The sequence below is a fragment of the Hyperolius riggenbachi genome, chromosome 5, assembly GCF_040937935.1.
Source record: "Hyperolius riggenbachi isolate aHypRig1 chromosome 5, aHypRig1.pri, whole genome shotgun sequence".
Taxonomy (NCBI): domain Eukaryota; kingdom Metazoa; phylum Chordata; class Amphibia; order Anura; family Hyperoliidae; genus Hyperolius; species Hyperolius riggenbachi.
Window position 1 is genome coordinate 152796910 of NC_090650.1, and position 72089 is coordinate 152868998.

Genomic DNA, 72089 nt, shown 5'->3' on the forward strand with positions numbered 1-72089 from the left:
GCTGTCAGATGCCAGGCAAGGGACTGACTGGCAGACAATGGCTTTTTCCGCTTAAAGATTTCCCTCACGGACACCTGGCTGCTGCTGTGTGCAGAGAAGCAGGAACCGCTCAAGGTGAGAGGCGGCGTGGAGGAGGGTGGCTGTGATTTTGGAGGTGCAAGGGAGAAAGCGGCTGAAGATGATGCACCTGAAGGAGGAAGAGGAGAAGGAGGGTGGCTTTTCTTTTGTGTGCAGCTTTTCCTCTGGTGCTCTTCCCATTGCAGCTTGTGCCTTTTCTCCATGTGCCTTCGTAAGGCAGTTGTCTCTACGCGGCTGTTGGCCTTTCCATGGGTCAGTTTTTGGTAGCAGAAAGAAAAGAAGGCATTGCTCTGATCTAAGGCAGACACAGACAAAAAATTCCAAACTGCTGAGCCCCCCTGGGGTGATGGCACTATGGTGGCATCAGCAGCTGATGTTGAAGGGCATGTTGGCTGGCTGTCCATAGGTGGCGATACATGGCGCCCTGGACACTGCCACCAGCTGTTTCTGAAGATGAGCTCCCCCTGATTCTTTCAGCAACTTGTCTCCTACTACTCCTCTCTGACTCCCCCTCTGAACTGTCCCCTTCATCTTGTCTCTTAGGATCCCACGTGGCATCCGCATCATCATAAACATCCTCTCCAGTTTTGCTTGCCTCAAACACCTCATAAACTGCACCAACAGCAGCTACTTCATCCTCCTCCTCCTCACACGTTATGTCTATAGTGTCGCCTAACTCAGACATATGAGGTGGTGTAACTTGCTGAGCGCCTTCATCTTGTTGTAACAATAATGTCTGTGAATCAGTTAATTCCCCACCAAATAACTCCTGTGAAGTGTTAAATGCAGCGGGTGTGGTGCTTGTAGTGGCACTGGTGGCTGCGGAAGATGAGGTGTTCTGTGTTAAATAGTCAACCAAGTCCTGACAATCTTGGGAGTTGAGCACTATACTTTGGGCCAGGGCAGCACGAAATCATGTCAGCATGACCTCGAACAGACCTGCCGGGTGGCCTGCCTCTGGCTCTGCTTCTGCCTGTTGTTTTGTCCATATCGGGGGGTGAAGTGAAAGGTATGCACTGACTTGACTAATACAATGTGCAGTCACACAGGTGCAGTGTAAGGTATGCAGTGACTGGTATTACAATACAATGTGCAGCTGTCACACAGGTGTAGTTAACAGGTATGCACGGACTGGTATATTACACAGCGTGCGGTCACACAGGTACTATGAACAATTATGCAATGAGTTGTATTACAAATGTGCAGCTGTCACACACACAGGTACCTTGAACAGGTGCAGTGACTGACTGATATATAACACTGCGTGTGCTCACGTAGGTAGGTAGGTGCACTGAACAGGTGGGTATGCAGTGATTGGTATTACAAATGTGCAGCTGTCACACACAGGTACAGTCAACAGGTGCAGTGACACTGCGTGTGCTCATGTAGGTAGGTAGGTGCACTGAACAGGTGGGTATGCAGTGATTGGTATTACAAATGTGCAGCTGTCACACACACAGGTACCGTCAACAGGTGCAGTGACTGGTATATAACACTGCTTGCGGTCACGTAGGTAGGAAGGTGCACTGAACAGGTGGGTATGCAGTGATTGGTATTACAAATAGGGATGGTCGGAATGCCAATTTCCGATTCCGCTGTAAATCCGCATTCCGCCTTTGCCAATTACCGATTCCGCTTTCCGCTACCAATTTCCGCATTCCAATGCGGAATTTCCACCGGAAATCGTGGAGATTCCACCTAACTTTAATATCGGTTTTCTCAAAAACTATAAGGTCTTTTTGAAAACTTTTTTTTGCATCTTGTTCAGAAGACTGTTTCATAAACCCTGCAAATTTGGTGTTTCTTGGACTTACGGCGGAAATCCGCCTACCGCACTTGCATTACCGATTTCCGTATTCCGATGCGGAAATGCAGTTTCCGATCGGAATTTCGGAAATTGCATTTCCACGGAATCCGAATAAGCTTACCTAATTACAAATGTGCAGCTGTCACACACACAGGTACCGTGTACAGGTGCAGTGAAACTGCGTGCACTCACGTAGGTAGGTAGGTGCACTGAACAGGTGGGTATGCATTGATTGGTATTACAATTGTGCAGCTGTCACACACACAGGTAGTCAATGAATGTGCTGGGCCTGGCAGTGGCATGTAACGATCGGTGAAGCACAGAGAGGATCTGATTACCGGTGATCTGCAGTATCACTGGGAATACAGATGTATACCAGATTATAAGTGATCTGCAGTATCACCGATAATCCGATATACCAGCTAACCTCTGTTCACCTGAGTAGAGTGTAGTGTATTGGTGTAACAGTAACACTTTGAGGACAAAGCCTCAGCGCAGTCAGGAGTACTGCACGGATTCCTTCCGAAAACCTGGACTGTCAAAGACAGGAGGAGTCAGGCTGACAGTAGGAAGGATAATCTGAAAGTAACCCTCAGGAGGAAGGGTCACTAACAGAACGGGGAACCGCCTCTAACAGTAAGGTCGGTTCTCAAGGTCGGACAGGCCAGGTCGTACACACCCGGACAGATAAAGTACAAGATCAGGAAGCATAGGCAGAGTCTAAGTGCAGGCAGGGTTCGGCAACAGAGTATCAGATATATCGAGGTACAAGATCAGGAGTTCAGGAGGATAGTCAGGCAGGCAAAAAGTCAAAACAGATAATCACAATCAAACTAGTACTTTAGCTATCAACAGAAACTAGCTAAGAGTAGGATTACTGCTCCAGCTGGTCCCGGCACACTTGCGGATCTGACTACGGATCTGGGTGCTCCCACGTATGTGATCGCAACGCCAGACACCCGAGAAATGACCAGCCAGCAGTATATATACGCAAGAACTTCCCAGCACCTCCCTAAGTGCTGGACCAATGAGGAGTGGGGCCAGAGTCAGCTGACCAGCCTGGTCAGCTGACTCACTTCTACTTGTAATATAAATCCTGCCTGAGTGCGCGCGCGCGTCACTCTAAATCTAGAAGGACTACGAGTCCCAGCCACACCACTGTGCGGCAAGCCCTCTGGTGCCCCATGCGCGGGGTTGGCCGCACCGCTTGCCGTACGGGCGGCGGCCTCCCCGCGCTGGGATCCAGTAAAGATAGGGTCACGAGTACTAACCGCCGCGTCAGACGCATACCGCCATGCATTCAGTGGGAGCAGCTGCCTCACGCTGATCAGAGGCGGCTGCTCCTCCGCGCCTCCTCACATGGCACAGTTGGAATTACCAAGGGGCCAAGGTCCCACCAACAGCTGCAACTGACTGACAGGGCTGTATATGCAACACAAGTGTCTGTGGGACACACACAAAAAAATAGATTACAAGAACAACATTAGCTCTCAAAAGAGCTGTTGAGGATGAGGAGTGCTTTTTAGCAATAAGATCAACAAGAAGGAGCAACGTAACAAGCCTAACACAAGAGCCTAACTAAGCTTTCCCTATGTCAGCAGCCAGGTTGTCCCTTCTCTAATTACTGCAGCCACACAAGTGAGTGAAATGGCTGACGCTGCCTGTGTCTTATAAGGTGGGGGGCTCCAGGAGGGAGTGTAGCCTGATTGGCTACCCTGTGTCTGCTGACTGTGATGTAAAGGGTCAAAGTTGACCCTATTGATGTAGTACAGGGGCGGGTCAAACTCACATATAGTTCGCGGTTAGCGCGAATAAGTTCGCGTGCGAACCGTTCGGGCCTTCTCTACTTGCTCTGTCTTAAGGCAAGTACCCAATGGGCGATACTTGCAGCAATGTTACCTAACGCCAGGCAACATTGTTTAATGCTGGGCATAAGCGGCTCAATTTTGCAGTTCGATTCTTCCGCTCGATCGATTCCCCGCTCAATTCCGCAGGCAATTCTCTTATCTTCTGCTAGTTTTTCTTATCTTTTTACATTGTCCTCAATGCGGAGCCGAGCGGCAAATGATCGGGCGGGAGATTGGACGTGTCGGAAATTATCTATTGAGCCATCTAAATGGCTCAGAATTGAGTGGTGTATTCCCAGCATAACATTAGCATGTTAAACAATGATAATTATAATTATATTACAGTAGCCATAAGGCCCATCACATTAATGGGTTAATTTAATTTGCTGGAACAGCAAAGAACAACAAAGCCACAGCCTAATCACTGCCTCCCACAGTTCCTCCTTTTGAACCTGGCTGGTGTTCCCATTGGGAGGGTGCACATTTTTGTTTTTTTAACTTAACAATAATAAAACTGGCAGCACATGTCTTGTGGATTGGCTGACACCTTAAATTATTTTTAAGCATGCACTCCAGAGGAAAATTAGCTTGTGTGTTACATTGGATTACTTATTTTATATATGTGTGTCCATGTCTTCAATACATTATTGTTCACCTTTTTGCTTCCTACATGTTCAGAATTTACATATTAAGATGAGGAGGGAAAATATTCAGTGAATGCTGAAGATAATTAAAATCAGAAGCACATCATCTATGGATGCATTTAAGACAAGTCCATTAATAAGCTTCTATTTTTGATGCTCTGGTTGAATCATACTCAGACAATGATCCATGAACCCATTCTAAGGCTACACTTGAAGGTTGTTGGACTAGTATTCTAATATTACTTGAGATACTGGCACAAATATAACGATCATAAAACACAAACAGCATGCATCAATGCATTCCACTTTTATCTAGCTGTGTATGTCATTATACGAGAATCACTGAGAAAATGAATGTTGTGAAATATCAGTTCATGTCCCACAAATATGTTTAAAAATGCTTTATGCATTTTGAAACATTTAACTTCTCCTAAAGTAGTTAATATTACGCATTTTTGTTTTATTTACAAAAGCAATGCAATCCAAAGTACACATTTGATTTGCAGATCTAAAAAAGAATATCTTTATTGATTGCAGTTAATTTTATCACAGAGCATTCAAGCAGTAAATAGACTCATGTACATTCTAAAAGTTTGGCTAACTTTAAAAGAAAGCATTGCATGACCTTTCTTCTACACCAAGCCTGGGAAATCATTTTTGATCACTTATAATTTATCACAAGGGCACTGTTATTTTAAAAGAAAACAAGAGCATAACTGGTCAGTTAGATCTGGTTAATGCTAGTCGAACATGGGTGTGTTCTATTCAATGGATATGATGAAGCTAAACAACCCATAATGTTCCAGTTCATTCACAATGTGAACCACTTTTTTAGTCAATGGGTAAAAATTCTGGTTGACCCTTAGGAGGGCTGAGACAGTAGCAAATGGCATCAAAAGGTATTAGAAAGCCAACCACAAACCTCCCACGCCGCATTTGGTATACTAAAGTATAACATGCCCAGCAAAGCATCTTTAAAAGTGCTGCCAGGGCTACCCATTGGTCTTTTAACAGACCATTGGGAATCTTCCCTGAGGCGGATTACCTTTGGTTTGTTAAGTGACTGTCACAGGGCCGGGGCTTGCTATACTAAAGTATTGCAAGCCCTGTCAAAGCATCTTTGAAAGTGCTGCTGGGGCTCCCCATTGGTTCCTTAATAGAATAATAGGAATCCTCCTTGGGGAGGATTCCCATAGGTCTGTTTTAGGGCCAATGGGAATCTCCAGCAGCACTTTAAAAGATGTTTTGCCAGGGCTTGCTATACTTTACCCATTTCATCTGGGGGAGGGGGGGCATTTGGGAGTCCCCTTGTTAAAGAGGGCTCCCAAATAGAGATGCAGCAAACGGTTCGCCTGCGAACGGTTCCAGGCAAACTTTGGTGGTTTGCGTTCGCCTGGGACAGGCGAACTTTTGCGGAAGTTCGATTCGCCCCATAATGCACTATGAGGGTCAACTTTGACCCTCTGCATCACAGTCAGCAGGCACATTGTAGCCATTCAGGCTACACTAAGCCCTGGAGCCCCACCCTCCTTATATAAGGCAGCCTCCGGCGGCCATTAGAGTCACTCGTCTGCCTGCTATTAGACAGACTAGGGCGAGCTGCTGCAGATTGTTCTCCTAGGGACAGATTAGTTAGGTTCTTGGCTGCTTAACTTGCTCCTGGCTGATTATTATTGCTTTTATAGCACCCCTCAACAGCTCTTATCAGAGCTAATCCTGTTTTTTTTTTGTTTTTTTTGTGTGTGTGTGTGTCAAACTGACACTTTTGTTGCAGACACAGGCTTCGCTAATTCATACTGTGTGTGCCACTGCCAGCAGCCCAGCACATTCAGTGACTACCTGTGTGTGTGACAGTGAGCTGCACATTGTACTACCCAGTACTGCATATACCCAGTACCTGTTGTGTTTACTTAACCCACCTCATCACTGCATATACCTAGCTTTCTGTTGAGTGAACTCAGGTCACTGCATCTAACTACCTGTTGTGTTGAGTGAACCCAGCTCACTGCATCTAACTACCTGTTGTGTTGAGTAAACCCAGCTCACTGCATCTAACTACCTTTACTGTTCAGTGAACCAACCTCACTGCCTCTAACTACCTGTTGTGTTGAGTGAACCCAGGTCACTGCATCTAACTACCTGTTGTGTTGAGTGAACCCAGCTCACTGCATCTAACTACCTGTTGTGTTGAGTGAACCCAGCTCACTGCATCTAACTACCTTTACTGTTCAGTGAACCAACCTCACTGCCTCTAACTACCTGTTGTGTTGAGTGAACCCAGGTCACTGCATCTAACTACCTGTTGTGTTGAGTGAACCCAGCTCACTGCATCTAACTACCTGTTGTGTTGAGTGAACCCAGCTCACTGCATCTAACTACCTTTACTGTTCAGTGAACCAACCTCACTGCCTCTAACTACCTGTTGTGTTGAGTGAACCCAGGTCACTGCCTCTAACTACCTGTTGTGTTGAGTGAACCCAGCTCACTGCATCTAACTACCTGTTGTGTTGAGTGAACCCAGCTCACTGCATCTAACTACCTTTACTGTTCAGTGAACCAACCTCACTGCATCTAACTACCTGTTGTGTTGAGTGAACCCAGCTCACTGCATCTAACTACCTGTTGTGTTGAGTGAACCCAGCTCACTGCATATATAACTACCTTTACTGTTCAGTGAACCCACCTCACTGCATCTAACTACCTTTACTGTTCAGTGAACCCACCTCACTGCATCTAACTACCTGTTGTGTTAAGTGAACCCACCTCACTGCATCTAACTACCTTTACTGTTCAGTGAACCCAGCTCACTGCATCTAACTACCTTTACTGTTCAGTGAACCAACCTCACTGCATCTAACTACCTGTTGTGTTCAGTGAACCCAGCTCACTGCATTTAACTACCTGTTGTGTTGAGTGAACCCAGCTCACTGCATATATAACTACCTTTACTGTTCAGTGAACCGAGCTCACTGCATATAACTACCTGTTGTGTTGAGTGAACCCACCTCACTGCATATAACTACCTTTACTGTTCAGTGAACCCACCTCACTGCAAATAACTACCTGTTGTGTTGAGTGAACCTACCTCACTGCATATATCTAGCATCCCCCCGAGATGGACAAAATGGACAAACCAGGTCGAGGAAGAGGTAGAGGCAGACCCAGAGGAAGGCCACCTGGCACCGGCAGGTCTGTGTGAGTTGGTGTTGCTGTGATTTCGTGCGGACCTGGCCCAAAATACAGTGCTCAGAAGAAGGCACGTACCATCACTTCCCAAGATCAGGACGTGCTTGACTATTTAACACAGAACACCTCATCTCCCGCAGCCAGTGCCACCAGCGCTAGTACAAGCACCACATCCGCTGCATTTGACACTTCACAGGAGTTATTTGGTGGTGGTAAAATCACTGATTCACAGCCACTACTGCAACAACAAGAAGAATGCGCAGGTACACCACGTCATACGTCTGAGTTAGGTGGCGATAGTATGAACATAACGTGTGAGGAGGGGGATGATGAACCACCTGAAGTTGGTGCAGCTGTGAAGGTGTCTGAGGAAAGTGAAGCTGGGCAGGAGGATTATGATGACGATTATACGAATGCCACGTATGTTCCAAGTAGAGGAGATGACCAGGGGGACAGTTTAGAGGGGGAGTCAGAGAGGAGTAGGAGGAGACGACTCCATGATAGAAGCAGAGGGAGCTTGTCCTCAGAAACAGCTGGGGGCAGTGTCCGGCGCCATGTATCGCCAGCTATGGACACCCAGCCAACATGCCCTTCAAGGTCAGCTGCTGATGCCACCATAGCGCCATCACCCCAGGGGGGCTCAGTGGTTTGGAAATTTTTTAACATGTGTGTCTCAGATCGGAGCAAAGCCATATGTTCTCTCTGCCAGCAAAAATTGAGCCGTAGAAAGGCCAACTCTCACGTAGGGACAAGTGCCTTATGAATGCACCTGGAGAAAAGGCACAAACAGCTAAGGCAAGAACATCTGAGGAAAAGCAACACACAAAAGACAAGCAACCCTCCTTCTCCTCTTCCTCCTTCCGGTGCATCGTCTTCATCCACTTTCTCCATTGCACCTTCACAGCCACCCTCCTCCACACCGCCTCTGCCCTTGAGCGGTTCCTTCTCCTCTGCCCACAGCAGTACCCAGCTGTCCGTAAAGGAAGTATTTGAGCTTAAGAAGCAAATGTCTGCCAGTCACCCTCTTGCCCGGCGTCTGACAGCTGGCGTGGCGGAACTATTAGCTCGCCAGCTATTACCATACAAGCTGGTGGAGTCAGAGGCTTTCCGTAAGTTTGTGGCCATTGGTACACCGCAGTGGAAGATACCAGGCCACAATTATTTTTCACAAAAGGCCATACCCAAACTGTACCGTGCAGTTGAGAGGCAAGTGGTGTCATCTATTGCGAAGAGCCTTGGGTCAAGGGTTCACCTGACCATGGATGCCTGGTCTGCCAAGCACAGGCAGGGCCGCTACATTACCTACACAGCCCATTGGGTCAACCTGGTGACCGATGGCAGCAAGCAGAGAGTACGTGGCTGTGCAGCGGACCGACTTGTCACACCTCCACGGCTTGCAGGCAGGCCTCCTGCCACCTCCTCTCCGCCTGCTACATCCTCATCGCTGTCGTCATCATCCTCCTCCTCCTCCTTGGCTGGTGCCGCAATCTCCTCTCCAGCTACACAGCCCCCGCACCCCAGGGCCTATGCTGCATGCCAGGTACGACGGTGTCACGCAGTCTTAGACATGTCTTGCCTCAAAGCGAGAGTCACACTGGAGCAGCTCTCCTGGCTGCTCTTAACAAACAGGTGGAGCAATGGCTGACCCCGCACAAGCTGAAGATCGGCAACGTGGTGTGTGATAATGGCAGCAACCTCATTTCAACGTTGAATTTGGGAAAGCTGACACATGTACCCTGCATGGCACATGTGCTGAATCTGGTCGTGCAAAGATTTGTGTCCAAGTACCCAGGCTTAGAGGACGTCCTGAAGCAGGCCAGGAAGTTGTGTGGGCATTTCAGGTGATCTTACACGGCCATGGCACGCTTTGCAGACATTCAGCATAGAAACAACTTGCCGGTGAGACGCCTGATTTGCGATAGCCCGACTCGCTGGAATTCCACCCTGCTCATGTTCTCTCGCCTGCTAGACCAGGAGAAAGCCGTCACCCAGCACCTGTATAATTACAGTACAAGGACACAATCTGGGAAGATGGGGATGTTGTGGCCCAACAACTGGACACTGATGCGAAATGCGAGTAAGAGCACAATCAGTGACTTGATCCCCTACGCTTACTTCCTGGAGCGTGCCGTGTGTAGAGTGGTGGATACAGCTGTGGAGGAGCGTGAACGAGAACAGTTACGGCAGGAGGAGTCGTGGGAGCGATGTTCATCCGAACCAGAGGTTTCCTCAACACTTGCGGCAGCACAGAGGGGGGAGGAGGAGGAAGAAGAGGAGTCGTGTGGGGAAGGAGAGGAGTCAGACTCTGATGATGATGATGAGGAAGGTGTTTCTGTGGAGGAGGAAGAGGCGGCGGAAGAAGAAAAACTGCGGCAGCCATCACAGGGGGCTTCTGCTGCTCCACGTTCCCGTGGTATTGTTCGTGGCTGGGGGGAGGAAGAGGAGTTGCGTGCCATCACTGAGGAAGAGCAAGAGTAGATGGAGAGTACGTCTGCATCCAGCTTTGTGCAGATGGCCTCCTTCATGTTGTCCAGCCTGTTGAGGGACTCCCGTATAAAAAAACTCAAGGCGAATGACCTGTACTGGGTGGCCACGCTACTAGACCCTTGGTACAGGCACAAAGTGGCGGACCTGTTACCAACTCAACACAAGGCGGAAAGGATGCAGCACTTGCAGAACAAGCTGTCAATGATGCTTTACAATGCATTTAAGGGTGATGTGGCAGCACAACGCAATCAAGGTACCACTGGCAGTAACCCTCCTCCTCCCAAGTCCACGCAGGCAAGGACAGGACGCTCCAGTGATCTCAGGGTGATGTCGGACATGCGGACATTCTTTAGTCCAACTCCTCGCCATAGTCCTTCCGGATCCACCCTCCACCAACGCCTGGACCGGCAGGTAGCCGACTACCTGGCCTTGAGTGTGGATGTAGACACTGCGAACAGCGACGATGAACCCTTGGACTACTGGTTGCGCAGGCTTGACCTGTGGCCAGAGCTGTCCCAATTTGCCATACAACTTCTCTCTTGCCCTGCCGCAAGAGTCCTGTCAGAAAGGACTTTCAGTGCAGCTGGAGGCATTGTCACTGAGAAGAGAAGTCGCCGAAGTCACGACAGTGTTCAGTACCTGACCTTTATCAAAATGAATGAGGCATGGATTACGGAGGGCTACTTGCACGACCGAAGACTAAGTCAGTCCCCACACACAGAATCTCTGCCTGCAGGCCACTTGCCTTCTCCGCCACCACCAACAGGGTTCAGGACTCTAGGCGGATTCCTGAATTTTTAAGGCCGCTGCTAGCAGCGGCCACTTCACTAATTTTTCTGGTGCATGTACATGCCTGCCTAATTTTTCTGGCTACACTGTGGGCGGCTGCAACAAAAAAACAAAAGGCATGTACATGTGCCCATCCCCCTTGGGATCATTACCTTGCCACGGTGAAGGGGCTTGCGTATCACAATGAAGCAATGACCGCCGGCTATTTGAGTGTCTCGGGTAGGGGTGGGACACAAAAGATAATAAGGTCGTTGCTTCATTGTGGTCAGACCAAATTTAATCAGCTGGACAGTCACTGTTGTTCTATCATTGAGCTACCACAGCCCGGCGACCATATGGGCTTGAAAACCGCCACAGCCTACACTCTCGCCATGGTGCGCACCAGTCCAGCACGGCCGTCACTACGCAAACAGCTGTTTGCGGTGCGTTACACAGTGAGTTTGGTGTGTCAGTGTGAAGCAGAACTCTAATTACACTCCCTGATTGATGTATACACATGCAAGATGTTTTACAGCACTTTAGGCCTGCAATTTAGCATTCAATGTGATTTCTGCCCTTAACCTGCTGGGCGGTCTGGACGAGCTCAGCTCGTCCAGTACCGCCGGAGCCTGCCGCTCAGGCCCTGCTGGGCCGATTTGGCTCAAATAAAAAGCAGCACACGCAGCCGGCACTTTGCCAGCCGCGTGTGCTGCCTGATCGCCGCCGCTCTGCGGTGATCCGCCGCGAGCAGCGGCGAAAGAGGGTCCCCCCAGCCGCCTGAGCCCAGCGTAGCCGGAACAAAAAGTTCCGGCCAGCGCTAAGGGCTGGATCGGAGGCGGCTGACGTCAGGACGTCGGCTGACGTCGATGACGTCACTCCGCTCGTCGCTATGGCGACGATGTAAGCAAAACAAGGAAGGCTGCTCATTGCGGCCTTCCTTGTTTATTCTGGGCGCCGGAGGCGATCGGAAGAACGCCTCCGGAGCGCCCTCTAGTGGGCTTTCATGCAGCCAACTTTCAGTTGGCTGCATGAAATAGTTTTTTTTTTTATTAAAAAAAAACCCTCCCGCAGCCTCCCTGGCGATCTTAATAGAACGCCAGGCAGGTTAAAACGCTGCCTTGCGTCACATCCAGATTTTTCCCGGGACTTTGGGCATGTATCCCACTCCATCATGCCCCTCTCCAGGTGTTAGACCCCTTGAAACATCTTTTCCATCACTTTTGTGGCCAGCATAATTTTTTCTATTCTTCAAAGTTCGCATCCCCATTGACGTCTATTGCAGTTCGAAAATCGGAGGTTCGCGACATCACTACTACCAAACACCACCATGAACCCCCAGGGCCTACACGCACAGGTGTGGGTGTATTTACCCCCACCGTCCTTACGGGAGCTGGAGGCTAGGATAAGCTCCATGTCCATTAATTGCACAAGAGCTCTGAATGGGGGAGGGGGGAGGGGAGAGCTTTGTCAACCCTCTCTAACCAGAGTGCCCCATATCATGAACCATATGGACTGGTATAGTTTAGGATATGAAGCCCCTTGTGGTTCCAGCTCCAAATTCTGGCTATACCAGTCTGCATGGGTGACAAGAGGTGAAAGACGCTTGGAAAGGGTGGATCACTATGTCTTTTTTTTTTTAAATGTAGAAAATATGCATACAGAACTTGGAGCTCATTAAATATTTAAGTGCCCCACAGCAAAATGGCATTTTACCCAGTTTAAAAATGTTTTTTTCCTTGAACTTTTTACATCATCCATGGAATTTAATGACTTTGACTCTAATAGAAATGGTTGAATTCTTCTGAATTCTACAAAATGTCCTTTTACCGACTTTAGAAAACATTTTCTCTTTGAACTATCCAAAATCAATTTTCACAAAAACTACAAGGTCTTTTTGATAAAAAATGTTTTTCCTTGTTGCCACTATTTTCCCTAAGATACATGGCTTTGCAATTAACCCTGGAAGTCAGCGGTATTGACTTTAATATACAGTTAGAGCCATATTTTTGGACAGAGACAACTTTTTTTTGTAATTTTGGTTCTACAAATTAACACAATAAATTTAAAATTAAACATCTCAGATGCAGTTGATGTGCAATGTTTCAGATTTAATTCAGTGGGGTGAATAAAACAATTGTATACAGATGCGAGGCAACTAACACATTTTTCAACACAATCCCTTCATTTCAGGGGCTCAAAAGTAATTGGACAAATTAAATAACTGGAAATAAAATGCTAATTTCTAATACTTGGTTGAAAATCCTGTGCTGGCAATGAAAGTCTAAAGTCTTGAACTCATGGACATCATCAGATGCTTAGTTTCCTCCTTAGTTGTCAATGCTCTGCCAGGCCTTTACTGCAGCGGCTTTCAGTTGCTGTTTGTTTGTGGGCATTTCTGTCTAAATTTTAGTCTTCAGCAAGTGAAATGTTAGCGCAGTTGGGTTAAGATCAAGTCCTGGCCATTCAATAATTTTCCACTTCTTTGCTTTAACTCTTGGGTTGCTTTGGCTCTATGTTTTGGGTCAATGTCCATCTGTATAACGAAACCCAGAGCAATCAATTTGATTGCATTTTGCTGGATTTGAACAGACAGTATGAAGTTGATTCATAAAAAGTGATGCGCCCATCAGTGCGAGTTATGTAGTAGTATGTGTATGTGTAGTATGTTTAGTAGTTAATACAGTACTGGCCATGCTAATGATATATCGCAGCCATTCTATGTCACTATTGCACAGCATTTAAAAGGATCCATTACTAAAGGGTGCATGCTACACTGCCAGGACCACATGTAGCATGCGCTTGTTAAAATTAACTTGCGCTCCTTAAAATAACTGGTGCTAACAGGCGCAATACTTTTTATGACGGAAGGTAGGATAGAAGGGTGCTGGCACTGCAGCTAAGGGTGCAGGAAGGGTTGCAGGGGTGCAGACCAGGTATCTGGTGCAATGCAGATAGATCAGCATGCTCAGGCTCAGATAGACATCATACGTAGGTGGAGAAAAAGATGAGAAATACCGGCACTGCTGTAAATTGCTTGTTTATTCATAACACATGGTACAACAACGTGGATTCAAATTTCATGCCTATTGAGAGCTAACATACCGGTTTGCTGGTGAAGCTGTACGGTGGGTGCTGGGGGATGAGAGCCTTATGGCCAGCCTCCGTAGAAGCGCATTTGCGCAAAATGGGTGTAAGGCTCTCATCCCCCAGCACCCACCGCACAGCTTCACCAGCAAACCGGTATGTTAGCTCTCAATATGCATGAAATTTGAATCCACGTTGTTGCACCATGTGTTATTGTAATGATTGGTGTAGCACACAGACGTCTGATTATTGGGTGATCTGCAGAATCACCAATAATACAGACTCTATACCTGATTATGTGGTGATCTGCAGTATCACCAATGATGCAAGTATAGATGGCTGAGAAACAGAGGTGTAAAGTGTTTGGTGCAACAGTAGATAAATAATAGGTCTTTACCAGAGGAGCTGGTAAAGTACTAACAGCAAGAGTAAGAACAAAGTTTGGCTAATCCTTACCAGAGGAGCTGGTAAGGTACTAACAGCACAAGCGACTGAATAGTTTAATTAGACCTTACCAGAGGAGCTGGTAAGGTACTATCAGTCACAGGAGCTGTATAACTTAAACTAACCTCACCAGAGGAGCTGGTGGGTATTTAGTCAAAAGAGCACCTCACCAGTGGCAAGGGCCCACTGGTGAGTAGAGAGATCAGACAGGCAAGGTTCGGCAACTGAGAGGCAATAACAGTACAGAAACGTGAGGCAGAGAATAGTGAGTTATCAGGCAAAGGTTCAGCAACTAAGGTCAGATAGGCAGAAGTACAGAATCGATAAGCAATAGCAAGGTCAGAGTATAGCCAGAATCATACACGTAATCAGTAATACAATATAACAATATTCCTAGTCTTGTGTGAAATCCCTGGTTTCCTCCCAGATCAAGGCACACCGGATACTAGTCTAAGGTCTGAGCACTAACACGAGTGTATTCGCAACAGCAGACAAGTTGCCAATGACCAGTGAAGGCTAAAGAAGCCAAGGAGAGCCCACAGCCACGCCCCCTGCCAATCAGCCAATCCGAGCGGCACGAGTCACCTCTGACGTCAGCCGACCGGCAGGTCAGCTGACGCGCCTTCTTCCAGCATAAAGGTCCTGTCTCCGCACGCGGCCGCGCGATACACAGGGCCGGATTTAGGCCATGGCCTAGGGCACCACAAGAACAAGGGCACCAAAGCAGCAGGCTAAACTGGTGCAGCCTTTGCAAGCTTGCAAATGCTGCAATGCAGAGAGATCAGGTGAGCGCCTGACCGCGGTACTCTGCTGCTAGCCGCCTGTGCAGCAGCCACCTTGCTCTCTGTGCACGTTTGCATTGTGGCCGGCAGCTATGGACTTGGGCAGCATTGGAGATGGAGGGGAAGAGGAAGCTTCTGCACTGGATACGAGCGAAGAAATGAGTGACACTGATGGCTGCTGCAGTGTGAAGGTGAGCTGGCTACCAATACTAAAAGGGGGGGAGGAGTCATCTGGCTACCTATACTGGGGAAGGGAGGGGTCATCAGGCTACCTATACTAGAGGGAAGGGGGGGAGAGGTCATCTCGCTACTTATACTGAAGGGGGTGGCTGGTGACAGTGGCCTTGGGCGATAAAGAGTACAAATCCGGCCCTGGCGATACAGCGACCCTATGAGCAAGAGACAATGCCGTTCCCGGCGTGCTAGACGCCGACGGAATGGATGAGGCCTGTGAACAGGGAACAAAGGCGGCTGCGGGTATACCCTGTGTGTCCGCAGCCAACAAAGTTGCAGATTTTACAGTTATGAATAAACAAGTAGTTTACAGCAGTGTCGGCATTTCTCATCTTTTTCTCTGCCTGCATTACTTTTTATGAATCAACCTCAATGTCTCTGAACATCTCAGAATTAATTTGGCTGGTTCTGTCATGTGTCTCATCATCAATACACTTGTGTCCCAGTGCCACTGGCAGCCATGCATGCCCAAGCCATCACAATGCCTCCACTGTGTTTTCCAGATGATGTGGTATGCTTTAGATTATGTGCTATTCCACGCTTTGTCCATACTTTTTTATTGCCATAATTCTGGTAGAGTTTGATAATGGTTTCATCCATCCGAATGGTTTTCCAGAACTGTGCTAGCTTTTTTAGATGTTCTTTAGCAAAGTCCAATCTAGCTTTTCTATTCTTGACTTGAGGCTTATGAGTGGCTTGCACTTTGCAGAGCTCCTCTGTATTTACTTTCATGCAGTCTTTCCTTTATGGTAGACGTTATGGTCAGGGGCGTAGCAATAGGGGTTGCAGAGGTAGCGACCGCATCGGGGCCCTTGGGCCAGAGGGGCCCCGAAGGGCCCTCCCTCAACTACAGTATTAGCTCTCTATTGGTCCTGTGTTCATAATAAACACTTCTATAGATACTTTGAGTAGTGGTAATCATTAACAAACTGTTCCCATCCCCTTCTTGCACCTCTGACACTGTAGTTGCCATTGGCAGGTTTTGGTGCGCCGTATCAATTGTTATGTATAGAGTGCTTGGGGGGCCCTATTGTAAAACTTGCATCGGGGCCCACAGCTCCTTAGCTACGCCACTGGTTATGGTAGACGATATCGATATGCCTACCGCCGGAGAATGTTGTTCACTTGATTGTGGCTGTTGTGGAAGGGTTTCTCTTCACCATTAAATGATTCTGCGCTCATCCACCACTGTTGTCTTGCATGGACATCCAGGTCTTTTTGAGTTGGTGAGTTCAACAGTGCTTTGTTTCTTTCTCAGGATGTACCAAACTGTAGATTTTACCACTAACGCTATTGTAGCAATTTCTCAGTTGGATCTTATCTGTTTTTGCAGCTTAAGGATGGCTTATTTCACCTGCATGGAGAGCTCCTTTGACCACATGCTGTCTGTTCACAGCAAAATCTTCCACATACGAGCACCACACCTCAAATAAATTTCAGGCTTTTTCTCTGCTTAATTGGTAATGAGATAACAATGGACTTGCCCAAACCTGCAGATGGAACAGCCTTTGTGTCAAAGTTCCAATTACTGTTGAGCCCCTGAAATAATGGCATTATGTTAAAAAAATGCTTTAGTTGCCTCACATTTTTAAGCAATGTTTTTGTTCACCCCAATGAATTAAAGCTGAAAATCTGCACTTCAACTGCATCCGAGTTGTTTCATTTGAAATTAATTGTTGTAATATACAGAAATAAAATTAGAAAAAAAAGTTGTCTGTGTCCAAATATTTATGGACCTAACTGTAGCTATATATTTGCATGAAAATTAAATGAAAAAACGAATTACGTGGGGTCCCCCCCTTCCAAGTGTCCTTTAATTCCTTGTCAACCATGCTAGTACAGACAGAATTCAAAGCTGGGACTGTGTGGGGCTCTGAACCCTGAGCTATACCAACTCGCATGATATGAGGAGGCTCTGTAAGAGAGGGGAGGCAAAGCCTTCCCCCACCCCAAAGCCCTCCACATTCAGAGTGGAGGTTGGCTGCATTTCACCACGCGCGCACCGCCCCCGCCCCCTGGCTCTGTCCTCCTCCTTCTCTAAAGTCCGCCTGCGTGTCACGCATGCGTGGTATGCAAAAGCACGGACACAGGGACACGCATGATGAGGGTGCAGGGACACAGGGGTTTTATTAGGTAGGATAAACACATGATGTACCTGGAAATGAATATTGCATTCTTACCTCGCCATTGAGTTCCTCTCAGAAGCTCCCCATTTTCTTCTAAGAATGATTCCTTCCAGTTCCAACTAGATCTAGCCGAAACTGGAAGTCTTAGAGCCGTTTTTCACTCTATCAGTTGCTGTCAGTTATAACTGATGTGCAACATTACATCCATGTTTCACTATGGCTCAAGTGGGTGATTTTATGGGTTAATGGAGTGCTGACTAGCACTGGAGTAACAATAGGGCATGCAGCCCCTGCTCCCATGGGGGGCCGCTCAGGGCCATTTTGTGGGGGTTGGAGGGGACGCAGCATGAGGGGAAAGCCATGGCCGCACTCCGCGGGGAGGGGGACTTTCCCCCCCCCCCCCTCTCATCTCGGGGCTCTCCCCTCTGCGTTCCCCTCCACTTTAAATTAGAGTCCGGGCAGCGGCGGGCAGCAGACAGATACATACCTTTTGTGCGCTCCAACGTGCGTTTCTCCCTCTAGTCTCTGACGCAACTTCCTGTATAAACAGGAAGTCATGCATCTGTCTGCTGCCCGCCGCTGCCCGGACTCTAATTTAAGCTGGAGGGGAGCGCAGAGGGGAGAGCCCCGAAGTGAGGGGGGGACGTCCCCACCGATGTGCCACCAAGCTCTCCTCTCATGCTGCGACCCCTCCAGCCCCCCAAAACGGCCCCGAGTGGGCCCTGGGGGGGGACTGCTCAGAAATTCTGCAGGGGGGCCCGGTGGGACCTAGGTTTGCCCCTGCTGACTAGGAAGCTGTTACAGGGTCATCACCATTTTTAAAATAGAGCACAGAGAATTCCATCAATCACTGTGGACAAACAGAACATGGGAGAGAAGAAACAGAATGATGAGTAGACTACGCAGGAGATAAGTATGACGTGCATATGTTTATTTTGACTTTTATTGTTCAGGTTTATTTTAAACCGTGCAAAGCCTGGCTTTCTGGACAGCAGGCTGCAATTGTGCAGAATCTGGCTTAATTGTAAAATGGAACTGTGTGATTGGACCAATCTGAAGCAGTCAAACTGGGCTATAGGTGGGAGCTGTGCAAGGTGGCTGAGTCTGGCAAACCAGTAGGCAGTGATTTGACTGATTTTAGTATGATAAGGAAGCAGGCTGGGATTTGGCAGAGTTAGGCTGGATGTCAAACATGTCAAGTGTCAGTAGAGACAATGAATGCTGGAGACACGATTTTTGCAAGTGGTTCTGGTGGCTGAACTGTTAGAGGGCACAAGCAGAAATTGTGCCTCAGCAGGCAGTGCTGAAGTGTAGGCCACAGCAGGTGGTGCTAGAGACATGGCCACTCCACTCCAAGTGGAATGAGGGTAGAGGGTGATCGAAGAGCACCCTGAGGAGACAAAAACACAAGAGACAATGGGAGCCCCGATGGTGCAGAATGTCACACAAAACAGTGAAAAATTGATGTGAGTGATGGAATAGGATACTCACAAAGGTAGCAGAAGAGCAACTAACCACTGTAGGCAGGTGGAGATCAACAATTCGACACCACTCAGGTATCCAGCAGACTGGATGAAGGTTGCACTCTAGTAAATAGAGACTACTACTAGATGGTTCACTGGTTGGCTGACTAGAATACCCCTCCAAAGGAGGGTGTGAATGCACAAGAGAGGGAAGACGCGACCAGATTATGATAAAACTTTGTTAAAAACAATAAAATGTGAAAAACATGAGGTGGCTTACCACAATTGGAGACAAATTTATATAATCAATGGATATTATTATGCACTGGCAACACATTTCGTGTTTGTGCGATGTGATAATCCGATTGCACCGCATCCGATTGCACCGATGCGGTGTGGTCATCTGATCACACTGACTAGCTGTATCTATGGGGCTGCGGGGGATGCTGCATGTGGAATGGCCTTCCAGCACTAGCTGTTATACCATGATGCTGTGAGTGGATGTTTCTTCCACCCATGTGCAGAATTGGTCTGCGTCCATGCGGGGTGGTCTTTTCTGACACCCCCGCATTAATGAAACAGTTTCCCATTATGTTCGCCAACCAGTGGGCGGCTGCGTGATGATGTCATCTGGGGCTTTAACATGTGTTTTACCTGTCTTTAATAAAAGAGCAATAATTACTGAAGTGAATGGTGCCAATCTAATCTTTACTTATGTGAAACTGGGCTCATTGTGCTGCTGAACCCACTGATCAGGCACATCACTGCTACTTCACAGGTGTGCATTCTGCCTTTCTTGAAACAAGAAATATTAAACGATGGTATCAGTGTCTCACTGGAAAGAAATTGTCATTTGCATACCTAAATTCTTAAGCTTTAAAGTGAGAAAGGGGGAAAAAAGGAACACAGCCTAGTTCTATGCAGGAATGGCACTTTACATACACATTTATCTCATGTCCATTCGGGCACCCTTTCAGTAAGGCAGTGTCAGTACAACGGTTAGCATGGATACCAGACTGAAGCTGACCTAGAGGGAGTTGACAGAGAGGTAGATAACCAGGTCTATGTAAATATGTGCTTCAAGCATTTTGGGTGAGACATGCTGATGGCGAGAGAAAGCAAAAGTGTTAATAGTTGTGTATTGCTGTTGTATGCAGTGCACACATATTATGCAACGAGAACTTCTTTTAATAAATTCAAGTATGTGATAACAATTACACAACTGCTAATTTATTAACCTTTCAGCACTCTTGCTTCTTCTCAAGCTTCCCTAAAAGTCTTTGGTGTGCTAAGTGAGTTCCCTGATCAACTGGGAAGCATATTTCTTTAATTTCTGTATGATTTTCAGCAGCCTATTTACTATAGAGCTAATGAGCTCAATAGTACAAAGATAATTTTGTATAACCTATGTTTGTGGCAGGTATGATACAACACACAGTCATAGGGCTCGATTCACAAAGCGGTGCTAACCCAGTTAGAGACTTTAGGCGTGATCACCATTGCACCACGCTGGTGAAAAGCCAGTTTAGGCGTGATAAGTTTAGGCGTGATAAGTTTAGATAAGTTTAGATCGCGCGCAAAGTCCCGCATGCAAAGCAGCGCCATTAAATTGTATGCGACGTGCACCAGACTTTGCTAGATCAAAACTTTTGGGGCTTGATTCACAAAAGAGTGCTAACTGTTAGAATTTTCACGCAAAATCATTATCGTTTTCGCACAAAAATCCACGTTTGAGCGCGAAAACGATAACGATTTCACGCAAAAATTCCCGTTTGCACGCGAAACCGTTTAAGTGCACGTGAAATTCGTGATCGCATGCAAACGTGAAAACGGCCGTGCTAACAGTTAGCACTCTTTTGTGAATCAAGCCCATGATCAGCTGTGCACTGCGGTGCTATAGTTATCACGCCTAAACTTATCACACCTAAACTTAACACACCTAAACTTATCACACCTAAACTTATCACGCCTAAACTTATCACGCCTAAACTTATCACGCCTAAACTTATCACACCTAAACTTATCACGCCTAAACTGAGTTTAGGCATGATAAAGGGCTTTTCACCAGCGTGCTAACTGTTAGCACTGCTTTGTGAATCAGGCCCAAAGTGATATTAGTGAATTCATCTAAAGTGAACAACAAATTCCACAGCTCAAACGCAAATGTGGTAAGTGCTTTCAAAGCAAGCCTTAGGCATTTGTAATATGTTGTACCACAAAAATGAGTGGTGATCATTAGCAACTCATGTTAGTGATTTTATTGTTCTTCATAAGAGAAAATGTTAGCTGTCTACCAAGCTGGCTTTCTACATCTTGGCAGTTTTATGTGTGGCTTGACCCTAGACTCCACTATCCTTCCTTCTTAAGTCATTTTCATTACAAATAGACATGGTGCAATAAACATCAAAGCAGTCCAGTTTTCATTCTTCTGAATGCTTTTATAATACAATGGAAATTCCTTACAGCTTGTACATTCTTTCCAAATGATGAGAAGCTGGGATCAGAGGACAAAGATGACTTAAAAGTGAAAGGCAACAAGGAAATTGTTACTTTATTGTTTTTGTTTTTTTAACTTACATTTTTCTTTCAACATTTTGCATGCATTTGAACGCTGCCTTTAATTATCCAGAGCTGAGCATGGCCTGTCATGCTATTTGTATTTAGCCCAGAGAAGTAACAGATTAACTGCATTGCATACAAACATGTCCACGGACCTGTTTTGCATTTACTTTGGTAACCTGAGCGTAAGCTTTTGGGATATGTTTTAAGGTTAGAGCATCTTTGTATATTTATACATCTTATACGAATAAGTAATGCTAACTAAGCACAGCAGTGTCTAACCATCTGCTTGCAAAAGATCAGACCAACAAAATAACCTTTATTTTTAAACTTTAATTGTGCATCAAGCATATGATGATTGTCAGGACTGCTATCTTCATGGTATGTGACAACTGTCAAATCTGCTATGAACTATTTTTTTTAAACTCACCACATAACAAACATAAAACGAACGCAATATCAAGAAAAAAAACCAGAATAAAATCCTGTTTATGCAATTAGTTACTGTCTTGCACAAGTAAAAAAATAAAGAGCTAATAACTTGTACACCTAAGTAGTAGCAGGTGAGCTCGCTAGCAGTGAGTGAAATTACTAATTCCATCTTTGCTGCAATTTCTATAGAAAAGAGCAGATTTTTTTTTAAACATCACTATACAGTCAATGGAATTTCAGGTGTTTTTTTTTTTTTTTTCAAAAACGTTTTACTTCCAAAGCAATACACTCAAATGCAAGACAATTGACAACATCCAAAACATCTGTACAACATTTGTGGAACAAATTAAAATGTGTAATATGCCAAACATTTTTATCCATGCATTGAGTCATGAGCCTCTGGGTTTTTTATTTGTTATTTCCACCCCCCCCCCCAGCCCATCCCTTACCTCCCCAATAAAGACCACCCTCCCCTCCTTAAACTCCACCCCCCCTTCCCCCCCCCCCCCTTTGTCTCCATGCTAATTTGCTCAATTTCTGGTCATTCAAAACATACTTAGTTTGCTTGCATATAGTGAGTTAGGGTACCTCCAATGATCCCAGAGTACCATGGAGTTGCTCTGTTAGGTACTATTTGGTATATGTAAAGTTTCCCATTAGCGCTGCACACTCCATATCTGTGAGCTGGGTGAGGATGAACTTTCTCCAAATTTTAAAGAAGGAGCTTGTTCTTTTATCTTTTGCCTGTAAAGTATTCATTTTGTCTAATATGAACAAATGGTAAAGTTCTTGTTTCACCATGCCCACAGTAGGAGGGCCACGATCCAACCATTTCTTGAAAATTACTTTCCGGGTGACTATCAGTAAAATGTGAAATAAAGATGACGGTCGTAAATGGGATTTGTCTATTTCATCTGGAACAGAATTGAAAATGCATAGTTATTGGTCTTTCGTTACAGCTTTTACACATAAGCTATTTGCGTACTGGTATACAATGAACAGAGGCGCCAAAAGTATAAAATTAGATTAAATGAGCTTAAAAACCAACTCAAATGGCAAAAATGAAGGAGGAAGTTGTAGTCTAACCTCCCTCAAGCAGACACGACAAAGACTGTGATTCAGACAGTCAAAGACATTTATTAGAAACTCCTCAAAAACAATTTTTGCAATGCATTTCGCAGGCTCAATCCCGCTTCATCAGGCAATACAGGGAGGAGTATCAAGACACCTGCACAAGGATTCAAGTTAAGCACCACCTGTATTACCTGATGAAGCGGGATTGAGCCTACGAAATGCATTGCAAAAAATTTTTGGGAAGTTTCTAATAAATGTGTTTGACTGTCTGAATCGCAGTCGTTGTCGTGTCTGCTTGAGGGAGGTAAGACCAAAACTTCCTCCTTCATTTTTGCCATTTGAGTTGGTTTTTAAGCTCATTTAATCTAATTTGATACTTTTGGTGCCTCTGTTCATTGTATACAATTTCGAGTCCACCCTTGGTGGAGGGTTGCTACCCTTTTACCTGTCTACAGAGAGCGACTTCTTAATCCTGAGTGGGGTCAGGATAATCTCCCCACCTACCTTTACAGTGGTTGCCTGCTGGTGACCCTGACTTGTGAGTATCTAGCAATACAAATTTATTGCCACCTTATCCAGTACGTATTACACTATTGGGGCTCTTGGTGTTCCCTGTCTTTATCTTATTTGCGTACTGGAGAACTTTATCCCAATAGCGGTCAATAAGAGAGCAAGTCCATATACAATGAAGTAAGTCAGCATTCTGAAGCCCACATTTTGGGCACTATGGGTTATAATTAGAGATGCCGCGAACCTCCGATTTTCGGTTCGCGAACCCCATTCGTGAACCTTCTCGGAAGGTTCGGTTCGCGGAAAAGTTCGCGAACCACAATAGACTTCAATGGGGATGCGAACTTTGAAAAATAGAAAAAATTATGCTGGCCACAAAAGTGATGGAAAACATGTTTCAAGGTGTCTAACACCTGGAGGGGGGGGGGGCATGGCGGAGTGGGATACATGCCCAAAGTCCCGGGGAACAATCTGGATGTGACGCAAAGCAGCGTTTTAAGGGCAGAAATCACATTGAATGCTAAATTGCAGGCCTAAAGTGATTTCAAACATCTTGCATGTGTATACATCAATGAGGGAGTGTAATTAGAGTTCTGCTTCACACTGACGCACCAAACTCACTGTGTAACGCACCGCAAAAATCTGTTTGCGCAGTGACGGCCGTGCTGGACTGGTGCACACCGTGGCGAGAGTGTAGGCCGTGGCGGTTTTCAAGCCCATATGGTCGCCGGGCTGTGGTAGCTCAATGATAGAACAACAGTGACTGTCCAGCTGATCAAATTTGGTCTGTCCACAATGAAGCAACGACCTTATTATCTTCTTGTAGTAGGTAGGCATAGGTAGGTGTCCCAGTAGTTAGCTAGGCATATGTAGGAGTCCCAGTATAGGTAGGTAGGCATAAGTAGGAGTCCCAGTATAGGTAGGTAGGCAAAGGTAGGAGTCCCAGTATAGGTAGGTAGGCATAGGTAGGTGTCCCAGTAGTTAGCTAGGCATAGGTAGGAGTCCCAGTATAGGTAGGTAGGCATAGGTAGGTGTCCCAGTAGTTATCTAGGCATAGGTAGGAGTCCCAGTATAGGTAGGTAGGCATAGGTAGGAGTCCCAGTATAGGTAGGTAGGCATAGGTAGGTCCCCTAGTATAGGTAGGAAGGTCCCCGTATAGGTAAGTAGGTGCCCCAGTAGTTAGGTAGGCATAGGTAGGTGTCCCAGTATAGATAGATAGGCAGGGCCTGGCTGGCACAGTAATAACAATTACCAAAGTCCAGCTGCAACAGATAGGGCTGTATAATGTCAGTGAGCAACACACACACACACACACACACAAAAACACATCTGGAAAACATTAGCTCTCAAAAGAGCTGTTGAGGGGTGCTATTTTAGCAATAACAATCAGCCAGGAGCAAGCCAAGACCAAGAGCCTAACTAATCTTTTCCTAGGAGAACAAGTCTGCAACAGCTGTCCCTAGTCTGTCTCTAGCAGTGAGTGTAATGGCCGGCAAACCTGCCATATATAAGGGGGGGGGGGTGGGGCTCCAGGGCTTAGTGTAGCCTGAATGGCTACAATGTGCCTGCTGACTGTGATGCAGAGGGTCAAAGTTGACCCTCATAGTGCATTATGGGGCGAATCAAACTTCCGCAAAAGTTCGCTTGGTCCAGGCGAACGCGAACCCCCAAAGTTCGCCTGGAACCGTTCGCCGGCGAACCGTTCGCTACATCTCTAGTTATAATGTGCTGGTGGTTGTTTGTATTTAATGTTGAATGCAAACTTTGCTTTGTGCATTAGTAGTAGATGGGAGGTTCTCCATAATTCACTGACAACATTTTTCTGCACTACATTCGACACTAGCATTATTTTGTCTGGTAGGGTATCACTTAGAAAAGTATTATTCCACGCTTGGAAAATCGGACTCTTTATTTTTTGTACCCAGAAGGACTGTAATACTCTATATAAGTCTGATAAGGACTTTGTGCCTCCCCCTGGCCCTATAAGAGAGTCAAAGGTGGTAATTTCTGCAATAGGCTTAACTTGTCTGAGCAATGACTGCACCAGGGATTTCATTTGGAGGCATGGGAATATATCACATTTAGATAAATGGTACATGTGCTTTAAGTCAGCAAAAGGTCTCCAGTCCCCCTTTCTGATATCTAACATATGCCCCAGAGTTTTTATTCCCTTCTGGTCCCTAGCGGAGAAATTTAATTGCTGTATACTTGGGGGGTAACTGGGGTTTCCCCAAATTGGTAAATATTTAAAAATTTGTGCAGGGAGTCGAAACAGTTTTACAAAACAAAAAATTGAGACAGGACACTACTGGCTGCAAATCTTTGCTGTATTGAGTGGACAAGAACACTACATGTAACGGATATACTTTTTTGTTTTGTATCACATTGCAGCTGTGTGAGCAATCCAGCGGAGACCAGGCACCGGCAAGTATGCAGGCTAATTAGCTCTGTGAAGCTGTTCATCCAGCACTTTTTCATTACCTAGTCGAAACAGTTTTCTTGTTGCCTGCCACGCTGCAATGGTGTCACAGAACATTGCATTTGTTTTTAGTCTTAATGATAGTTGTTTGATTTTGGCATGCAGCAGACCCACTGGTGACCAAAGTGAATCCATTTCAGCTTCTAAGAGATAGTTGGAATGTGTGTTTGTCTGGTTTAACCAGTCTCTGATGTGCCTTAGAAGGGCAGCTAGATTATAAGCACGTATGTTTGGTAAGTTAAAAACCCCCATGTCCTTTGAGCATTGTAGTTTAGCAAATGCTATATGTGGCTTTCTTCCTTTCCAGAGGAACTTGATAAAGGCAGTTTTTAATATTTGCAGGTCCTTGTGCCCGATAAGGAGTAGGATTGTCTGCAGGGGATACAGTAGACGATTGATACCATTTCTATCAGTGCGGCTCTTCCCACCAGGCCAACAGGTAGGTTATGCCACCTTTTTAATTGTCCTATGATGCTTTTAATCAGTGGATCATAGTTTTCTGCATAAAGATTTGCTGGGTCCCTGGGTATTTTTACTCCTAGGTATTTAAAACAAAGTATTAATCGTTACCCCTAAGTGTTTCCAATGTCCTGTTTTGGCCTGACTGGAAAGTGGAAAAAGAAAGCTCTTGTCTTTATTCACTTTATATCCCATTAAGGGCCCCATTTCTTCTATTATTTGGAACACTTCTGGAACTTGTTGTATAGGGTCGTTCAAAAACAGCAGGGCATCATCTGCGAACAGTGCTTGCTGTGTCGTGACGTCACCTATGTGTATCCCAGAAATGCGACGTCTCAGTACGGATACTAATGGTTCTAGTGCCAAGTTAAATAATAACGGTGACAATGGGCACCCTTGTCTTGTCCCTTTAGTTAGGTGGGTGGTAGTTGAGGTATACCCTTGAGTGTTGATTTTCGCCATTGGCTTAGTATACATAGCCTGTATTGCAGTTAGAAAAGCCCCAGAGATGCCCTGTCATCTCAGCACTGCCTGTAGCCAATCCCACTCCACGTTATCAAAAGCTTTTTCCGCATCAAGCACAAGGACAGCTGCATTTTGGTATTATGTGGGTACACTTTTACATACTCCAGGTTGGTGAGGAGTTTTCTTACATTGCTCACCGCTGCTCTACTACGTACAAATCCTGTTTGGTTGGGGTGGACTAGCTTCGGTACTAACTGTTCTAGTCTATCTGCCAATATTTTTGACAAGATTTTCATGTCTTGGTTTAATAGGGATATAGGACAATAGGACCCCGGGTTAGTGGGATCCGTTCCCTCTTTTGGAATAAGTTTAATATAAGCTAGCTGGCCTGTAGCAGGATAGTCTCCTGTTTTCAATATATGATTGTAAACATGCACCAGTGAATCTGCCACGTTTTGTTTTAGTATTTTAAAGAACTCTGCTGGGAGACCATCTGGTCCTGGGGACTTTGCATTTGCCAGTGTTTTTAGGGTTTGCAAGACCTCCCCTTTGGTGATTTGTGCATACAGCATTTCCGCTTCTGAACCTGTTATTGTGGGTAATCTAATATGTGTTAGTATATCATCTAAGTCAGGTCGGTTCATACTATCTGACTTATATAAGTTGGCATAGAATTTTGCAAAGATGTCATTAACCTTTTTGGGATTGTGTTCAAGGGTGCCACTAACACTTAGCAGTGCTTCTTGTTTCTTGAGCTGTTTGGATGCTATATTTGCTACTAACCTGCCAGCTATATCCTAAATCTATGGAAGAATAAATCTGAGTGCGCTTTTTGTAAGTTCACTCTCATTGTAAACCATAGATCTGCCTTTGCTTTGTCGCGCATCCAGCATTCTCTTGCTTGAGGGGAGGAATTAGTCATATAGCTTGTTTGTGACCTACTAGCCTGATCTACCATTTCTGCATATTGTTGTGCAAGCAGTTATTTTCCTCGCTACCACATAGGAAATAATCCAACCTCTTAGCACTGATTTTGCTGTCTCCCAAAATAGGATAGGTGCTGACTTGTGTTGCATATTGTCAAATATATACTCACCCCACCAACTTTGTAGTAGCTGCTCGAATGCCTCATCTCCATACAGTGCTGTGGGAAATCTTCATATGAATTCAGAGTTTCGAGGGGTTAGGTCACAAAGATCTAGGACCACTGGAGCGTGGTCCAAGATCAGTATATCCTTTATTGAGCAGGAGTCAATTATTAACCATACTGACACTGATTAGTAATACATCTATTCGTGACCACATGTTATGTTTTGGGGAGAAGAAGGTATACTCTCTATCAAAAGGCTCCAGCAGGATAAAAGGTGATAAAAATCTTAAAATTCCTCAGGAGGTGGTGGTGGACTCGCCTCCCCGAAGCAGACAGGATACTGTCAGGTTTTTATAACAACAGGTTTATTAATATACTCCAAACTTTTTTGTTTTGGAGTATATTAATAAACCTGTTGTTATAAAACCTGACAGTATCCTGTCTGCTTCGGGGAGGCGAGTCCACCACCACCTCTTGAGAATTTTAAGATTTTTATCACCTTTTATCCTGCTCGCGCCTCTGTTCACTTTTACATTACCAATATCCACCCCTGGTGGAGGGGTTGATCCACATCTTGTTTCCTTATCTACAGAGAGCGACTTTTAATCCTGAGTGAGGACAGGTGACAGGTCTAATCTCCTCACTTGCCTGTACAGTGGTTGCCTATGCCGTAACCCACACTTGTGAGTATATACATTATATACCTTTCATTACCACTTAACTTGTTTTGCGTACTACACCATATTGGGCTCTCGGTGCTCCCTTTCTTTATCCTCTATCAAAAGGATTGAGGTATCTCCAGCTATCTGTCAGTATAGTTGCTTCTAGTAAAGAAGTCAGTCTAGTATCTGTTTGGTGCGGCATTGCATTGGAGCAGCATCTATCTACCTTATGATCTATAACTGAATGCATGTCTGCCCCCACAATTACCGATGTCTGTGTTATTGCAGTTATTTGACTTACAAAAGTATCAAAGAATTTCCTATTATCGCCATTAGGGGCGTATACATTTATTACCGTTATTTGTGCTGTGGCTAGTTGCAAGTGTAATCACACCCATCTGCCATTAACATCATGATTTTTCTCTAAACATTCATGTTTGAGATGCTTATTTATTAGTATGATCACTCCTGCTTTTTTATTTACTGCTGGAGCACCGTATACCGCTCCCACTCAACTCTTTTTAAGATGATGCATTTGTTCATTCCCCAGATGGGTTTCTTGTAACATACAAATGTCCGGGCGCAGCTTTTTAAGGTGCGCCAGGACTTTAGATCTTTTACCTGGGGACTGCAAACCTTTCACATTCCAGGTTATTGCTCTCATTAACCTAGTTCCCACTGGATGATACGACTGTGTTTCGCGCTTATAGATCGATTATTCTCCCTTTGAGCATGCAGATACCATTCCCTCCCCCCCTCTCCCCTTTCCCTCTTTTCCATATCACCATAGATGGTAAGATAAACATATAAACTTTGCATATCCGCAAAATCACTTCGCTTCTTCCTTGTGCGGATCTCCCCATCACGTTCTGATGAACCCTCCCACAGCAGTAATCATTTAACTTATTTCAGTTAATATTTATCAACATAACTTTAAACAAACAGTTTTAACAGAAAGCCTAACTGGTGAATACAGAGTTCACATGGGTTAGCCATTTTAGAACAGGCCCCATCTTGCCTGTATAGTAACAGTTGCAGATCAATTAACAGATAATGATTATTAGATCATGTCAAAATTTTCTTGGTCATATCTACCACTCTTGCAGAAAGGAAAGTTCAGTCAATCTGCTGGAGACGCTGATCTGGAGCGTCGAGCCGCCGAGAGTCCCTTCAAGAAGTCTCGCACTTCTTCTGGAGTGTGGCATGTAATCACCTCGTTATCATCATCTGTAATGCGTAGCATCGCTGGATAGACTAGGGCAAACTTTATCTTGCAACTATAAAGAGTGTTGCATATTTTGCCAGAAGACAGATACTTCCAGGGAGTAGTCTTGAAAGAGGCGTATTTCCTGGTCCGCATAAATAAGATCAGAAGAGGATGCTCTGTAAGCCGTCATCAGCTTTACCTTGTCCACAAAGTCCAGGTATCTGGCCATAATCATGGCCATAATCATTCTTGGTCTGGTGGCTTTGCGTTTTCCTTGGGTGGGTCCTACATGATGGGCACGTTCCACTTTGAGTTCGCTTGTTATCCCCAGTAACTTAGAGATGTCCACTGAACACAGCGTTTGCAATTGTGTAGCTGGAACATCTTCTGGGACCCCCACTAATCGCACATTATTTCGGCGAGTCCTGTTTTTCAGGTCCTCAACCCTCTCATGTGCTGTGGCATTCTCCTGTAGCAAGGATTCTATGTTAGTTTGTGCCTCTCGCTAGTCATCTTCACACGTGCTAACTATGCTGTCTAATGCTGTGAGCCTCTCCCCTTGCTTGCGCTGCTCCTGCTTGAGCTGCTGAATAGGGATGGTCGCTGAATTCCGCGGAATTAAGATTTCCGCGATTCCGGACGGAATTTGGTGATTCCGGTTCTGTTGCGACGGAACGGAATTGCTATAGCGCTATGGCGGAAAAATGTGAAATTCCGCGGAATGCGATTTTTTTTGCCACCACATGGATTTCTGCCTAAAAATAATATTTTCTGTTTGCCAGACTTAGAATTTCCACACAAACCTCCCCTCCTTCCCTCCTCCTCTTCCGGATCTTGTCTTCCAGGGAATTGTAGGATGTCAAAAGCCAGCTCACATACATTGGCCAGGAATCAAACCCAGGTCTAGTGCTTGGAAGGCAGCTCTCCTCACCTCTATACCACCACCAACACTACATGCTGAAGCCAGCCTAGCATGTACCATTGTGATATATCCAAGAGAAAAATGGGCTTGCTTAGGGATTTGTAGGATGTCAAAAGCCAACTCACATACATTGGCCAGGAATTGAACCCAGGCCTACCGCTTGGAAGGCAGCTATCCTCACCATTATACCACCAACACTACACACTACAATGCTACATGCTGAAGCCAGCCTAGCATGTACCATAGCATGTACCTGGACCTCTTACAGTATTTCAATGGTCAGATTCCCCAGAATACCGAATCGAACCCGAATTTGCGATCATTCGGCCGAATTTGAGAGGCACTATTCGGGTAGCTTCGAATTCGAATTTGCCAACAGCATCAGAATACGAATTAGGATTCGACAACCTTAAAAATTGACCCGAATTTTCGGGTACATAACGAATTCACGAATTTGTAGAGCAACCCTGGCCACTGCTAATCTTGCTAAAGTTCTGAGCTGCTAGCCATGTCTGCTTCTGCTATTCACTTGTCATTGTAGAACATAGTAACTTTGGGAGATTCCCTGTAGCTTCACTGGATCACGTTTGGGTGTTCATCTGTGCTGTCTGGAGTTTTGCAATCTGCGTCTTTGGGCATCCAGTGACTGGACCTATAACCTAATGGAGCAGAGGGGTCTGTCCACGCAGATAGGCACCAAGTGTCACAGGGCTCCTAGTGGCCGGACAGTACAATGCCTCCCAATCGATTTCAGCACACAGACTATGCAATCTGTGGTCGCAATCGGTGCACAGAAACCGCTGGAATTTTGGCAGCAGACCGACTAGAAGGGAGGTGGTGAGTTACGGTAATACAAATTACACACTATTTTCAGGGTATAACTGCCATCACCTGTGTTACCATGGGACAGAGGAACCCACTGACTGACTCTAGACCTGCAAATAGAAAACGGTTAAACACACTCTATTTTTATCTAGCTATCAACAATAGTAGCGACTCTTCAGAAGCCAGGGTTCAGTTTGTGCGGCTGAATAATAGGGTAGCTGAACAAATAAATGACGTTAGCGTCGTTTATTAAATATGCAATATAAATAATTAATATGAACAGAAAATCGTTAAAATCAACAATTATAGAGACAAATAATAGCACAGTATAACAAATAAAAGGGAAGAAAATATGGATACTTAAAGTTTGTGGAAATACTGTATGTCCTTTCTGGGAAAACTCGTAAAGTTCCTTTGTTTCAGTTCAGGAGCAAAGTTCAGACAAGATGGCCGCCACTGTTCCTCAAAGCGGCAGCATGCTCTCAAGAAGATGGAATTTGGAGGAATGAGGTCCGCCTGCTGGCAATGTGCTTTTGACAAAACTGGTTCGGGAGGTGTGACAATGCCTGCCCCCTCTGAATTACAAACCAATCACAGTTCAAGTCCTTGGAGAGAGATTTAGGTTTAAACTTATAAAATGCTGTAATTCAAAACTGATAAATGCCACATTTGAGCTGATAACAGATTAATATTCCTCAGATTATGATAATTCCTATGACATCAGACTTGATTAGGGTAGAGGGTCCAGTTCCTGAGAAGCTTAATAACTTGGTTGTAGCATAACCCTTGCCCCTCAAGACTGGTATCAAAAAGTTCAGCAAGACACTACAAACCCAATGATACCGCTCTCATAACTATCCTACATACTATATTCCATAAAGATGCAAAAAATCATATACAGCATTCATTTCTCTCTGCTGCTGAAGGAGTCAAGCTGTCTGGCCTCTAGCGTTGAGGGAAGCTCCCTTTGCTGGGCTCACCAAATGGTGGAAGCAATTGACACCTATCTGAGGTTCTATCAGAGTGCAGACCCTTTGTCCTCAGGTAAGTAAAAATAAACACTAGCCTCTTGGACACAAGAGTTTGTTCCTAGTTCATTAGAAAATCAAAAGTCATCCTGCACCTAAGTTAATGCTATTTCTCAGCTGAGAGAAGAAGAGACCCCAGATTTGGCTGCCTGGTATCCACAGACAGACAATCCAGATCTGGCAACGCAATGACAATTGGCGCAGCAAACCGATTGCGATTGCATTCTCTTTTCTCACGGCTCTTCAGTGACATGCAGTATAACAAGTTAGAACTCTTTACTAAAGAAAAGTATGCAGAGATAAATCATACACCACCATCAGGGAATGCAGCTTACTTAGAACAGAAAGGGAACACAGAGGGAATACAGGAAAATCCCAATACCATAGAGATCATTACAGCACTTTATATTTTACAGTAACATCTTGAGGTTGCTTTACTATACTGCAGTTTCTGAAATTCTGTTGATACTGCCAATACGTTGTGGCATATATATTATAACCTAATAACCTATAAAAAGGTAGCATTGGAGGTTAACTGCCTTATCCACTAACACCTTTGTCTCCTTCCCTAATTTCTGCAACCCACTACTATCTAGATGATAAGATGGCCTGGACAGAAACCTCCTTCTAATGTTTCTTATTTTGCTGCAACAGAGTACCCAAGCAGCTCGGGGTGACCCAAAACCACTAGGAAAGGGGATTAAGAGAGACTGAAAAGCCCTCCTACTAAAAAGCAATGTTTTGTGCAGTTTGCCTTTCTAAAGAAGTTATTTGTGATAATTTAAGTGAACATCTGTGGTTACCCATAATGCACTGCTACTGAATATGCAAATTATCCCTATAAAGGCTTGCAAGGCTTGCATCCAGAACTGCTGGTGTACAGCAAACCCATAGTTTTAAATTTTACAGAGCCACACCAACCCCACACGCAGACAGCCTGTTTCAGACTTTTGGTACTCCTTAGTGCATGGCAGGGATTGATATGACTCTATGGGATAGGGCTAGGATCAGTACAACGTTGAACCCAAGCAACTCGGGGTGACCCAAAACCAATTTATCATATGGACTTGCACCAGTATTGGTGATGTCTCAAACCGCACATCAACTATTTATGGCAGTGGCTGGATTGTGTAATGGTTAAGGGCACTGCCTCTGACACGGGAGACCTGGGTTAAAATCTCGGCTCTGCCTGTTCAGTAAGCCAGCACCTATTTCAGTAAGAAGTTTCTTGGGCGAGTCTTCTTAACACTGCTACTGCCTACTGAGTGCGGTCTAGTGGCTGCCTCGCAAGCGCTTTGAGTCCGACAGGAGAAAGGCCCTATACAAATACTGCAATTATTATGAATTATTATTATTTATGTATCTTGACTAGAGATGTCTCAAACCTCCAATTTTCAGCTCGGTTCACGCAAACTTTTGCGAACTGCAATGGGGAGGCGAACTTTAAAAACTAGAAACATATATGCTGGCCACAAAAATGATGAAAAAGATGTTTCAAGGGGTCTAACACCTAGAGGGGGGCATGGCAGAGTGGGGTACATGCCAAAACTCCCCGGGAAAAATCTGGATTTGATGCAAAGCAGCGTTTTAAGGGAAGAAATTACATTGAATGCTATATTGCAGGCCTAAAGTGCTTTAAAACATCTTGCATGTGTATACATCAATCAGGGAGTGTAATTAGAGTACTGCTTCACACTGACAAACCAAACTCACAGTGTAACGCACCACAAACAGCTGTTTGTGTTGTGACGGCCATGCTGGACTGGTGCGCACCATGGCCAGAGTGCAGGCGATGGAGCTTTTCAAGCCCATATGGTCGCCGGGCTGTGGTAGCTGAATGACAGAACAACAGTGACTGAGTGTCCAGCTGATCAGATTTGGTCTGTCCACAATGGAGCAACAACCTTATTATCTTGGGTGTGCCCCCCCCCCGAGACACTCATATAACCGGCGGTCATTGCTTCATTGTAATACGCAAGCCCCTTCACCGCGGCAAGGTAACGATCAAGAAGGGAAATTGACACGTGTACATGCCTTTTGTGTTGTTGTTGCAGCTGTGCAGTGCAGCCAGAAAAATTAGGCAGGCATGTACACGCACCAGAAAAATTATTATAGTGGCCGCTGCTAGCAGTGGCCTTAAAAATTCAGGAATCCGCCTGGAGTCCTGGACCCTGTTGGTGGTGGCGGAGAAGGCAGTCAAGCGGCCTGCATGGAGAGATGCTGTGTGGGGAGCGACTTAGTCATGGGGCAGGCAGTCACACGGCATGCAGGCAGAGATGCTGTGTGTGGGGACTGACTTAGTCTTCGGGCGGGCAGTAGCCCTCTGGGATCCATGCCTCAGTCATTTTGATAAAGGTGAGGTACTGAACACTTTTGTGACTTAGGTGACTTCTCTTCTCAGCGACAATGCCTCCAGCTGCGCTGAAGGTCCTTTCTGACAAGACGCTTGAGGCAGGGCAAGACAGAAGTTGGATGGCAAATTGTGACAGCTCTGGCCGCAGGTCAAGCCTGCTAACAGCGTTTACATCCACACTTAAGGCCAGGTAGTCGGCTACCTGCCGGTCGAGGCGTTGGTGGAGGGTAGATCCGGAAGGGCAAAGATGAGGCTTTGGACTAAAGAATGTCCGTATGTCCGACATCACCATGAGATCGCTGAAGCGTCCTGTCCATGCCTGGTGGACATGGGAGGATTACTGGCAGTGTTACCTTTATTCCATTGTGCTGTGACATCACTCTTAAACGCACTGTAAAGCATAGTTGCCAGCTTGTTATGCATGTGCTGCATCCTTTCTGCCTTCAGGTGAGTTGGTAACATCTCCGCCACTTTGTGCCTATACCGAGGGTCTAGAAGCATGGCCACCCAGTACAGCTCATTCCCCTTGAGTTTTTTTAGAAGGGGGTCCCTCGCCAGGCTGGACAGCATGAAAGACGCCATCTGCACAAATTTATATCCAGACGTACTATTCATCTCCTCTAGCTCTTCCTCAGTGCGATGCCTGCTGTGGTTGTTCTTCTGCTGCCTCCTCCTCAAAAAAAAAAAACACCTTCCTCATCATCTGAGTCTGACTCCTCTTCCCCACACGACTCTTCTTCCCCCCCCCCCCCTGTGCTGCCGCAGGTGTTGAGGAAACATCTGGTTCTGATGAGAATTGATCCCACAACTCTTCCTCCTGTTCCTGTTCCGGTTCATGCTCCTCCACAGCTTGATCCACCACTCTACGCACAGCACGCTGCAGGAAAAAAGCATAGGGGATCAAGTCGCTGATTGCGCCTTCACTGTGACTCACCATGTTTGTCACCTCCTCAAACAGCCGCATGAGCCTGCAGGCATTTCGCATGAGTGTCCAGTTCTTGGGCCAGAACATCCCCATCCCCCCAGACTGTGTCCTTCTACTGTAGTTGTGGAGATACTGGGTGACGGCTTTCTCCTGTTGTGGCAGGCAGTGAAACATGACCAGGGTCAAATTCCAGCGAGTCGGGCTATCACAAATCAAGTGTCTCACCGGCAAGTTGTTTCTCCGCTGAATATCCGCAAAGCGTGCCATGTAGTGTTGGGCGAACAGTGTTCGCCACTGTTCGGGTTCTGCAGAACATCACCCTGTTCGGGTGATGTTCGAGTTCGGCCGAACACCTGACGGTGCTCGGCCAAACCGTTCGGCCATATGGCCGAACTAAGAGCGCATGGCCGAACGTTCCCCGAACGTTCGGCTAGCGCTGTGATTGGCCGAACGGGTCACGTGGTTCGGACCCGAACGCGCTCTGATTGGCCGAACTGTCACGTGGTTCGGGTAAATAAATACCCGAACCACGTCATATCTCCGCCATTTGTCTGTGGGTTTAGCTTTGGGTAGGCAGGCAGGGTAGTTCGCGCTCCAGCCACGCTAGCCAGGGTCCCCCCCAGTCATTGTGTGTCACTGCTGGGAACAGTAGTACACCGCTCGTTCAGCCACACTATATAGCATTCTGTGTACTGTTCTGTGTCTGCTGGGAACAGTAGTACACCGCTCGTTCAGCCACACTATATAGCATTCTGTGTACTGTTCTGTGTCTGCTGGGAACAGTAGTACACCGCTCGTTCAGCCACACTATATAGCATTCTGTGTACTGTTCTGTGTCTGCTGGGAACAGTAGTACACCGCTCGTTCAGCCACACTATATAGCATTCTGTGTACTGTTCTGTGTCTGCTGGGAACAGTGGTACACCGCTCGTTCAGCCACACTATATAGCATTCTGTGTACTGTTCTGTGTCTGCTGGGAACAGTAGTACACCGCTCGTTCAGCCACACTATATAGCATTCTGTGTACTGTTCTGTGTCTGCTGGGAACAGTAGTACACCGCTCGTTCAGCCACACTATATAGCATTCTGTGTACTGTTCTGTGTCTGCTGGGAACAGTAGTACACCGCTCGTTCAGCCACACTATATAGCATTCTGTGTACTGTTCTGTGTCTGCTGGGAACAGTAGTACACCGCTCGTTCAGCCACACTATATAGCATTCTGTGTACTGTTCTGTGTCTGCTGGGAATAGTGGTACACCGCTCGTTCAGCCACACTATATAGCATTCTGTGTACTGTTCTGTGTCTGCTGGGAACAGTAGTACACCGCTCGTTCAGCCACACTATATAGCATTCTGTGTACTGTTCTGTGTCTGCTGGGAATAGTGGTACACCGCTCGTTCAGCCACACTATATAGCATTCTGTGTACTGTTCTGTGTCTGCTGGGAACAGTAGTACACCGCTCGTTCAGCCACACTATATAGCATTCTGTGTACTGTTCTGTGTCTGCTGGGAACAGTAGTACACCGCTCGTTCAGCCACACTATATAGCATTCTGTGTACTGTTCTGTGTCTGCTGGGAACAGTAGTACACCGCTCGTTCAGCCACACTATATAGCATTCTGTGTACTGTTCTGTGTCTGCTGGGAACAGTAGTACACCGCTCGTTCAGCCACACTATATAGCATTCTGTGTACTGTTCTGTGTCTGCTGGGAATAGTGGTACACCGCTCGTTCAGCCACACTATATAGCATTCTGTGTACTGTTCTGTGTCTGCTGGGAACAGTAGTACACCGCTCGTTCAGCCACACTATATAGCATTCTGTGTACTGTTCTGTGTCTGCTGGGAACAGTAGTACACCGCTCGTTCAGCCACACTATATAGCATTCTGTGTACTGTTCTGTGTCTGCTGGGAATAGTGGTACACCGCTCGTTCAGCCACACTATATAGCATTCTGTGTACTGTTCTGTGTCTGCTGGGAACAGTGGTACACCGCTCGTTCAGCCACACTATATAGCATTCTGTGTACTGTTCTGTGTCTGCTGGGAACAGTAGTACACCGCTCGTTCAGCCACACTATATAGCATTCTGTGTACTGTTCTGTGTCTGCTGGGAACAGTAGTACACCGCTCGTTCAGCCACACTATATAGCATTCTGTGTACTGTTCTGTGTCTGCTGGGAACAGTAGTACACCGCTCGTTCAGCCACACTATATAGCATTCTGTGTACTGTTCTGTGTCTGCTGGGAATAGTGGTACACCGCTCGTTCAGCCACACTATATAGCATTCTGTGTACTGTTCTGTGTCTGCTGGGAATAGTGGTACACCGCTCGTTCGCCACTGTATAGCATTGTGCTCTGTGTCGCTGCTGGGAATAGTGGTACACCGCTCACCCGTCACTGTATAGCATTGTGCTCTGTGTCGCTGCTGGGAATAGTGGTACACCGCTCACCCGTCACTGTATAGCATTGTGCTCTGTGTCGCTGCTGGGAATAGTGGTACTGTATAGCATTTCTGTACTGCCACTGTACTGCTGCCAGTCAGCGTGTACTGTAAGGATAAGTGAAATGAGGAAGAAATCCGGTGAAAGAGGGAGGGGCAAGGGAAGAGGTGTTTCCCCTGACGGTTCACGTACAGGCCACAGGGGAGCACCCAAGAAAACCCACTCAATACCGCCCATGTTGTCCAGGACAACAACCCTCACAAATCCAAAAGAACAGGACCAGATAATTACTTGGATGACCTCTCAAGCGTCCAGCAGTGGGTTAAGCAGCACCAGCACATCACGCACGAGGTCCGAGTCCTCAGCCAGTTACAAGGAGCCAGTGGGCACAAAGCTGACACAACCGGCAGCAACACCACGCACACAACTGCCAGATAACCAGTCCGATGAATTACCTCAGGACACAATGGGGTATTCGCAGGAGCTATTCCCAGCCCAACAAACTTCCACCTTTCAAAGGTCAATGGAGGAACAGCCAGAAATGTTGTGCCTGGATTCACAACCGTTAACTGTGGGAAATGCACCGCGCACTGAAATACAAGGCGAGTCCGAAGAGGACTCGGAAACCCAAATCCCAGAGCAATTTGGGCAGGAGGGGTTGCAATTGCAGGAGGTCGGCCGACAAGATCTGGAAGACGACGTTGGAGTGTGCTGCGCAGAGGTTGTTGTGGGGAGCTCTACTCCACGGCGGTGGCCCACAATGACATATGACGAGTTTGAGGAGATGGAAGAGGAGGGTATGGACAATGTGGACAGAGACCCAGATTTTGTTTGTGAACGAGAACATCGCCGTCGTAGCAGCAGCACAGATGAGTCTGTTGAAGAACACACTGCTGCACGAGTTCGCCTTGTGCCACAAGGTAGGCGGCGCGCAATTTCAGGCACCACAAGCGTGGAAGTTCAAGTGAGAGGCAAAAGAGGAGCAAACAGAAATCGCCAGCAAGGAGGCAGGTGCTCCAAAGTCTGGGCTTTCTTTGAAGACTGCACTGAGGATGTTACCATGGCGATTTGCAAGGTGTGCAAGACCCGCCTGAGCAGGGGGAAAAATATTAACAACCTCTCCACCACCAGCATGAGCCGTCACATGCTATCCAAACATCCCACTCTTTGGGCAAACGCGTCAGGACAGGGTACCAGAAACAACACTGCCTCCCTTGGGTTCACCAGACTCACCACCAGACCCGCCTCAGCAGCAGCAGTAGCCCAGCCATTGCGTGGTTCACAACATTCACAAACATCAGACGACGCTGACACTGTCACTTTCCGGAGTAGTGCTCTTGAGGTCTCCCAGTGTTCATCAAACACAACAACCAACAGCCCTTCCGTGTGCAGCGCTACGGTTCAGTTGTCTGTGTCGGAGATGTTTGAGCGCAAGAGGAAATTGCCAGCAAATGACCCCCGGGCCGTGGCAGTAACAGCCAGCATAGCCAAGCTTCTGGCCTGCGAAATGCTGCCATATCGATTGGTGGAGACAAACAGCTTCAAGGGCATGATGTCAGTGGCCATCCCACGTTACGTGGTTCCCAGCCGCTACCACTTTGCACGCTCTGCAGTGCCTGAGTTGCATGAGCACGTGGTCAGCAAAATAACCCGAAGCTTGAAGAATGCCGTTGCCTGCAAGGTTCACCTCACCACTGACACCTGGACGAGTGCGTTCGGCCAGGGTCGATACATCTCCCTTACCGCGCACTGGGTGAACCTTGTGGAGCCTGGCAGCGATTCCTCACCTGCTACGGCACGGGTGTTGCCCACGCCACAAACAGCTGCACCGCCGTCCCTCCCACTGGATAACAGCAGCACCTACCTCTCTGACTCCTTCTCCTCCAATGCATCTCAAAGCTGTACCTCATCCGGAAACGCTAACCCAGCAGCAGTAGGATCGTGGAAGCAGTGCAGCACAGCTGTTGGCATGCGTCAGCAAGCGTTGCTGAAGCTAATCTGCCTTGGGGATAAGCAGCACACAGGGGAGGAAATTTGGAGGGGAATAAAGGAACAGACGGGTTTGTGGCTGGCACCGCTGGACCTGAAACCGGGCATGGTTGTGTGTGATAATGGGAGTAATCTCATTCGCGCTTTAAGGTTGGCTAAGCTGACACACATCCCTTGCCTGGCGCACGTGATGAACCTAGTAGTTCAGCGGTTCCTGAGGACATACCCAGGCGTGCCCGATCTGCTGTTGAAGGTGCGTCGAGTGTCCAAACATTGTAGAAATTCCAGTACTGCTTCGCAGGCACTCGCCAAGATGCAGGAGCGCTTCAATCTCCCCCACCATCGCTTGCTGTGTGATGTCCCTACGCGCTGGAATTCTACGCTGCACATGCTAGCCCGCTTTTGCGAGCAGAAGAGTGCAGTGGTCCAGTACATGACGGCGCAGTACCGAGGCGCATCCGGCCAGCTGCCAAGCTTCTGTGGATCCGATTGGGCCAACATGTTGGATCTCTGCCAAGTCCTCCAAAATTTTGAGCAATCCACGTTGCTTGTGAGCAGTGACAACTCTTCAGTCAGCATTACCATACCACTGCTGTGTTTACTGAAGAGGTCGATGTTAAAAATCAAGGAAACAGCTGTCATGATGCAACTGGGGGAATCTGAAGGAGAAAACGATCAGCGTGATGGTACCAACATCAGGCCATCCGCCTCAGGGAACGCTGGCCCCAGCAGCTATGACGAAGAAGAGGAGGAGGAACAGCTGGAGTTGGAGCAGGAATTTCATGCCACCACTGACGAGGGCCAGAGCGGTGCACGTTGGACTTCCACAATTCAACGCGAATGGTCAGCAGACCAGGAGGAAGGTGACGACTATGATGCATCACAACAACTATCACAACGCTCACAAGAGGATGATGAGGATTCTGGTAGGACTCTGGCACACATGGCTCAATTCATGCTAGACTGCATTGAACGTGACCCACGCATTGTGCGCATTCTGGACAACACCAATTACTGGGTTTATACCCTTCTGGATCCACGGTACAAACACAATGTTCCAAAACTGCTTGAAGAAAGAGTCAGACAGGTCAAAATGGAAGAATACCAGCAGGCCCTTGTGGAGACTTTAGAGAGGAGATTGACATCCTCCCCCTCCTCTAGCCAGTTGTACGCAGACAGACTGACTTCCGCAAACCCAGGACGACCAGGAGGGCAGCAAACAACGCAAGCCGCAGCTAGTACCCAAAAGGGAATGGTATCGGCAGTGTCCTTGGAGTGGGAAAATTTTCTGACACCCATGCAGCCGCAGCCCACTGAACAGCAAGCGTGCAGATCCACCTCCAACACCGATCGCCTGGAGAAGATGGTCAAGGACTACATGTCAGATGGCGTAGCTGTGTCGAACCATCCATCTGCACCCTTCAACTATTGGGTATCGAAGCTAGACACCTGGCACGAACTGGCAATGTACGCAATAGAGGTGCTGGCTTGCCCGGCAGCCAGCGTTATGTCGGAACGCTGTTTCAGTGCTGCCGGAGGCATCGTCACAGATCGGCGTATCCGCCTCTCTACAGAAAATGCAGACCGTCTGACTCAAATTAAAATGAATCAATCCTGGATTGGAAATGACTACGCAACACTCCAGGACCCCAACCAAGTAACATGACCAATGAACATCTGGGATGGTGTTGCGTTTCCGGGCCCTGTTTATTGAACCTCTCATCTGTATTACATTTATGACTGCATGGCGGCAAAAAGCATTGCTGCTATATCCGCACGCTTTTTGTCCACATGCAAGGCCTGGGTTGTTGTGTCTCACAAAGCGTGGCCTTCTCCTCCTGCGCCTGCTCCTGTTCCATCACGTCTGCTGCTGCTGGGTTAGCGTTGCCGCGTGGTCCCTGTTTATTGAACCACTTATCTTTATTACATTTATGACTGCATGGCGGTACAAAGCATGCTATCCGCACGCTTCTTGCCCTCATGCAAGGCCTGGGTTGTTGTGTCTCACAAAGCGTGGCCTTCTCCTCCTGCGCCTGCTCCTGTTCCATCACGTCTGCTGCTGCTGGGTTAGCGTTGCCGCGTGGTCCCTGTTTATTGAACCACTTATCTTTATTACATTTATGACTGCATGGCGGTACAAAGCATGCTATCCGCACGCTTCTTGCCCTCATGCAAGGCCTGGGTTGTTGTGTCTCACAAAGCGTGGCCTTCTCCTCCTGCGCCTGCTCCTGTTCCATCACGTCTGCTGCTGCTGGGTTAGCGTTGCCGCGTGGTCCCTGTTTATTGAACCACTTATCTTTATTACATTTATGACTGCATGGCGGTACAAAGCATGCTATCCGCACGCTTCTTGCCCTCATGCAAGGCCTGGGTTGTTGTGTCTCACAAAGCGTGGCCTTCTCCTCCTGCGCCTCCTCCTGTTCCATCACGTCTGCTGCTGCTGGGTTAGCGTTGCCGCGTGGTCCCTGTTTATTGAACCACTTATCTTTATTACATTTATGACTGCATGGCGGTACAAAGCATGCTATCCGCACGCTTCTTGCCCTCATGCAAGGCCTGGGTTGTTGTGTCTCACAAAGCGTGGCCTTCTCCTCCTCCTGCGCCACCCTCCTCCTGTTCCATCACGTGTGCTGCTGCTGGGTTAGCGTTACCGGTCCCTTTTCCTGGAACCTCTTATATGTATTACATTTATGACTGCATGCCGACAAAAAACATGTTACCTGTGCAAAGAAAACAGACATTTCCCGCATTTAAAAGACAGTTTTCCCTTTGAAACTTTAAAATCGATTTTCTCAAAAACTATAAGCTCTTTTTGCTAATTTTTTTTTCCTCTTGTACCCACTCCCAAGGTGCACATACCCTGTAAATTTGGGGTATGTAGCATGTAAGGAGGCTTTACAAACCACAAAAGTTCGGGTCCCCATTGACTTCCATTATGTTCGGAGTTCGGGTCGAACACCCGAACATCGCGGCCATGTTCGGCCTGTTCGGCCCGAACCCGAACATCTAGATGTTCGCCCAACACTAGTGCCATGGCCGCGTAAGACTGCCTGAAATGCCCATACAACTTCCTGGCCTGCTTCAGGACGTCCTGTAAGCCTGGGTACTTACACACAAATCTCTGAATGATGAGATTCAGCACATGTGCCATGCAGGGAACATGTGCCAACTTTCCTAAATTCAAAGCTGAAATTAGATTGCTGCCGTTGTCACACACCACGTTGCCGATGTCCAGTTAGTGCGGGGTCAGCCACTGATCCACCTGTTTGTTAAGAGCAGCCAGGAGAGCTGCTCCAGTGTGACTCTCCGCTTTGAGGCAAGACATGTCTAATATGGCGTGACACCGTCGTACCTGGCATGCAGCATAGGCCCTGGGGAGCTGGGGCTGTATAGCTGGAGAGGAGATCGCAGCACCAGTAGAGTTGAACTGCCACTCAGCCGAGGAGGAGGACAACAGAGAAGAGGATGTAGCAGGAGGAGAGAAGGTGGCAGCAGGCCTGCCTGCAAGCCGTGGAGGTGTCACAACTAGGTCCGCTGCACAGCCATGTACTCCCTGCTTGCCAGCTGTCACCAGGTTGACCCAATGGGCTGTGTAAGTAATGTAGCGGCCCAGACCGTGCTTGGCAGACCAGGCATCCATGGTCAGATGGACCCTTGAACCCCTGTGTGCCAGAGATGACACCACTTGCCTCTCAACTTCATGGTACAGTTTGGGTATCGCCTTTTTTGAGAAATAATTGCAGCCTGGTATCTTCCACTGCAGTGTCCCAATGGCCACAAATTTCCGGAAGGCCTTAGAGTCCACCAGCTGGTATGGTAACAGCTGGCGAGCTAACAGTTCCTCCAAGCCAGCTGTCAAACGCCGGGCAAGGGAGTGACTGGCAGACATTGGCTTCCTCCGCTTAAAGATTTCCCTCACAGGCACCTGGCTGCTGCTGTGGGCAGAGGAGCAGGAACCACTCAAGGTGAGAGGCAGAGTGGAGGAGGGTGGCTGTGATTGTGAAGGTGCAAGGAAGAAAGCGGCTGAAGATGATGCACCTGAAGGAGGAAGAGGAGAAGGAGGGTGACTTTTCTTTTGTGTGCTGCTTTTCCTCAGGTGGTCTTCCCATTGCAGTTTGTGCCTTTTCAGCATGTGCCTTCGTAAGGCAGTTGTCCCTACGTGGGTGTTGGCCTTTCCACGGCTCAATTTTTGGAGGTAGAGAGAACAGCTGGCATTGCTCTGATCTAATGCAGACACACTAAAACATTTCCAAACCGCTGAGCTCCCTGGGGTGATAGCACTATGGTGGCCTCAGCAGCTGACGTTGAAGGGCATATTGGCTGGCTGTCCATAGGTGGCGATACATGGCACCGGACACTGCCACCAGCTGTTTCTGACGACGAGCTCCCCCTGCTTCTTTCAGCAACTCGTCTCCTCCTACTCCTCTCTGACTTCCCCTCTTAACTGTCCCCCTGTTCATCTCCTCTATTGGGAACCCACGTGGCATCCGTGGCATCATAATCATCCTGCCCAGCTTCGCTTGCCTCAGATACCTCATAAACTGCACCAACAGCAGGTACTTCATCATACTCCACCTCACACGTTACGTCCATAGTGTCGCCAAACTCAGACATATGAGGTGGTGTAGCTTGCTTAGCGCCTTCATCTTGTTGTAACAAGAATGGCTGTGCATCAGTGATTTCCCCACCAAATAACTCCGGCGAAGTGTTAAATGCAGCGGATGTGGTGCTAGTAGTAGCGCTGGTGGCTGCGGAAGATGAGGTGTTCTGTGTTAAATAGTCAACCACGTCCTGACAATCTTGGGAGTTGATGGGATGTGCCTTCTTCTGAACACTGTACTGCACAAAATCACATCAACACGACCTCGAACAGACCTGCCGGGTGGCCTGCCTCTGCCTCTACCTGTTTTGTCCATATTAAGGGGGGGGATGAAGTGAAAGGTATGCACTCACTTGACTAATACAATGTGCAGTCACACAGGTGCAGTGAAAGGTATGCAGTGACTGGTATTACAATACAATGTGCAGCTGTCACAGAGGTGCAGTTAACAGGTATGCTCGGAGTGGTATATTGCACAGCGTGCGGTCACTCAGGTACTGTGAACAATTATGCAATGACTGGTATTACAAATGTGCACCTGTCACACACACATAGGTACCGGACAGGCACAATGACACTGCGTGCGCTCATGTAGGTAGGTGGGTGCACTGAACAACAGGTAGGCATATGCAATGGTGGGTATTACAAATGTGCACCTGTCACACAAAGACAGGTACCGGACAGGCACAGTGACACTGCGTGCGCTCACGTAGGTGGGTGATGCACTGAAGTGAACAACAGGTAGGTATATGCAGTGATGTGTATTACAATGTGCACCTGTCACACACAGACAGGTACCGGACAGGCACAGTGACACTGCGTGCGCTCACATAGGTAGGTGGGTGCACTGTGAACAAAAAATGTGTGTGAGCAAAAAAATTGTCAGCAGAAATCCCCTGCGGGAAAGCAGTGATAATAGAAACATACTGTGATAAACATGTTTGTCACTCCAAGATGAAGATAATATGATATTTTTCTAGATAAGGCAGATGTACTTTAGCTTTAAGTGAGCTTCTGTGGTTTAGGCAATTACAACACACACAATTGCTCACTACCAGTTCAAGCAATTTCCTACCTTTATCTGGTCAGCAGGCGCCAGTCGGCCAATCAGGTGTACGGTCATATACCCTTTGCCTGCCATACCAAATCTAGTAGGAATTGCATAAATTAGCATTCAGGCGGGAGGCTCAGTTGGAAATAATCGTTGATTACGTCTTTTACAGGGACCGCCGCGTGTAGGCATCTCCCACGCAGTCCCCTCCCTAACCACCCACCTGTCAACCGCAGGTATCGCATGGTGGTTTAGGGGCCCCTGGCCAAAGGTAGGAAATTGCTTGAACTGGTAGTGAGCAATTGTGTGTGTTGTAGTTAGCATTCAGTTTAGAGGCAATGGGGGTGAAGTCCCTGGAAATGAGAGATCCAGGGCTCGCCTGCATTTCCCTCTAGGTATCGCATGGTGGTTTAGGGGCCCCTGGCCAGTGAGAGAGACTGGGGCTCCTGGCTGTCGTGCGAACCAGTGTTTGTGGTTTTAAATTTATTTTTTGCAGCTTCCAGGATGCGGTTGACAGGTGAGTAGTTAGGGAGGGAACTGTGTGGGAGATGCCTACACGCGGCGGTCCCTGTAAAAGATGTAATCAATGATTATGTCCAACCGAGCCTCCCACCTGAATGCTAATTTATGCAATTCCTGCTAGATTTGGTATGGCAGGCAAAGGGTGTATGACCGTACACCTGATTGGCCGACTGGCACCTGCTGACCAGATAAAGGTAGGAAATTGCATGAACTGGTAGTGAGCAATTGTGTGTGTTGCAGTTAGCATTCAGTTTAGAGGCAATGGGGGTAAAATCCCTGGAAGTAAGAGATCCAGGGCTCGCCTGCATTTCCCTCTAGGTATCGCATGGTGGTTTAGGGGCTCCTGGCCAGTGAGAGAGACTGGGGCCCCTGGCTGTCGTGCGAACCAGTGTTTGTGGGTTTAGGCAGGTAGGCACATACATTAGGTACATACATTCTTACTTCACTTTCCTCAATTGGATATATATATATATATATATATATATATATATATATATATACAGTACAGACCAAAAGTTTGGACACACCTTCTCATTCCATGTGTTTTCTTTATTTTCATGACTATGAACATTGTAGATTCACACTGAAGGCATCCAAACTATGAATTAACACATGTGGAAGTATAGTACATAATCAAAAAGTGTGAAACAACTGAAAATATGTCATATTCTAGGTTCTTCAAAGTAGCCATCTTTTGCTTTGATTATTGCTTTGCACACTCTTGGCATTCTCTTGATGAGCTTCAAGAGGTAGTCACCTGAACAGATTTTCACTTCACAGGTGTGCCCTGTCAGGTTTAATAAGTGGGATTTCTTGCCTTATAAATGGGGTTGGGACCATCAGTTGCGTTGTGGAGAAGTCAGGTGGATACACAGCTGATAGTCCTACTGAATAGACTGTTAGGGCTAATTCACACTACAAGCGCTTTTCTAAGAGTTTTTTTATTTTAAAAGCTCCTGCTAATGTTATCCTATGTGTGTGTTCACACTAGAGCGATGTGATTTTGTGAAAATCCCCCATAGGCAGGGGCGTAGCAATAGGGGGTGCAGAGGTAGCGACCGCATCGGGGCCCTTGGGCCAGAGGGGCCCTGAAGGGCCCTCCCTCAACTACAGTATTAGCTGTCTATTGATGCTGTGCTCATAAAAATCACTTCTAAAGATACTTTGAATAGTGGTAATCATTAACAAACTGTTCCCCATCCCCTTCTTGCACCTCTGACACTGTAGTTGCCATTGGCAGGTTTTGGTGCGCCGTATTAATTGTTATGTATAGAGTGCTTGGGGGGGCCCCATTGTAAAACTTGCATCGGGACCCAAAGCTCCTTAGCTACGCCACTGCCCATAGGATTGCATTAGCACGAGCTTTTAAAATCTCTAGCATTTAAAAAGCTCTTGTAGTGTGAATCGGCCCTTAGAATTTGTATTATGGCAGGAAAAAAGCAGCTAAGTAAAGAAAAACAAGTGGCCATCATTACTTTAAGAAATGAAGGTCAGTCAGTCCGAAAAATTGGGAAAACTTTGAAAGTTTCCCCAAGTGCAGTCTCAAAAACCATCAAATGCTACAAAGAAACTGGCTCACATGCGGACCGCCCCAGGAAAGGAAGACCAAGAGTCACCTCTGCTGCGGAGGATAAGTTCATCCAGAGTCACCAGCCTCATAAATCGCAGGTTAACAGCAGCTCAGATTAGAGACCAGGTCAATGCCACACAGAGTTCTAGCAGCAGACACATCTCTAGAACAACTGTTAAGAGGAGACTGTGTGAATCAGGCCTTCATGGTAGAATATCTGCTAGGAAACCACTGCTAAGGACAGGCAACAAGCAGAAGAGACTTGTTTGGGCTAAATAACACAAGGAATGGACATTAGACCAGTGGAAGTCTGTGCTTTGGTCTGATGAGTCCAAATTTGAGATTTTTGGTTCCAACCACCGTGTCTTTGTGCGACGCAGAAAAGGTGAACGGATGGTTTCTACATGCCTGGTTCCCACCGTGAAGCATTGAGGAGGAGGTGTTATGGTGTGGGGGTGCTTTGCTGGTGACACTGTTGGGGATTTATTCAAAATTGAAGGCATACTGAACCAGCATGGCTACCACAGCATCTTGCAGCGCCATGCTATTCCATCCGGTTTGCGTTTAGTTGGATCATTATTTATTTTTCAACAGGACAATGACCCCAAACACATCTCCAGGCTGTATAAGGGCTATTTGACCAGGAAGGAGAGTTATGGGGTGCCGTGCCAGATGACCTGGCCTCCACAGTCACCAGACCTTAACCCAATCGAGATGGTTTGGGGTGAGCTGGACCGCAGAGTGAAGGCAAAAGGGCCAACAAGTGCTAAGCATCTCTAGGAACTCCTTCAAGACTGTTGGAAGACCATTTCAGGTGACTACCTCTTGAAGCTCATCAAGAGAATGCCAAGAGTGTTCAAAGCAGTTATCAAAGCAAAAGGTGGCTACTTTGAAGAACCTAGAATATTACATATTTTCAGTTGTTTCACACTTTTTGGTTATGTACTATACTTCCACATGTGTTAATTCATAGTTTGGATGCCTTCAGTGTGAATCTACAATGTCTGTACTGGTCTGTACTGTATATATATACACACACACACACACACACACACACACAATATATATGTACTGTATATTAACATGGCGATTGATTGTGGCTGGGACAGGTACAATGCAAAGCCAGTCTGGAGACAGTCTTTGAATATGTTGTGAATATCACTAACCCCAAAACCTTAGTATGTGCTGTATGCACTATACACAGGAAAAAATGAGAATCAACATATAAACAAAACCTTGTATATAATATGGGTGGGATATGTTGAGGATTATAATGTACTAGCCGACCCGCGGCGTAGCATACACCGCATAAGAGGGTAGAGGGCAGGGAGGGGGTATTGGGCACAGCGGCGGGAGGGGGGTTGGACCCTCCCCTCAACTGGGTCCCCTATGTGTGCTCTACCTCCAGCTTAAGCTCAGCAGGAACCCCCCCCCCTCACGTGGGTCCCCCATGTACACTCCCCCTCCAGCTTAAGCTTAGCAGGACCCCCCCCTCACCTGGGTCTCCCATGTGCGCACCCCCTCCTGCTTAAGCACAATAGCAGCCGCCACTATTAGTAAGAGGCAGCAGGCAGGGATGACTCACCTCTTCCATGTTCCATTGTTCCATTGTGCGTTCCACTGTCGTCACTTCCTGCAATGCCACACACTGTATTGGTGTATTTGCCTTTTTAAAACAGAAGGAAATCTGCAATATTATAATTCAGCTATAAGTGAACATTTGTGGTTACCCACAATGCACTGCTACTTTTCCCCTTTGGTAAGCCAAGCAAGCATCCAGAGCCGCTGGTGTATAGCACGCATATAGCTTTAAAGGAAAGGTTCAGGGAGGGTGGAGGAAAAATAAAAATCAATTTCCACTTACCTGGGGCTTCCTCCAGCCCGTGGCAGGCAGGAGGTGCCCTCGCCGCTGCTCCGCAGGCTCCCGGTGGTCTCCGGTGGCCGACCCGACCTGGCCAGGCCGGCTGCCAGGTCGGGCTCTTCTGCGCTCCAAGTCCTGGTACTTCTGCGTCCCACGCCGGCGCTCTGACGTCATCGGACGTCCGCCGGGCTGTACTGCGCATGCGCAGTAGTTCTGCGCATGCGCAGTACAACCCAGCGGACGCCCGATGACGTCAGAGCGCCGGCGTGGGACGCAGAAGTACCAGGACTTGGAGCGCAGAAGATCCCGACCTGGCAGCCGGCCTGGCCAGGTCGGGTCGGCCACCGGAGACCACCAGGAGCCTGCGGAGTGGCGGCGAGGGCACCTCCTGCCTGCCACGGGCTGGAGGAAGCCCCAGGTAAGTGGAAATTGATTTTTATTTTTCCTCCACCCTCCCTGAACATTCCCTTTAAATTTTACACAGTCATATCAAACCCACATGTAGACAGCCTGTTTCAAACTTTTGGTCCTCATCAGTACATGGCAGGGATTGATACGGCTGTATGAGATAAGGCTTGGACCAGTACAACAGAGTAACCAAGCAGCTCAGGGTGACCCAAACCACTCGGAATGTATAGGGGGATAAAAGGGACCAAAAAGACCTCCTACTAAAAAAAGCAAAGCTTGGTGTAATTTCCCTTCCTAAAACAGAAGGAGATATGCAATAATTCAGCTATAAGTGAACATTTGTGGTTACCCACAATGCACTGCTGCTAAATATGCAAATAATTCCTTTTCACCCTTAGTAAGCCAAGCAAGCATCCAGAACCACTGGTGTATAGCAAGCCTATAGCTTTAAATTTTACACAGCCACATCAAACCCACATGTGACAGCCTGTTTCAGACTTTTGGTCCTCATCTGTACATGGCAAGGATTGATATGGCTGTATGAGATAGGGCTTGGACCAGTACAACAGAGTAACCAAGCAGCTCAGGGTGCCCCAAACCACTCGGAATGCATAGTTACATAGTTATTTTGGTTGAAAAAAGACATACGTCCATCGAGTTCTACCAGTACAAAGTACAACTCCAGCCTGCTCCCTCACATATCCCTGTTGATCCAGAGGAAGGCGAAAAAACCCTTAAAAGGCATGGTCCAATTAGCCCCAAAAGGGAAAAATTCCTTCCCGACTCCAGATGGCAATCAGATAAAATCCCTGGATCAACATCATTAGGCATTACCTAGTAAGTGTAGCCATGGATGTCTTTCAATGCAAGGAAAGCATCTAAGCCCCCTTTAAATGCAGGTATAGAGTTTGCCATAACTATTTCCTGTGGCAATGCATTCCACATCTTAATCCCTCTTACTGTAAAGAACCCTTTCCTAAATAAATGACTAAAACGTTTTTCCTCCATGCGCAGATCCTGTCCTCTAGTCCTTTGAGAAGGCCTAGGGACAAAAAGCTCATCCGCCAAGCTATTATATTGCCCTCTGATGTATTTATACATGTTAATTAGATCTCCTCTAAGGCGTCTTTTCTCTAGACTAAATAAACCCAGTTTATCTAACCTTTCTTGGTAAGTGAGACCTTCCATCCCACGTATCAATTTTGTTGCTCGTCTCTGCACCTGCTCTAAAACTGCAATATCTTTTTTGTAATGTGGTGCCCAGAACTGAATTCCATATTCTAGATGTGGCCTTACTAGGGAGTTAAACAGGGGCAATATTATGCTAGCATCTCGAGTTTTTATTTCCATTTTAATGCATCCCAAAATTTTGTTAGCTTTAGCTGCAGCGGCTTGGCATTGAGTACGATTATTTAACTTGTTGTGGATGAGTACTCCTAAGTCCTTCTCCAAGTTTGATGTCCCCAACTGTATCCCATTTATTTTGTATGGTGCTAGACCATTGGTACGACCAAAATGCATGACTTTACATTTTTCAACATTGAATTTCATCTGCCATGTATGTGCCCATATAGCCATCCTATCCAGATCCTGTTGCAATATGACACTATCTTCCTGAGAGTTGATGATTCTACACAATTTTGTATCATCTGCAAAAATAGCAACATTGCTCACTACTGCATCTACTAGGTCATTAATAAATAAATTGAATTGTATAGGTGGATAAAAGGGACCAAAAAGACCTTCTACTAAAAAAATCAAAGCTTGGTGTAATTTGCCTTCTTAAAACAGAAGAAAATCTGCAATAATTCAGCTATAAGTGAACATTTGTGATTACCCACAATGCACTGCTACTAAATATGCAAATTATTCCTTTTCACCCTTGGTAAGTCAAGCAAGCCTATAGCTTTAAATTTTACACAGCCATATCAAACCCACATGTGACAGCCTATTTCAGACGTTTGGTCCGCATCAGTACATAGCAGGAATTGATAAGGCTGTATGAGATAGGGCTTGGACCAGTAAAACAGAGTAACCAAGCAGCTCAGGGTGACCCAAACTACTAAGAATGTATAGGAGGATAAAAGAGACCAAAAAGCCCTCCTACTAAAAAAAGCAAAGCTTGGTGTAATTTTCCTTCTTAAAGAGACTCCGTAACAAAAATTGCATCCTGTTTTTTATCATCCTACAAGTTCCAAAAGCTATTCTAATGTGTTCTGGCTTACTGCAGCACGTTCTACTATCACCATCTCTGTAATAAATCAACTTATCTCTCTCTTGTCAGACTTGTCAGACTGTGTCTGGAAGGCTGCCAAGTTCTTCAGTGTTGTGGTTCTGTGATTCATCTCCACCCTCCAGGCCCCTCTCTGTACACTGCTGTGTGTTATTTAGATTAGTGCAGCTTCTCTCTGCTCTATTATCTTTTACAAGCTGGATAAATCCTCCTCTGAGCTGGCTGGGCTTTCACATACTGAGGAATTACATACAGGCAGAGCTGTCTGCACTCTGCAGGAAGAAAAAGCCTGACACTTCAGTGGAAGATAGCTGCAGGGGGAAAGAAACACACAAATGATCTCTTGAGATTCAAAAGGAAGGGTGTATACAGCCTGCTTGTGTATGAATGTATTTTCTATGTGTGGACATACTGTACATCAACCTACTTCCTGTTTTGGTGGCCATTTTGTTTGTTTATAAACAAACTTTTTAAAACTGTTTTTAACCACTTTTAATGCGGCGAGGAGCGGCGAAATTGTGACAGAGGGTAATAGGAGATGTCCCCTAACGCACTGGTATGTTTACTTTTGTGCGATTTTAACAATACAGATTCTCTTTAAAGGGAACCAGAGAGGAACGTTGGTTAAAAATAGAAAAAGGCTTTTATACATACCTGGGGCTTCTTCCAGCCCCATAAGCCTGGATCGCTCCCACGCCACCATCCTCCGCTTCCTGGAACCGCCGGTACCGGGCCCGTCACTTCCGGCGGATGCGGCCAATTGTCCGCATCACAGGGGCTCCCTCCATACCCGTACGCATGCGGCTGCGCAGTAGGCAGCCTCATGCGTACTTGTATAGAGGAAGCGCCGTGTGATGCGGAGAATCGGCCGCGTACGCCGGCCGACTGGCCGACTCGCGGCAATGATGTGACCCGGTACCGGCGGATCCAGGCAGCAGAGGACGGCGGCGTGGGAGCGATCCGTGCGTATGGGACTGGAGGAAGCCCCAGGTATGTATAAAAGCTTTTTTTAAATCATCTCTGGTTCTCTTTAAAACAGAAGCAAATCTGCAATAATTCAGCTATAAGTGAACATTTGTGGTTACCCACAATGTACTGCTACTGAATATGCAAATTATCCCTCTTTGCCCTTGGTTTGATACGACACTACTTCTTCTTCTTGCTTACCAGCCCCTTCTTCTTGCTTGGACCGGCCCTGGGGGCAGGGCGCTACTTCTTCTTCTTGCTTGAAGGTTGAGGCACTTACTCTATTATATATATAGATAGATAGGGTGGATGAGGAAGGGAGGGAATGTTTGTTTTGTTTTGTTTCTTTTGTTGTTTTGGTTTACTTTATATGGAAAATTGGAGAAATGGGGGAAGAGAGAATATCATTGTTGATGGGATTTTGATGTTGTTTTTCTCAATAAATGATATTAACCACTTTACCCCCGCCCGTACGAATTTCTCCGTCCCTTTTTCCATCCTTTAACCCCCAGGGACGGAGAAATCCGTACTTTCCGCGCTCCCGCCGCTGCCCGCGCTCCCGCTCGCTCTAGCGCGCATTCCCGTGGGTAAACACGCCGCCGGCCGCTCGCCCGGAGATAAATGAACGGGAAAATCCATTCCCGTTCGTTGATCTGAGCCACGCAATGATCCGCTGCTTTTTCGCTAAGCAGCGCGATCATTGTGAAAAAAAAAAACTTACCCAGCCTCCTACTACTTCCTCTAAGCGTCCGGAAGGACGCTTGGAGGTCGCATTAAACAAAAAGTTACTGGTGCCATCTTGTGGCCAAATAGTAAAACTACACCCTAAACATTTTTCACATACAAATGAATTAGTTATACACAAAAAATTAACTCATTACCTCCCACACTTTGTAATAAAAAATTTTTTAAAAAAATTTACAAATAAAAAAAAATACATAAATAGTTACCTTAGGGACTGAACTTTTTAAATATTTATGTCAGGAGGGTACAACACTGTTACTTTATAAACTATGGGCTTGTAATTAGGGATGGACGCAAAACTGAAAAAAAATGCACCTTTATTTCCAAATAAAATATTGGCGCCAAACATTGTGATAGGGACATAATTTAAACGGTTTTATAACCGGGAAAAAAGGGCAAATAAATTTCATGGGTTTTAATTACAGTAGCATGCATTATTTAAAAACTATAATGGCCGAAAACTGAAAAATAATTAATTTTTTCCCACATTTTTCCTATTTTCCCATTAAAACACATTTAGAATAAAATAATTCTTGGCATAATGTCCCACCTAAAGAAAGCCTAATTGGTGGCGGAAAAAACAAGATATAGTTCATTTCATTGTGATAAGTAATGATAAAGTTATAGACGAATGAATGGAAGGAGCGCTGAAAGGGTGAAAATTGCTCTGGTGGTCAGGGGGTAAAACCCCTCAGTGGTGAAGTGGTTAAAAACAAATAAACAAAACCTTGCATAGCACCAGTACATCAAAAAGGTCAAAAAAGAAACAGCACCACTGAATATATGTTGAAAAAGTAAAAAAAAAAGTTTTATGGCATATCCAGGATTATTAAAAATATACACAATATTAAAAGCACTTAAAAACGTATATTTTAACCACCTGCCAGCATAATGACATATATTTGCATATATAAAGTGCATGCTGAAAAGATCAAAGACACTAAACACTCATGCTATGTAATGAAATAAATGTAGTCATGCAGTTTCAATAGGACCCTGCACTGACCATAAAACCTGGGTTCATAAGAAATTGCAAGGTGAACACTGTGATATCGTTTTAAAGTGCTTCTCTATGTAGAGGTAAGTGGCCCAGAAAAAGCAATGAAAATAAATAAACATGACTAATAAGCAAAAACTGATATAAACTAGTGTATCATGGGATGAAACAGCATACGTAGGTAAGTGTGCATCTAGTGTAAGGTGCAAAATGCACCAGCAATAGTAATGACTGAGCAAAATACTTAGCCCCAGAGTGTTATGAGAGTCACTGGCAAGCTGAGGAGTGCCCGCAGGGGTAGATCCACTGAGCGGACTCAAGGTAGACATGCTAGAAGTGCTTGCAGCCTTTACATTTTTGTGTAAATGAAACATAAAAAAGCAGGTCGCAAACATTTATTTCACTGGTAATATACTAGGATGCAATGCACTGTATATACAAAGACATTCTTAAAACTTTCACTGTTTCTCAAGACCTTACCTAACCCAGCTTCTTTGTAAATAAACTGGTGTGGGAAAGCTTCAGATAGGTGACAGCTATTTTAATAGTTACTTTGTTACTAGCAGTGTCAGCACAGTGAGTTTCATAAATACCATGGCATAAATCCTCCATGTGGCTGTTGTTCTGTTAAGAACACTATTTAAAAGTATGAAAGGGAAATGTTTTGCTTATGTGATCTCTGAGGATATGAGTCATTTGTTAATAAGAAAAAAAAAAAATCACAAGATGCACTAGGTTATAGAAACAATATAATTTTAAAAATATCCACAAGAGAGAAGAAGGCCTAAGGACAAGAGTATGAAAACCTTACCGAATTTGAGGACACTGCACGAAATTTCTTGTCTTTATGATTTTAATACATTCATGGAATTCAAAGGAAAATGAGGACAGATTTTGAAAAGCTTTACATTAACAACCAATCAATGTCCTTGTTTTATTTGTCTGGAGAATGTGTATTCATGGAGAATGAAACTGATTGGTTACTAACAGATTTCTACAGGAACTTAGAATTAAAGATAGTTTCATGCCCCCCCCCCCCAGCAACTTTGTTGCAGCTGAGTACAGTGCATATCTACGCAACTATGAATTACTGTTAGTATGTCATGGTTTTTACAGCTGCATTGTATTGAATAACTTCAGCATTAACTGCAGCTGGAGACATGGTAATTATTACAAATCTGTTATGCCACTTGGCCGTTGTGTCTGATTTTCTTTTCCAGCATGTAAATGGCTATTTTATTTGTATTCAATGAAAATCATACTTGATTATCCAGAAATCTTTAGATACTTATGAATAATTACTTCAGCGTTTAATCAAATACACTTCAGTATTATACTTTTAATGTTCATGTAGAATACATGAGATAAAGTAAAGATCTCTCTTTGGCATTGGCAATCTAAGCAATTAAGAGTAAAGTAACAATCTCCAAAGTATGGTTTCAGCCTTTAGTTAAAGAAGTAAATGTCTTTTGGTGTTGTTTGTGGTTGTGTGGGTTGTGCAAACATGTATAGTATATGCCTTCACTAGATATGTAATCGAAAATAAGAGTAAACTAGATTATGAAACCGGTTGTCATTCTTCTAGGGATAGTCTCACCAGCAGGGTTGGCATATCACTCCATGGTTGGGGAAGCCCATGTCTCCTCCACCTTGAGACTTCAGGCACACTCTCCAAGGTCTTGTCTTTATTAAAAGGTCTTCACTCTCATTCTTTTTACAGACTTGTGCATGCCTTCAGGTGTTTCTCTCCATGGCCCATATGTCCAAATATCTCCTGAGTTTTCTCCAAGGAGATATTGTTTTCTTATTATTAAAATAACTTTTCAGCACTCTGCAATTGAAAAAGTACCAAAAAGTAGGTGAAAAGTACTGTCAAAACTATTTATTTTTCTTGGCTGCTGGTCACTAATTGGGAACAGTGCTGCTCGGATACCCCTTTTCAAAATCCGGATCCGATTCGGATCCGGATACCTGGATATCCGATCTGGGTCAGATATCCGATTTCAAAATTTTGCGATCCGAATCCAAATCGGATATCCGACCTCAGTATCCGGCGGATTCGGATATCCGGATAGAAAACCGGAAGTGGCCTTTGAATTGCTTCTAAATCCTTTTTAGGGTAAATGAGGCATGTAGCATCATTATTGTTTAAAGGGAAACACTTATTGATGATGTGGGGACTTAAAATCCCCCCCCCCAAAAAAAAAAAAAATCTGTCAATTAACATCAGGCCTAGGTTCCAGACAGTGGTCGTGCAGCCCACATTGTGTCCAAAGTCCAACCGCACAACTGGGACATGACAGTTTTCAGCCAAGACACCTCCAAAAAATTACACAGCAATTGGGTTTTGGGTTAAATATAGGTGGTATCAGTGGCCTGTGGCACCCTAGTGGTGGGAGCTGCACAGGCAGCAGGAGCAGGGCAAGGCAGCAGCAGCAGATGTAACGTGTGCCAGGAGCATGCCGGACGTGGCACGTGGCACTTGGCACTTGGCACGTGGCATGTGTCATGTGTCCCTTGGCAATTGGCACTTGGCACATGTCGCGTGGCACTAGGCACGTGCCCCGTGCCAAGTGCCACATGCCAAGTGCCGAGTGACAGTCAGACAGCAGAGGAGAAGACACTAGTGCACACTAACTGTCACACTGGCATGGCTCACAGCACAGCAGTTCTGTAGAAAGCTAACACAGTAGTACTACTACTCTAACAACTACTAGCACTGACTGCACTACTACAGTACTAACTACACAAAATTACACAGTAATCCTATTCCCTAATCCCTAACCTAAACTGTAGCTCAGTGGTGCTCACCTCCAGGTCGTGATCACGCTTACGCGTGGATTCACGACCATTTTGACGCATTCCGCCTCGGACACGAAAATCCGTGAATAGATTTTCAACCACGAAAATCTACTTTGGCTTCGCGTGAATGCGAACAGAAATCCGCATTCACGCTCGTGAAACCCGGCGCTGAAGTCGTGGTTTGCGGAAATGCGTCAAACTATGCGGAAGTGACACATTGCAGACCAATCAGAGTGCCCCAGCCAGGCCCTAGCAACCAATCACAGGAGGGGAGCTATGCCCTCCCCTCCTGAATATAAAGCGGCGGCCATGATGGAAAAGCTCTGTCCTTGCTAGACTGTGGTGCTGAGAGGATTATCTCCAGGCCATTGTTGTTTGAGCAAGTGCATTTATTGTGTTAAAATAAGCTAACACTGCAGCTAACACTGCTCTTATACTGTACACAGTTAGCTAGTCAGTGAGTGATTGCTGTAGTTAGTTGTAGTCAGTGTAGTGTAGTGGGAGTGTGGGAGTCTAGTGATTATTTAACTGTGTGTAGTGCAGGCAGGTTCAGTGCTGCAGTGTAGTCAGTGTAGTGGGAGTGGGGATTATCTGTGTGTAGTGCAGGCAGGCAGGTTAGTGCAACTGCAGTGTTCACTTGTATATTCCAGTGACAGTTATGCACTTGTACTATTTGCAGGCAGCCAGTCACACCGCCGGCGCCACCACTCTCTGCCAGCGCTGTTCATTCATTCTGTCAGTGACCTTGTGCCGTGCCCAGTGCCCACTGCTCGCTCGCTGGCATATGAGCATCTCATTACACAGTGTGACATCCTTGTGTGCCCACTGCATCCTTCAGTGACCTAGTTGTATATCCAGTGCCCACTGCTGTGCCCACTGCATCCTTCAGTGACCTTGTACTGTGCCCACTGCATCCTTCAGTGACCCAGTTGTATATCCAGTGCCCACTGCTGTGCCCACTGCATCCTTCAGTGACCTTGTGCTGTGCCCACTGCATCCTTCAGTGACCTAGTTGTATATCCAGTGCCCACTGCTGTGCCCACTGCATCCTTCAGTGACCTTGCACTGTGCCCACTGCATCCTTCAGTGACCTAGTTGTATATCCAGTGCCCACTGCTGTGCCCACTGCATCCTTCAGTGACCTTGTGCTGTGCCCACTGAATCCTTCAGTGACCTAGTTGTATATCCAGTGCCCACTGCTGTGCCCACTGCATCCTTCAGTGACCTTGTACTGTGCCCACTGCATCCTTCAGTGACCTTGTACTGTGCCCACTGCATCCTTCAGTGACCTAGTTGTATATCCAGTGCCCACTGCTGTGCCCACTGCATCCTTCAGTGACCTTGTGCTGTGCCCACTGCATCCTTCAGTGACCTAGTTGTATATCCAGTGCCCACTGCATCCTTCAGTGACCTTGTACTGTGCCCACTGCATCCTTCAGTGACCTAGTTGTATATCCAGTGCCCACTGCTGTGCCCACTGCATCCTTCAGTGACCTTGTACTGTGCCCACTGCATCCTTCAGTGACCTTGTACTGTGCCCACTGCATCCTTCAGTGACCTAGTTGTATATTCAGTGCCCACTGCTGTGCCCACTGCATCCTTCAGTGACCTTGTACTGTGCCCACTGCATCCTTCAGTGACCTTGTACTGTGCCCACTGCAACCTTCAGTGACCTAGTTGTATATCCAGTGCCCACTGCTGTGCCCACTGCATCCTTCAGTGACCTTGTACTGTGCCCACTGCATCCTTCAGTGACCTAGGTGTATATCCAGTGCCCACTGCTGTGCCCACTGCATCCTTCAATGACCTTGTACTGTGCCCACTGCATCCTTCAGTGACCTTGTACTGTGCCCACTGCATCCAGTGATTCATTACTAGCAACATGTCTGGCAGGGTTTTGCGGGGTGAGAGGAAAGGGAGTTCAATTGCCTCAGCCACTTCTGGGACTGCTCCACGTCCAGGGAGAGGACGCCCAGCTGTACGTGGTCGTGATGCAGCAGAAAGGGGGGCAGCAAAGCCTGGGCCGAGTCAGCGGACACCATTGTCCAAATATTTTAAAGTTTCTGGTCCCCGTGTGGTGGTTGAGCAAATGGAACCTGACGTACTCATGGACATCATGACTTCCTCCCAGACCTCTACTGTGAGCACCCCTCCAAGCAGCAGCAGCAGCCAACGTCCCACGCTTGTTGTGACATCCACCCCAGCACCCACTGGTCAGCAGCCCTCCCAGGATGACAGCGTTCTGTCCCTCAGTCCGGCTTCTGGGAACCTGCTGATGCAAGAAGCTCAGGACTTACTGGGGAATTATGTGGCAGAGATTGAGATCGGGCCACAATCACAAGCGTTGTTGAGTTCTGGTGATGAAGAAGAGGGGTCTGTGTCTGGGGATGTAGGGACAGAAGAGGAGGCGGTGGAGTCAGAGGAAGAGCTGGATTATGAAGATGCTGCTGATGATGACGACGTTGTGAACCCTAACTATTTGCAGCCTGCTGAGTCCGTGGAAAAATGGTCAGAGGCAGAGCAGGATGACGAGTCACCTCGGCCTAGGCAAGGATATCGCCATATGTCAGGCAGGGGCAGGGGCATCGGCAGCAGTGGGCGTGGAGGAAGTAGACAGGACACTGCTTCAGCCGGCACCACCACCATGCAACCCCCGGCAACTACTACCACTCATTGTTCCGCTGCACCCTCTGCTAGTGGGGGCCGCAGTAAATTAAAGTCACCAGTGTGGGATTGCTTTGAGGAATGTACTGATGACAAAAGGTATGCGGTGTGCAGGTTATGCAGCAAAAGATTGAGCCGTGGGAAAAGTCTGAGCAAGATGGGTACCTCATCCCTCCAGGGCCACCTGAGAAGCCGCCACTGCCGCGAGTATGCGGAGTTTAAGAGGAAGCAGGCACTGCTGGCAGGGGTTTCTGAGAGCAGAAGGCCCACCAGCGCAGCAGCATCATCCCTCCCTCAGGGTCGTGAATCCCCCACAGCAGCAGCAGTAGTAGCACGCAAGCGCTCTTCCACCTCGGCTACTCAGGACACAGACATTGAGGCTGGCAGCCAGTGTTCGTCTCTCTCCTCTGTCTCCCCTGCATCCCAGCATCGTCAGACCCTGCTGAGCGACACCTTTCAGGGTCTGACCAAGCCTCTGCCTCCAAGCCACAGGCGGATCCGCAAACTAAATGGCTTGCTGGCCCGGGCCATGGCATCACAGCTGCTTCCCTACTCCCTGGTGCAGGAGGGGAGCGCCATGCGGACGCTGCTCCAATTTGGCACCCCCGAGTGGCAAGTCCCCAGTCGCCACTATTTCAGCAGGAGCGCGATCCCAGCACTCCACAAGTTTGCGGTGGAAAACGTGGCCCGTTCCCTGGACTACTCTGTGGGCAAGCGGGTCCACGTGACCATGGACTCGTGGAGTAGCAGATTTGGGACAGGTCGCTACCTGTCCTTTACGGCCCACTGGGTGACACTGATGGAAGGGAGGGAGGACAAGAGCGCATCAGCCCAGCTAGTGGTGCCACCACGCGGGATCAGAGGGGATGCAGAAGGGTCCTGTCACGACACTCCCTCTGCACCCGGAAAGCAAGCCCGCCTCGGCAGCAGCAGCGCCAAGCCTCGGCACTGCCAAGCCCTTTTAAAATTGGTGACCCTGGGGAAGGAGAGGCTTACGGCCACCAACGTCCTGGCCGCCCTCAGGGAGCAGGAGTGGAGGTGGCTGACCCCCAGAGGCCTGGAAGTGGGGTATGTGGCAGCCGATAACGGGGCAAACCTGGTGGCAGCAGTGCAGCAGGGAAACCTCCAGCACATCCCCTGCTTGGCCCACGTGCTCAATCTTGTGGTGCAGCGCTTCTTGCGCACCTACCAGGGGATGAGCGAGCTGCTGCAGGATGCCCGGGCGGTGGTACGCTTTTTCCGCCTGTCAGCCACTGCCTCTGCACTCTTGTCCACCTTACAGCAGCAGTATGGAAGGCCACAACACCGGATGATCATCGACATGCCAGTTCGCTTGAATTCGACTCTGGCCATGTTGGAGCGGCTGTGTCAGCACAGGCTGGCTCTTAGGGCCTACATGCTAGACCCAAGTGTCCCCAGCAACCAGCAAGTCCCCATGTTTACTGCCACTCAGTGGACACTGATGCAGCAAGTATGCCTGGTGCTGAGTCCCTTCCTGGAGGCAACCAAGATGGTCCGTGAGGAGCGGGCCTCTGTGTGCCAGTGGGTGCCCTTGGTTTGTCTACTGGAGCAGGCAATGGACAATTTAATTAAGCGTGGGGATGAAGCCCTGAGGCAGTTGGAAGAACAGGAGCAGATGGCAGCACAGTCCAGCTCAGAGGAGGGCTCACAGCAGGTAGTGGAAGAGTTGGAGGTCCCTACCCTGAATGAGGAGGAGGAGGAGGAGCAGAGTGCAGCAGGCGTTGTACGTGGATGGCGGTTTGAGGAGGACAACGACATGGCACAGGAAGAGGACAGGCATGCGTTATGGGACAATGGCAAGGACGAGGAAGATCTTGCTGGCAGGGCCCACTTGTTTCCCATGGCTGTGCACATGTTGCACTGCCTTCGCAGGGACCCCCGGGTGATCCAGATGCATTCAAGGGAGGACATCTGGATTACCTTGATGCTTGATCCCCGTCTGAAGGGGAAGCTGGGAGACTTAATGACGCCATCCACCACCGAGCAACGCACAAGGGAGTTGAAGGAGGCCCTTGTGCGCAGACTACTGGAAGCATTCCCCCAGCCTTCCACCCCCACTGTAACTGCTCTGCCAAGCCAGCAAGAGGTGCCTGCCATTGCCACTAGCAGCACAACAACAACCACCAGCAGCAGCAGCAGCAGCAACTGGCGCCCCGGAGACCTGAAGAGCCTAAGCAAGAGCCCGTATGCAGTGCAGCAGCCCAGAACAGAGGTGCCCGCCACAGCATTCACCACCAACCAGCACAAGCAACGACTGACCACCATGGTGTCTGACTATATGGGGTCATCCAGCGGGCTCAATGACACCGACAGCCCCGTGGACCCCTTGGAGTACTGGGTCAAGAGACTGGACATCTGGAGAGAGCTTTCCCAGTACGCCCTGGAACTCCTATCCTGCCCTCCTTCCAGTGTCCTCTCAGAGAGATGCTTTAGTGCGGCCGGTGGCGTGGTCACAGAGAAGCGCTCTCGGCTCTCCCACGCCTCTGTGGACAAACTCACCTTCCTGAAAATCAACCAGGCTTGGGTGGAAGGTGAGTTCCTTGCCCCTATTGTCGGACACAGGGGGACATGAAGTGGCTGCTGCATGTGCTGTTGTTAACTATGCCTGCCTTTATAAAGACAGTTACTACCTGCCTAGTGCCTACCTTGGTTAATTTTTTGGTGTTATGGTACTACTACCAGTAATTTGCCATGGTCCTCCTTCTGAGCTGCTGAACTGACCGCCCGCTTTGTCCTCCTGACTCAGTCGCTACTACACTCTGCGTTCACACTGCCCGGGTCACTGGGTGCATTTAATTTTTTGGCCAGCACTATGACACTGTACTACTACTACTACTACCACCAGTATGTTGCCATGGTCCTTCTGTGCTGCTGCTGCTGCTGATCTGACCGCCCGCATTGTCCTCCTCCTCCTGACTCAGTCGCTTCCACCAATGTACTCTGTCTGCGTTCACACTGCCCGGGTCATCGGGTGCATTTAATTTTTTGGCCAGCACTATGACGCTGTGCTGCTACTACTAGCACCAGTATGTTGCCATGGTCCTTCTGTGCTGCTGAATTGACCGCCCACATTGTCCTCCTCCTCCTGACTCACTCGCTTCCACCAATGTACTCTGTCTGCGTTCACACTGCCCGGGTCACCGGGTGCATTTAATTTTTTGGCCAGCACTATGACGCTGTGCTGCTACTACTACTACCAGTATGTTGCCGTGGTCCTTCTGTGCTGCTGAACTGACCGCCCGCATAGTCCTTCTCCTGACTCAGTCGCTACCACCACTGCACTCTGAGTTCACACTGCCCGTGTCCACTGACAACTCTGCTGCGATGTCATTGCTAATTGCTGCAAAAAAAAAAAAAATTACAAAAACCTCTCTGGAGCCTTTTTGCCGTCAGCCACTCATCCTCCTCCAGCGGTACCTTCGCCGCCAAGTGCCATTGGAACTCGCCTTCACCTCTTTGACTGCTTAACGCGTATATCCCTTTTTAAAACCACTTATTACCAATTAATAGCCCCATTTAAAGTGTTGATTTCACTTTAAAATCCATTTTCTCTAGAAAAAAAAAATTTGGGGGAATTTTTTATGTTGAAGTTATGTTGCCCCTTATCACCTCGATAATCCATGCAATTTGGGGGATTGTAGCATGTATGGGGGCTTTGTTATTAACGTTAAAAGAAAATCCGCCTCCGGGCGGGAATCCACGCGTGATTACGCCATTCACGGCAGAAAATCCGCGTGGTTGCGTGGACGCGAACGAAAATCCGCATGCGGCGGGGCCGAATGCGGATTTTTTTTTGCAACCACGCGGATTTCTGAATTCGTGGATGAGGCACATCCGAGCATCCCTACTGTAGCTAGCTAAGGCTAATAGCTGGCCAGCAGGCAGCAGCTGGCCTAGTCTGTGCACAGCACACACACAGACACATAGCAGCTGCAGCAGCACAGCACACACTCTGACTGTCACACAATGAAATCAAGCTAATTAACAATATAACAATAGTGTAGTGATAGTGAAGGGGTTAATCACTGAACAGCTTTGGGTTTATCACTGTATACAGCACTGCTATGCCAGCAGCACTGCAGCATGTCTCTCAGTGACTGAGCAGTCACACAAGATGAGATTTCTCATCATGGCACCCACAGGGGGGCTGGCCAGGGTTCCTTCCTGTGATTGGGTGCCAGGGCTTAGGCTGGGAGGCCTCTGATTGGCTCAATGAGGTCAGGTGGGGCTGACCAAGGTTCCCTTCTGGGATTGGTTTCTAGGGCTTCTGCTGGGAGCCCTTTGATTGTCTCAATTATGTCATCTCCTATTCTCCTTAGTTACAGTATTCGGATCCGGATATCTGCAATATCTGCGGATATCCGCGTTATGCACCCAAATATCCGCACAGGGCCGGATTTGTACTTTCCAGCTCCCTAGGCCGGCTGTCACCAACTGCCCCCCCCCCCCCATTCTGTCCAACTATTACTAGTGATCACTGGGTTACATGGGCTCCTGTCTGTTTTGCTGCTTTGCCCCGTTCAACAAAGAAGCAGTGCATGCTCTGTCCACTCCATGTAATTTTGCGCTCCTGTCTGCATGCAAAGCAGGCGATAGTGTTCTGGGCTTGCATACTTCAGAAATGATGATCATGTATGAGCACTTAGCAGCACTTGTCAAGTACACAAACCCATAACACTCCCTCGGCTCCTGTGCACATGCATACAGGAGTGCAAAATCACAAGTAGCCCCAGTGGACAGCGCTGCTTCTTTGTCCTCTGTGCGACTTGCTGCCGTCAGAGCCACAAATAGGGGACAGAGTAGCACAATGCAGAGAAGCCCATCCAAAACAGAGACCAGGTAAGTAAAAGGATCCGACACTACACACACTGGCATAGATGTAGTGTAGTGCTAGGTACACATGATGCAAATTTTCGGACAGATTTACTGTCAGGTCGATTATTTCCATCATGTCTGATCTAATTTCAATTTTTCGATCAATTTGCTGTTCACTTCTATGAAAAATCATTCAGAAAATTGATTGGAAAGCAAATTGGGCATGTTGGAAATAGTCGATCTGACAGTAAAGCTGTCAGAAAATTGCATTGTGTGTACCCAGCATAAGCTCAGGTGTACTTTACACAGTGACAATTTAGCACTTAAGACAGATCTTAAAATCAGTCAGCAGGAAGTGATGTAACAGAATAACACTTTTTATTGGCTAACCAAAAGAAAAGCATTGAGCCTTTGGTTAATGAGCCGTCTTCAGACTTTGATACTGTATACAAGATGTTAGGCACACAGCTATATATAGAGATGCATTGATTGTTTTGTAAATATAAATAAATGTAACACAGTTGTCATTCTGTTTCAAAACATCCTGCTTTCACTGATGGTCAACACAGTACTTTGCTGGCAAAAAAAAAAGCCAGGAAAGAGTTAAACTGTAGCACAAAGAATGTTGTTGTGATTCTCTAGGAGGAAAAACAAGCCATAAATTTAACAGATCTGAGGTCTTTAACAGCACTGACCTACTAGTAATAAACTAACATCAGTCAGGGAGGGGGAGAGCTGCTAATTCCTGCCCATGAATGCGTGCTGCATGAGAAAAACTAATCGGAACTCAAGAGTTCTGCTACTTGAGCCCATATATTTTTCTTCTCACAGCAGATTGTTTGTCTCCTCTCATCATACAGGTGACAGCAGATGCTGACTGCCATAACACACACTTTGCACAAGTAAGAGAGATGCAGGGATCTCTGGAATTCAGGCAGACCAGAGCAAAGCAGGAGAGGTGATTTACTTTGACATGTGACCTCTTATCTCTCCAAGTCCTGGGCCCTGCTGATTTTTATCGCTCTAGGCCATGGCCTCTTGTGACCTTCCCAGAAATCCGGGCCTGTATCTGCAGATAGCTATCCGGATTTGGGCCCAGGTATCCGGAATCCGAATCCGGTCGGATAGCTGAAAAAAGTTCGGATATCTGGGTTACCCGGATATCCGGAATCCTGATGAGCAGCACTAATCGGGAAGGACCCTACAAAAAATGCAAAATGGATACAATGGATACAAAATGTTAGATCAGGCATAGGAGACTAGCAGTGTTATTACCCCATATCCTTAGCCCATTATGTTCATGCAAAGAGTAGAATGGGAAAACATATACCCATTCACTGATTAAAGTGCCTGTGATTAATGATCACTAGCATCAATGAGATTCTGGTGGTCATTGAGAAAGTGAAAACATACACACACTTTTTCCTGAGTACTGTTCAAAGTTCATAGGAATAAATGGGGGGACATCTAGTGGCCAAAAAATAAAATTACAGCACGCCGAAGCACGGCACCGCAGCAGAGCAGCCGCCTGGACGTAAGCATCACGTCCGGGTGACAGAAATGGTTAATGTACACCTTACATAAATAAGTGACTTTAATATGTATGTAATACTGTTGGCATACATTGTGCTAGGGGCATAATTTAAACATTGTAATAACCGGGACAAATGGTTAAATAAAATGGGTGGGTGTTATCCACAGAAGCACTTTTTATTTTAAAACTATAATGGCTGAAAAACTAAGAAATAATTACTTTAAAAAAAAAAGTTTTCTTATTATTCTTGTTAAAATGCTTTTAGAATAAAATAATTATTAGCAAAAAGGACCACCCAAAGAAAGCCTAATTGGTGGCGAAAAAAAAACAAGATATAGAGGATTTCAGTGTGATAAATAGGCGAATGAATAGGAAGAGCGCTAAGTAGTTAACTGGTTAAAGGTGTTGGCCAGGCCGAAATTTCTGAATTTAGAAAAAGCCATCATTGTGGCATTAATCAAAACATATTTACTGGAAATTTTGGGGCAGGACCAAGGAAAAACAGATCCATACCAAATAAGTCCCTTTCTACCTGAACTCATCTTTTTTACTTGGCGTGTTTGTGCCAATCTACCAGGTGAACCAGCATAGCAACAGCATGGTACTTCATAAAGTCAGGGACTGCTAAACCTCCTTGCGTCTTAGATAGGATTTAGCTCCATAAGGCAAATGCAGGGGAGGGGGCTCTAATTTCTATATAAATCTAGCAAAGTGCTTTTCTCAGGTCCTTAAAACAATCTGTGGGGGGAATTATTAGGGACATTATTATTATTATTATTATTATTATTATTTATTGTATTTATAAAGTGCCAACATATTACACAGCGCTGGACAATAAATATATACAGTGATACAATAATGACAGAGGTTACACAACATGGAACAAAGTTATACAGGGCAAATGGTACAAGATTAGAGATGGCCCGAAAGGTTCGCCGGAGAACGGCTCCCGGCGAACTTCCATGGTTCGCGATCGTGGAGAACCGCAAACTTTTCCGAAAGTTCGGTTCGCCCCCATAGTGCACCATTAGGGCCCTTTTCCACCAGCGCTGGCTGAATCGCAAAAACGCAAACCGCTAGCGATTTTACAATCGCTACGGTTTGCTTTTTAACATAGGAATCACGGTAGGTCATTTCCACTACCGCGATTCATTTTTTACTTGATCGCGATCGCGCCGCGGAGCGACTTTTGCCGTGATTTTGCTATGCAGTGCATAGCATAGCAAAATCGCGGCCGCGAACGTCGGGGAATCGCCGCTAATTTAGTGGAAAAGGGCCCTTAGGGTCAGCTTTGACCCTCTACATCACAGTCAGCAGGCACATTGTAGCCAATCAGGCTACACTCCCTCCTGGAGCCACTCCCCCCCTTATAAAAGGCAGGCACCACCAGGGACAGCTGCTGCAGACTCTCTCATAGGGAAAGATTAGTTAGGCTCTTGTAGGCTTCTTAGCTTGCTCCTTGCTTATTCTTATTGCTAAAATAGCACCCACAACAGCTCTTTTGAGAGCTAATCTTGTTCTTGTGATCTTTTTTTCTTCTGTGTGTCCCACTGACACTTGTGTTGCATAGACAGCCTTGAAAATTCATACTGTGTGTGCCACTGCTAGGCCCAGCACATTCAGTGACTACCTGTGTGTGTGACAGGTGCACATTACCCATCACTGCATATACCTACCTGTTGTTCATTTTGCACCCACCTACGTGAGCGCCCGCAGTGTCACTGTGCCTGTCCACTACCTGTCTGTGTGTGACAGGTGCACATTGTAATACCCATTACTGCATATACCTACCTACCTGTTGTTCACAGTGCACCCACATACCTAAGTGAGTTAAGTGCTCGCAGTGTTACTGTGCCTGTCCACTACCTGTCTGTGTGTGACAGGTGCACATTGTAATACCCATTACTGCATATACCTACCTGTTGTGTTCAGTGCACCCACCTACCTACGTGAGTGCACACAGTGTGATATACCACTCCGTGCATACCTGTTAACTGCACCTGTGTGACTGCACATTGTATTAGTCAAGTCAGTGCATACCTTTCACTTCATCCCCCTCAATATGGACAAAACAACAGGCAGAGGCAGGCCACCTCGCAGGCCTGTTCGAGGTCACGTTGTCGTGATTTCGTGCAGCCCTCAACCAAAGTACAATGTTCAGAAGAAGGCACATGGCATCAACCCCCAATATTGTCAGGACGTAGTTGACTATTTAACACAGAACACCTCATCTTTTTCAGCTTCCGCACGGAAGCATGACATATCTTCCTCGTCCTGCTCTGATTCTGGCACCCCACTTAACACTTAGTCGGCCGCCACCACCAAAGTGCCATCACCCCAGGGCTCAGCGGTGTGGACATTTTTTTGTGTGTCTGCCTCAGATGAGAGCAATGCCATCTGTACTCTCTGCCACCGAAAATTGAGCCATGGAAAAACCAAGACCCACGTAGGGACAACTACCTTACGAAGGCACATGATTACAAAGCACAAACTGAAATGGGATGACCATCTGAGGAAAATCAGCATACAAAAGCAAAGCCACACACCGCAGTAGAAGATAATAGGCAGCAATTTTTTCTCAAAAAAGGCGATACCTAAACTGTGCCGTGATGTTGAAAGGCAAGTGGTGACATCTCTGGCACACGGTGTTGGGTCAAGGGTCCATCTGACCACGGATGCCTGGTCTGCAAAGCATGCTCAAGCCTGCCCTAAGACTAAGTCAGTCCCCACACACAGCATCTCTGCCTGCACGCCGTGTGACTGCCTGCTCCAAGACTAAGTCAGTCCCCACACAGCATCTCTGCCTGCAGGCCGGTTGCATGCCTTCTCCGTCACCACCAACAGAGTCCAGGACTCCAGGCAGAGTCGTTTGGGCCCGGACTTTGCCGCCGCCCATCGGCTGGGGGCGGTCCTCTAGTGGTTAAGAACTATTTCTAGTGCATATAAGCCTAATTTCCAGACATGTCATACATTTTAAATGTCAGTATTATCTTGCCCGAGGCTATCTATTCATATAATCATTTACGCATATTCTCCATATGTCCAATTGGGCATTTTAGGAACTGCAACATGGGGACCCGGGTCCAAATCACCTAATCCCCCAAAAAACAGACCAAATCTATATCAATGTTGAACCTCTCTGGTCTCTGGGTATCCATGTTGTAGATCCATCTTGCTTCTGCCTGTGATACCTGCTTAACCCTATTGCTCCCTCTCCAGTGAGGTAATACCTTCTGCAAGGCACACAAAGACATTTCCTTGGGGTTACAGTTATGTTCATATCCAAAGTGGGAGGATAAACTATGACAAATCCTTTCCCTATATTTCTAACATGCTCCCCATCCTCTCTTTCATGGTTCTGGTGGTCCTACCCACTAGAGATGGCCTGAACCTCCAATTTTAGGTTCGCGAACCGGGTTCGTGAACTTCCGCAAAAGGCTCGGTTCGTGCGAACTTTCGCGAACCGCAATAGACTCCAATGGGGATGCGAACTTTGAAAACTAGAAACATTTATGCTGGCCACAAAAGTGATGGAAAAGATGTTTCAAGGGCTCTAATACCTGGAGGGAGACATGGTTCAGTGGGATAGACGTCAAAAGTCCCAGAAAAAAATCTGGATTTCATGCAAAGCAGTGTTTTAAGGGCAGAAATCACATTGAATGCTAAATTGCAGGCCTAAACTGCTTTATAACATCTTGCATATGTATACATCAATCAGGGAGTGTAATCCTCCCTCTTCCCTTCCTCCCTCCTCCTGTCTTGTCTTGTCTTCCAGGGATTTGTAGGATGTCAAAAGCAACCTCACATACATTGGCCAGGAATCGAACCCAGGTCAACTGCTTGGAAGGCAGCTATGCTCACCACTAAACCACCAACACTACATGCTGAAGCCAGCCTAGCATGTACCATTGTACAGCCTAGCATGTACCCAAGAGAAAAATGAGCTTGCTTCAGTACCTCACCTTTATCAAAATGAATGAGGCATGGATCCTGAAGGGCTATTGCCCGCCTGAAGACTAAGTCAGTCCCCGCACACAGCATCTCTGCCTGCACGCCGTGTGACTGCCTGCCCCATGACTAAGTCGCTCCCCACACAGCATCTCTGCCTGCAGGCCGCTTGACTGCCACCACCAAAAGGGTCCAGGACTCCAGGCAGATTCCTGAATTTTTAAGGCCGCTGCTAGCAGCGTCCGCTATACTAATTTTTCTGGTGCGTGTACATGCCTGCCTAATTTTTCTGGCTGCACTGCAGCTGCAACAACACAAAAGGCATGTACATGTGTCAATTCCCCTTCATGAACGTTACCTTGCCGCGGTGAAAGGACTTGCATATCACAATGAAGCATCGACCGCCGGCTATATGAGTGTGTCCGGGGGGGGGGGGGCACGATAATAAGTTCGTTGCTCCTTTGTGGACAGACCAAATTTGATCAGCTGGACAGTCACTGTTCTGTCATTCAGCTACCTCAGCCCACCGACCATATGGGCTTGAAAACCTCCATGGCCTGCACTCTCGCATGTACATGTGTCAATTTCCCTTCATGATCGTTACCTTGCCGCGGTGAAGGGGCTTGTGTATCACAATGAAGCAATGACCGCCGGTTATATGAGTGTCTCGGGGGGGGGGGGGGGGGGGCACACCCAAGATAATAAGGTTGTTGCTTCATTGTGGACAGACCAAATTCGATCAGCTGGAAACTCAGTCACTGTTGTTCTGTCATTCAGCTACCTTAGCCCGGCGACCATATGGGCTTGAAAACCGCCATCGCCTACACTCTGGCCATGGTGCGCACCAGTCCAGCACGGCCGTCACAACACAAACAGCTGTTTGCGGTGCGTTATACAGTGAGTTTGGTGTGTCAGTGTGAAGCAGTGCTCTAATTACACTCCCTGATTGATGTATACACATGCAAGATGTTTTAAA